Genomic DNA, 72,089 nt, shown 5'->3' with positions numbered 1-72,089 from the left:
AACATACTGAACTACGAATTAAATATTATTTTTCGCATGGATCCTGCGGAGGAATTCAATTTTAGGATTTTAATTTACGTTTTTCATTGCGTTTATGTGCTAAAAACCCTTCAATGGCATCAGAGCTACTTGCGAAAAGTTTTTAATTTGTTTATGTGTTTAACCGTTTTTGATATATGAGCATGTACGTGATTTGCCATGATTTGATGTTGATATAATATGCTTGTATATGTATGGTCTTGAATATATGATATTCATGTGAGTTGTATAATCATAAGATGATTATATAATATGTATATATACTGATATATACATGATTTATGTTTGTTCTAATTATGAGAATCGTATTAGATACGAATTCTGAATTGGTTGTTGCAGATTTGCTGAAATCTGGGTCTGGTGTCCGATTTACGCAAACGAATACCCTATTCGATAGGTAAACGAGCGTCTAAACAAAAAAGATAGCTAAAGCTATTATAGACTTGTCTGTAAGGCGTTTGACATCGTTTACTACCCGTAAACAGTGGTTCTTGTTTTTCTGATTTGATTCTGATTTTTATGATTTTTGTCATATTTCTTTTTATGATTAGATCATGGATAATATGAAATGTTAAGATCAGATTATGTGTTTTAATATACTTTTATGTGTTGTATGAGCATGGTGGATGGTTATGGCCTTTCGACCTTAGTGTAATGGTTTTGGTTTTGGTTTTAAATACGGCTTGCATGTCATCAATATTTATAATCATAAATATCGAATGTAACTCGAGTTATTCTTGTCAGTTCATTAGATTAGTTTTACTTTCAATCATGTAATGTAATTGAAGACTCAAGAAGGCTATCCAATGGAGGTGATTCAAAGAAGAGGACGAGGCATACAAGAAGTCTAAACAAAGAAGAAGACTTATGTAATAAGTAGTTGTATTTATTTCCATCACCACATTAGATTGACCTTGATCTTTATCATGAGCTTGATAAAGATCACATAGGATGGGGCCATAACCAAACACATTTACTTTATTGCACTTTACATATTGATGTATGAATGTATGTATAGAATATTTAATGATGCATGCTTTAATTAGATTAATCATGCATGAATGTATGTATTAGTTACGTCACCCATGCCATGCCTAAACAAGATAAAATCTGTAACGACTCAAGATTTTAAAATTTACAAACGATTATGAGATTCTCGTGTTTATGAAACACGGAATGAAATACGAATCTTCTTTATTTCCGACATGGGGCGATTTTGTCAACAACGGGTTCATAGAACTTGTAAGGCTGTGGGTTTTAAGCGAGACCGATGTGACTCCTCCACTACCTAGAAATCAAACCATTGACGAGTATTCATTTGAAGTATTTTATTCAAGGAAAAATTGGGAATCTCTTATGATGGGATCATGATCGTTAGAATACTAACAAAACCCTAATGTTTATATTAAGTTATTTAGATACCTTCCAATATGTCCAACGGGTTAACCCCTAAATCGATAAGGAGTGGGTTCGCCAGAGTGAAGTACTCCCATCCATCATGGGACGGCGTGTTGAAGTATATAATACTTTTTAGAACTTTGGGTTTTAACTTAACTAAGTTACCACAATAGGATTGTGAACTTAGAGGCATAGAGTTTGGTGAGATTTATTGGATAAATAAGAATAAATGTTGTTCCACTAAACTATCCAAGAGTTATATAGTTGATATAATTGAGTAATGTTGTCTACCTTAATGAATCATGTTTTAGGAGTAAAATCAAAGCTGAACTAAAACGTTGTGAAATTTTGGATCTTGGCTCAGTAGAAAGTATATAGAAGATACTCTTTCGGAATTAATAGTTAGGGCTATTAATTTTATAAAATAGTGGGAGATATATATTTTGAATATATATGAATAATCACTTGAACATAATTTAATAATCATCTGTAAACTAATTTATCATATGCATTTTAAACATTGTAAATATCAAATGGCAATCAATTCAAACAACTTCTCTGTGCGATCAGTCCTTGAGAAGGACAAGCTGACAGGAACAAACTTCCTTGACTGGCAGGGAAACTTGAGGATTGTCCTCAAACAAGAGCGCAAGCTCTATGTCATAAATATTCCTCGCCCTGTACCTCTCCCTGAAGGAGCATCCCGTGCTCAATATAATGTTTATCAGAAACATATCGATGATGACACGGATGTTCAATGTCTCATGTTAGCGACCATGAGTGTTGAACTTCAGAAACAACATGAGAATATGGATTCTTATGATATGAATGAGCACCTTAAACGTATGTTTGAAGGACAGGCTCGTAAGGAGAGGTTTGATACTTTCAAATCATTGCATGCATATAAGTAGGGAGAACTGATCTGGTTGGACCGTATATTCTAAGGATGATTGGGTATATTGAGTACCTTGCCAAGTTGTGTGCCCCGATTGCTGTGGAGCACCAGATTCACCTAATTTTGCAATCTTTAAACAACAACTATTCTCAATTTGTGATGAATTACAATATGAATGAGATAGATAAGAACCCCACCAAACTGTTGGGTATGTTGAAAACTGCTGAGACCAACGTTCAGAAGGCATCCCCTGCTCCCATGTTCATGGTAAATAAGGGGAAGGCCCAATGAAAGGGTAAATGGAAAGGCAAGAGGAAGATGGGATCTAAATCGAATGCCAATCTGAAACCTGATCCGACCAAGGCTTTGAAGCCTAAAGGTGGTGTTCCAAAGGTTGGTGATTGTCACTATTGCAAGAAACCAGGTCATTGGAAGAGGAACTGTCATGCTTATTTGGAGGATCTGAAGAAGAAGGCTGTTGTTGCTGCTTCTGATTCAGGTATTTATGTTATAGAAGTTAATTTGACTACTTCTACATCTTGGGTATTAGATACTGGATGTGTTTCTCACATTTATATAAATGTGCAGGAACTACAGGGAAGTAGGACATTGGCGAAGGGAGAAGTCGACCTACGAGTTGGCAATGGAGCAAAGGTTGCTGCTTTAGCTGTAGGGACTTATCGTTTATCGTTACCCACTGGGCTTGTTTTAGAACTAGATAACTTTTTTTACGTGTCTGCGATTTGCAGAAACATTATTTCGGTTTCTTTTTTCGACAAGAAAGGTTTTTCATTTTTTATTCAGAACAATAGTTGTTCCTTTTCATTCAATAATGTTACCTACGGGGTTGCACATTTGTTTAATGGTTTATATGTTCTTGATATAGATACTCCTGTCTATAACATTAATAATGATAATAAACGTATTAAGATGAAAGACTCAAATCAAATATACCTTTGACATTGTCGTTTAGGTCACATAAATGAGAAACGCATTTCCAAATTACATAAAGATGGTTATTTGGATAAGTTTGATTTTGAATCATACGAAGAATGCAAATCTTGTCTCATTGGCAAAATGGCTAAAGCTCCTTTTATCGGACAAGGTGAAAGGGCCGCCGAACGATTAGGACTTATACATAGTGATGTATGTGGTCCATTGCGTACGATGGCAATAGGTAGCTTTTACTACTTCATTAGTTTTACTGATGATTTCCGTAGATATGGATATGTGTATCTTTTGAAGAACAAATCTGATTGTTTTGAAAAGTTCAAAGCATACAAGGGTGAAGTGGAAAAGCAAACAGGGGAAAGTATAAAAGTTCTACTATCAGATCGTGGAGAAGAATACTTAAGCCTCGAATTTAAAGGTTTCTTGAAGGAATGTGGTATCGTATCACAACTTAATCCTCTTGGAACGCCTCAATGGAATGGATTTTCTAAGAGGAGAAATCATACCTTGTTGGACATGGTGCGATCGATGATGAGTCTAGCAGATCTTCCAATAATATTCTGTGGTTATGCTCTAGAAACGGCTGCATATACACTAAACCGAGTTCCAACTAAATCGGTTCAAAAGACTCCATATGAGATGTGGACTGAGAAACGTCACAGCATGTCTTTTATGAAAGTATAGGGATGCGAAGTGTTTATAAAATGCTTGGTGTCTGACAAGCTGGGACCAAAATCGGATAAATATTATTTTGTGGGATATCCTGAAGAAACTAAAGGGTATAGTTTCTATAATCCTACCGAGAACAAAGTGTTTGTTGCTAAAACCGTTGTATTTCTTGAAAGAGAGTTACTTTCAAAATAAATTAGTGGGAGGACTATAGATCTCGATGAAGATCGAGTTGTACAAAATAATATTGAACCAAAGTTGGAAAATGGGCAGGAAGTACATCAAGATGTTCCTGCTCCGGAAACACAGGTTGTTCGTAGATCTAGTAGGGCTCGTCATGAGCCAGAGAGATATTATGGATTTCTCTTAACTCAAGATAATGATGTAATGCTCATAGATAATGATGAGCCTCTTACCTACCAAGATGCTATGAACAGTCCAGACTCCGAGAGATGGCTAGAGGTCATGAAATCCGAAATGGAATCCATGTATTAAAATAAAGTATGGACATTAGTTGATCCACCTGAAGGACTTTCCTAAAATCTCTAAACCCTTGTGCAATCTTCTAGAAAAGATGTCCCGTTCAAGTTTGATGATGAATGCCTAGTTGCTTTTGAGATCTTAAAGAATAGTTTAATCACGGCACCAGTCATAACTGCACCTAATTGGGATGAACCTTTTGAAATGATGTGCGATGCAAGTGACTATGCACTTGAAGCAGTTCTTGGACAGAGAAAGAACAACATATTTCATGTGGTCTACTATTCTAGTAAGACCCCCAATGGTGCTCAACTGAACTATACTACTACTGAGAAAGAGCTATTGGCTATTGTCTATGGTTTTGAGAAGTTTCGATCTTATTTTCTTGGGACGAAGGTGATAGTTTGTTAGTGTTTGTGCACTAGAGACAACACAATTATGTTTATATTATGAAACATTTGGATTATTAGTTATAATTATATGGATTATTCTTTAGTAATTTATTATATCTTTATTTTCTGTGATAAGATGTTAGATTAATAAATGTCCTTGGAATATGATATGTAAATCTATATCTCTAAGTACGTGACTTAGAAATGAGATTATGAGAATAGTATTGATATTCCTAAAGATCCCTAGCCAAGTATTATTGTTAAGGGATGATAATAAATACATTGAGACTAGTGTGTTTGTTGGCTGATGATCATATCTCATTGATCATAGTTATGGTGATACTAAAGTCAAAACACAGGCACATGTATTAAATACATGGTGCTGGATTAACCCGTTGTGAGATACTACAAGTTTATTGTGTCATAAGTTAATCTTAGAGTGATAATGATGTACGGGTCCTTTGACCTGAAATCATTATATTTCTATACGAGAATTAATATACTTTGAAACTATAAAAAGTTATCCTTGACCGGATAATAATAAAAGTAGACATTGGGTATATTATGAATCGTATGAGAAATATGAATGATCTAGAGGGAATTTAGCCCTCCTTTATTAAAGGAGTGATATTATTGGCCTCTTGATTGAGTAAGACTATAAAATACATGGTCGTGCTCAAATACTGATTTGTTTAATAGTTTACTCATTGATCAAGGAAAGAAGGATTGAACGTTAACAGAGGATGACACAATGCATTCCTCGAGTTTGATCTATAATATAAGGCTAAAGGGATTATATTACATTGTACATTATTCACAAAAGGTTTAATTGATCACCGATTTAATTATTATTACTTGGGTAACAATGATGTATTACTAGATGCCGCTCATTGTTTATGATTTTAAATTAGATTTAAAATTGTTTCCAACGTAATAATAACCTAAAGGGTCGCACAAAGAATGATTGGAGGATTATTTAATTTAAATTCGGATTTAAATTAAATGTAAGTAATTCGAATTATTTGTTTTTAATTAAGTGTGACTTAATTAATTAAATAAATAGGAAATTCGAATTTAATATTAAATCTGAAATTAAGTTATTGGATGAGTAAGTGAGACTTAATAATACAATAATTAGAATTTCGAATTTAATAATAATAATAACTCTAAAATTCAGTTTAGGTTTGGAAGCCCATTAGCTCTTGCCTATATAATATCTTTATTCTAATAGAATAAGGGTTACACGTTTTATTTGATAAAACATAAACCCTAGCATCTTGAAGAGAGATAGAGAGAGCAAGAAGGAAGCCTCAAGAACGTGCTAGTACACACCCATCCTTTGGGCGATCATTCGTGTGGATACCTTCAAGGCGTAGATCGTTCCAGCGATGGGCTACGTGGTGATCATTCAAGACCTTCATCTTTCCATTAATGTAAAGCTTCTTAAGGTAAACATACTGAACTACGAATTAAATATTGTTTTTCGTATGGATCTTGCGGAGGGTTTCGATTTTTAAGATTTAAATTTATGTTTTCCATTGCGTTTGTGTGCTAATAACCCTTTCACAGTTTTCACTGATCACGCTACAATTCGCTATCTCATCTCGAAGAAGGACTCGAAACCTAGATTTATTCGATGGGTTCCTTTACTTCAGGAATTTGAGTTAGAGATCAAGGACAGGAAAGGTACTGAGAATTAAGTTGTTGATCATCTCTCTCGTTTGGAAGATCCAGGTGCAATTTAATAGGATAAGACATTGATAAATGAGTCTTTTCTCGATAAGCAGTTATTTGGTGTGCAAGAAGAAGAACCATGGTTTGCAGACATGTGAACTACCTTGTGAGTAATATTATGCCTCCAGACTTTCCTTCTACTCAAATGGAAGAAGTTTCTTCATGAGGTAAAGTGGTACATGTGGGATGAGCCATTTTTATATAGGCAAGGAGCTGACCAGATCATCAGGAGATGTATTCCGAACAGCGAAATAGAGGGTATCTTGCGAGACTGTCATTCGACTGTTTATGGAGGCCAATATGGTGGAGAGAAGACAGCAGCTCGTATCCTTCAAGCAGGATTCTTTTGGCCTACATTTTTTAAGGATGCACATCAGTTTGTTTTGAAGTATGATCGCTGCCAGCGTGTGGGTAATATGTCTAAGAGGGATGAGATGCCTCTTACTGTGCTTCTCGAGGTTGAAGTCTTCGATGTTTGAGGAATTGACTTCATGGGGCCATTTTTCTCATCTTGCAACAATCAGTATATCTTGTTGGCGGTTGATAATGTCTCGAAATGGGTTGAAGTCAAGGCTCTACCGACAAATGATGTGAAGGTAGTGCTTAATTTTCTTCATAAGAAGATATTCACAAGATTTGGGACTCCAAGAGTCATAATCAGTGACGAGGGATCGCATTTCTATAATCGTAAATTCACTATTATGATGCAGAGATATAATGTGAACTATCGCATTGCTATAGCCTACCATCCTCAGACTAATGGTCAAGCTGAGGTATCTAATAGAGAGATAAAGCGCATTCTAGAGAAAGTTGTGTGTCCATCGAGGAAGGATTGGTCTTTAAAGTTAGATGAAGGTGTTTGGGCATATCGAACAACATATGAAACTCTGCTAGGTATGTCACCATTTAAGTTGGTTTATGGTAAGGGGTGTCATTTTCCTGTGGAGCTCGAGCATAAAGCGTATTGGGTTTTGAAGAAGTTGAACCTTGATATGAATGCAGCGGGTAAGAAGAGGATGCTTCAATTGAATTAACTCGATGAGTTTCGGCTTCAAGCGTATGAGAACAATAAAATGTATAAGGAGAAAGTCAAGAGGTGGCACGATAGGGGTCTAGTGCTCAAATCATTTGTGCCAGGGCAACAAGTTCTTTTGTTCAACTCTCGTCTCCGTCTTTTTCCTGAAAAGTTGAAGTCGAGGTGGTCAGGGCCGTTTGTTATCAAAATTGAGTTTCCACATGGAGCTATAGAGATTTTTGAAAATGATCCAGGCCAAGCGTTCAAAGTGAATGGACAAAGGTTGAAGCATTACTCTGGTGATACGGCAAACCGTGAGGTGGTTAATGTTGTTCTATTGTCTACTTGATCTCGGGATTCTACGTCAAGCTAACGACGTAAAGCAAGCGCTTCTTGGGAGGCAACCCAAGTTTGTTGTACATTAGTAGATAGAGGAAGAAGAAAATAAGGAGAAAAACAAAAAAAAGAAAAAAATTCAGTTTCAAGTACTGAAGTACGGCGCGCCTGCGCTGAGAAGCGGGGCGGCCGCGCTGATTTTCCAGTGGTTGCGCGCGCCCGCGCTAGTATACGAGGCGGCCGTGCTGGTTTTCCAGTAACACGGCGCGCCCGCGCTGCTATGCGGGGCGGCCCCGCTGCATCCCTGTAGTAAAAAAAAAAAGAAACAGAAAATCGGGAATTTGAATACAAAATCAATTCCTACCCAAATTTCCCTCCTCCACTTCCCATAGTTTCTATTCCAAATTAATTCCATTACCCCCATTACTCCTATTAATCCCACTTCTTTTCCATAACTAATTCCTAATCTCGTATATACACACACACTTATACACAAACTTCTCCATCACTTCTCAAATTCTCAAACATAAACCTTTCTTATACATACATCTCTTATTCTCACTTATTCACTTCCAATGGCACCCAAAAGACAACGAACCCAAGTTAGCAACAGCACTACCGATTCTTCTATTATTGGTGGTGTGAGGCCTAGGTTTTCAACTCCGGAGGCTGAGGCGGAGTATACGAGGCTGCTTTCGAAGACCATAGCCAAGGAGCGAGGTTTTCTGCCATCAGGGAGGGATGGTAAGTTGTTGAAGATGATTGTGGAGATGGGTTGGATTGCTTTTTGTGAGGCACCAGCTGCGGTGCCTATGAGTGTGGTTCGCGAGTTTTACGCGAATGCAAGGGCGGATAAGAATGATTTTACTGTGGTGAGGGGGTTGACGGTGGATTACAGTGTTGAGGCCATTCGTCGGGTGATAAGTCAATCTGAGAGACAGTCGGAGCAGAAGGATTGGAATGCGAAGATCGGTGAGGATTTTAACTTGGATCTGATCGTTGCTACTTTGTGTGTGCCTGAGACTCATTGGAAGTTCAAGAAGGGCACGAATGAGTATGCTACTTTCCTGGCTTCGTACATGAACAGGTATGCCCGTGCATGGAACTCGTTTATTTGTGCTAACATTATGCCTTCATCACATGTGCATGATGTTACGGTGGACCGCTCAAAGCTGTTATGGGGTATTCTGCAGGGTGATTATGTGGACTTGGGGTCCATTATCTTTCAGGGGATTTTGAGGTTCTTGCGAGGGAGCACTACGGGAGCTATTCCCTATACATCCATTGTGATGAAGTTGTGTTTGGCAGTTGGAGTGAATTGGCCCGCATGAGCAGCTGCAGCTTCCTAGTGCCCCGATTGATAGTTCGACGGTGTTGAGTATGCAGGAGTGGTACCGTGGTAAGCCTGATCCGAAGAGGCTTGGTTATTCTTATGACCACTTGCCAGGTGGTCGTCCAGTTGATCAGTCATATGCTGGTGGTACGATTCAAGTGAGCAGAGCAGCATGGAGAGCTCATTTGGGTAAGGAGGCCGGTCCTTCACGGTCGCAGCAGCAGCAAAAGAAGAAAGCAAAGGACAGTGCTGGTTTGAGTTCAGCGCAATATATGCGCTTGATGAGGAGGATGGATGCGATGCATGACATCCATAGTCGGTTTGCACAGGACCTTACTCAGGCATTGGGGACTGCATTCAGAGCTACGGGAGTTGATATCCAGTGGCCACTATTCGGTGAGGACTCTGTGTACCCGCTTCCAGACACTCCTGACACACCACCCCATGAGGTTGATGACCCTGATTCTGAGTAGGTATGCCTGAGTCCTTACTATTACCTTCACTGAGGACAGTGAATATTTTAAGTTTAGGGGTGATAGTTAAGGAATATATGTTATGTGTGTCTCATATAGTTTGCATATTCATGATAGTTTAGTTTCATATAGTTGCATATTTGCCATGTAGTAGTTTTTTTTCATTTTGCATGATAGTATGTTGCATTAGTTGCATGTGCATTATATCATGATCCCTTAAGTTTGCTTTTCTAACTGATTTTTGATATCGATGCTATTATAGTGATGTCGTATAGAGTGATGTTAAGTCTTGTCGAGTTGATTTGCATGCTAGAAGCAATAAATTTCACTAAGTCTTATAGGTTGCTTGAGGGCTAGATCATGGCCATGGTTTGTATATTTATCAAGGTTTAATCACTTGTTTATATTTAGAATTTAGGATATTCTCTTAATGATAATATAACACGGATATTTAAAAATTGGAAAAAATTGGATTTCATTGCTAGTTGTTGTGGCTAGGTTTCAAACGGCTAGTAGCCGACTCATTTTATATGAGTAGTCTAGGGTTGAACGAGATTGAGCGAAACACACTCGTGTAGAAATTTGGAAAAAAAAAGAATAAAAAAGAAAAAAAATATGTTTATGCATAATTGATCACGAGTGGGCTCTTTAATACTCGAGTTATTTAAGTTCTTAGGGGACTTTGTGCCTAGTGACCTAAAGCTTTTATAGTTTGGGATCCACTAACCTAACGTTCGCTACATGTGTATTATTTTATAAGTCTTTTGTGGACCTCACTCATTGCACGGTCAAATAAGCATATTTGTGTTGTTTATGTGTTGTGAATAAAAGCATGAATCTATATCATAACTCCGATATAAGAATTGAAGTGTTGTAAGTCATTTTGAGTTTAGCTTTTATTCTATTTATAACCTAGTGATTGCCTTAATGAGTAGTGATTCATGATTATTGATCTAGTTACGATAGTATATCTGTAAGCATTTTGCACACACGCACATTTCTAGCTTGTGAGTTGATTTTTGAGATTTGATTGATCTTTATGCGAATAACTGCATATGTTGAGATATTGCTCATCGGTTGGTTTAGTTAATCTGAGGGGATTGTTGCATTCATGCATTTTTCTTGTTCTTTGAGTCTGTTTATGCTTGAGGACAAGCATCGGTTCAAGTTTGGGGTTGTGTTAAGTAGCATTTATATCCACTTACAATGCTCTATAAAGGCTTGAATTGGTGTTCTGTATTCGAGTTATTTGTGTATTTGATGTGTTTTTGTAGTGTTTTTGTATTTCAGGCATAGTTGAAAGAATGAGGAGATTTAGCATTGCTTTGGTGCTAAATTGGTGGTAGGAATGTGTCTAGGAAGTTTTCTCGTGGATCGCCATCTCAAACCAGCAAGAAAAACAAAAATCAGAACTTTTTCCAGAAGGTCAGCGCGCCCGCGTTGTGCTAGCGCGCGCCCGCATCGAGTGAACAGAATGTCAGCGCGCCCACGCTGGTGAAGCGCGCGCCCGCACCAGGCCGGGTTTCAAGAATCCTGTTTCTACTACAATTTTGATTTCTGGATTTCTATGCTGATCCGGGCTGCTATATAATGATAACTTAAGATTTTTTTTCATAACGAGACGTACCAGAGCTTAGGGAGAAGGCGTAAGAAGACTGTATAGCACAATTCAATGAAGGCGAAGATGATCTAGTTTATTCTTATGATTCTTTGTTTTAAGTTGTAATCTTGGATCCTAGTTTTCTTATTTGTTGAACCTATACTCTTGTTTAACATACTTGGTTTTATTGTTCGTATTTATAAAGACTTAGTTTATTGGTTTTATTAACACCTCCAAGGTCAAACAACGGAGCAGCGGTTCCGATAGGGCACGTCGATGAAGCGATGAGCCGATAACACAGTAGTTTCTTGCTTTAAACATGAGTGAACGGGCTTCGTTCTTTCCTTCGGGGAGTTTATTTTCGAGGATATATTCGAGGAATGATTTTCGCTAGTCGAGGCTATTCTGAATATGATTAATAGATAGTTTGTCGATGACGGGGGACGTTAGGATATCGACATATATTGGATCGAGATTAAAAGGTAGATTGGAGAATGCTAACTTGTCAAGGGAATCTTCCCACTCATTTTCCTCTCTATCAACATTCGAGAGCCTCCATGAAGGGAATTTTTTAAGTAGCTCTTGTGTCTATGCAAGGTATTGAGCCATTCTCTTATTATGTGCTTTAAACTGTCCGCTTATTTGTTTAGAAACCAGTTGAGAGTCTCTGAATATATCGATGATTTCGGCCTTGAGATCCGCTGCCAGCTTCAATCCTGCGATCAGTGCCTCATATTCGGCCACGTTGTTTGTGGCTGGGAATTCGAATTTGAGGGTTTGCTGGATTTTAAATCCTTCCAGGCTGATTAAGATTATTCCTGCTCCTCCTGAGCCGGCGGTCGAAGATCCGTCGACAAACAGTAGCCACGGACTTAACTGATCTTCGTCATATTTGTGCGCCTTGGCTTTGAATTGATATTCAGCAACAAAATCTGAGAGAACTTGAGCTTTGATCGCAGTTCAAGGTTTATATTCAATGTAAAATTGGCTCAGCTCGATGGTCCAAGCAGCAAGTCTGTCCGTCACGTCGGGTTTATGCAAGATTCTCTTAAGAGGTTGATTCGTGAGCACATGAATTTCCCTCTTTTGGAAGTAGTGTCGCAATTTTTGGCTGGAAACGACTAGAGCGTAGACTAGCTTCTCGACATGTGGATATCTTGTTTCTGCATCTTGTAGTGAGTGGCTAATGTAGTATACCAGGACTTCTTTTCCTTCGTCAAACCGAACTAAGACTGCTGCGACGGTTTCATCGGAAGCTGAGAGATACACACGCAAAGGCTCGCCTGGTACAGGCCGAGTGAGGATGGGTGGATTTATTAAGAATGTTATTAACTCAGAGAAATTTGGAAGCTTTCTTCATTGCTGAGAAAAATGGGATGCATCTTTTTGACGACTGGGGAATAAACCTTCGAAGTGCGGCGATGCATCCAGTCAATTTTTGCAAGTCCATAACGGACCTTGATTTCTTCATTTCCAAGATTGCTTTTGTTTGAGATGGATTTGCTTCAATATCCCTTTGGGTAACCAAAAATCCAAGGAATTTACCCGCGGTAAGACCGAATGAGCACTTGGCAGGGTTTAGCCGCATATTATTAATTCTCGCATTGTCGAATATTTCACGAAGGTCGGACACATGATAAGAGGAAACCTTCAATTTTGTAATCATGTCATCGATGTAGATTAGCATATTTCTCCCAATTTGTGAGGCGAATATCTTATCCATCATCTATTGAAATATGGACCCCGTATTGATTAAGCCGAAAGGCATTACTCGGAATCTGAAGACCCCTCTATGCGTGATGAATGCAGTTTGTTGCCAATCTTGGGAGTCCATCTTAATCTGATTGTACCCTGAAAAAGCATCCATAAAATACAGGAGTTCATTTCCCACTGTCGCATCAATAAGTTGGTCGATGTTCGGCAGAGGGTAAAAATCTTTGGGGCAAGCTCTATTCACATCCGAGTAATCGATGCACATCCTCCACTTCCCAATATTTTTCTTGACCAAGACCACATTCGAGATCCATGTAGGGAATTGTACCGGTTCGATGAAATCGGCTTCGAGTAATCTATCAATCTCTTGGTCGATGGCTGCTCTTTTCTCGGCAGAGAATGTTCGGTGTTTCTGTCTTACTGGCTTGATGCTTTTGCTAATGTATAGTGAGTGTCGAGCGACGACCTCCGGGATCCCAGGCATGTCTTTGGGGTCCCATGCAAAAATGTCGAAGAACTCTCGGGTGAGGTTCGTGATATCTTCCTTTAAAAGTTCAGGGAGATTTTTTGCCAATTCTTGTAGTTTTTTAGGGTTTCCTTCAAATACTTATATCTCTTCAGTTTCTCAATGGGAGAACAAGAGTTGCTTGTGGGTGTGTCGATTAACTCTTTGGGGTCGATGTCAAGCACTTGGTTGACTCCTAGTTCCTCATCTGCCTTTTTCCTTGGGGAAACTGTAGTTAAATAGCATTGTCTTGTCGTTCCTTGGTCTCTGATCATTTCTCCGACACCAAAGTCTTTGGGGAACTTCATTTTCAAGTGGGAGATGGAGGTTATAGCTCGTAGTGCGGTGATTGTAGTTCATCCCAATATAACGTTGAAACTAGAGGAGGCACTGATCACATGAAACTTGACCACCTTCCAAATTTGACACGGGGGAGAGCCAAAAAGTACCGGCATATCGATGGTTCCCACCACATGGATTTCATTCACAGTGAACCCATACAGTGGGGTTCGAGAGTTCTCCAGCCTTCGATCACCGATGTCCATTCGTGAGAAGGCATGGTGATAAAAGACATCGATGGAGCTTCCATTGTCAACCAACATTTTTTTAACTGTATTGTTTCCCACTCGTGTAGTAATGACAAGGGCGTCTTGATGACCTTTGATGATTCCGGGATGGTAATCATCATCAGAGAAGGATAGTACTGGAGAAGGATTCGCCCGAGGGTGTTTAACTGTCGAGGGATTGACATTAAAAACTTCTCGAACATAAGATTTGCGAGAGTTATGGGAAAATCCTCCGGCGGATACACCACCAAAAATGACGTCAATGACGCGATCTTCCTCATCCCGATGGTGTTGTCTAAGAATGTCATCTTGTTGCATATAGTGGACAAGTTGTCATCGGCGAATCTTGCTTTCGATGAGATTGCTGAGTTGGAAGCATTGTTCTGTTGTGTGGCCAGTGTCTTCGTGATAATCGCAATATCTCGAACTTGGAGGTCTGCCGGATTTCATGGGCCTCGGCGGGTGATAGTCTGGCTCTATTTTTAATATTACTAGAATCATCATTTTCTCGACATTGAGTTTAGTGAATTCCTTGTAGGGGCGGTTGTGAGGTTGCCAATCTCTTTCTCTTCGATCTCTCGGAGGGTAGTCAACTGCTCGGCTCTGGGGAGATCAACAACAATCTTGACGCCTCTCTCTCGCGGGTAGTCGCTGACTATAACTTCGGCGCCGCTCATATCTTGAAGAGCGTCGAGGTGACTGTATGCAGCTCACCGCCTCTTAAAGCATCATGCGATGTTTTATAATCTGAAATGTCGCTTGTAGAATTTTTGGCCTCTTCTCAAAAATCTCCTCGAGGAGTAGTCCATGTCGCGACTTGTCGATACCCGCTGTCAGGAAATTGACGGCCATTTGTTCTATATGGTCCGCGATTTCTGCTATTTCTTCTATGAACTGAGTTAAGAAACTTCAGATGCTCTCGTTTGATCATTGGTGCATCGTCATTAATAACGTTGTGACCTTTATTCCTTTATAATTGTCGGAGAAACGAGCCTGGAATTTGCTCTTTAATGTTGACCACTAGTCAATGGAATGTGGTGGCAGATTGCTATACCATCGAAGAGCCGTACCTTGGAGACATGTAGAGAAAAATTGGCATCGAGAAATTTCAGAGTGTCTGAAGAAAGCCATACAACCGTCAAGTATTGAGGAACGCTAGGGGGTCGGACGATCCGTCAAAGTGATCGAGTGCCGGTGTCTTCAGTGTCCCATCGATGCGGGCTTTCTCGAGGACAAGAGATAGGGGGCTTTCACTGACAGTTTCAAATCTCGACTGATTGCACATTATGTTACGCATTTGAGCTATCTCTTCTTGCATTTTGGAAAACTCCTCGTGGAAGATGGAATCTGTAGACTCTGTCCTTTGGGAGACGTCACCCGACGGTACCGTGCGCTGTCGGCATTCACGAGGTTGTGAATACGTTGACTCAGCAGAGGGCTCATATTCATATTCCGCATCGTCTTCATCATCATAGTACTGCTCACCCGAACCCTGAAGTGCCAACGTCGTTTGATGTAGCTCACGTCGGAGGCAGTGTATTTCACGCTTCCGTTCTAAATTAGCCTGCAATGAGGCTGTTAACCACAAGGTCGGAGGTTCGACCCCTCCTTCTAGCGCCAAATGATGAGCCTAGAATATATTATTTGATATTCAAGACTAATCTTTATGGAGATATTTTTTGTATTTTTTATCGAACCCCCTTAAATGAGGTTGTTGCATTATATTTATAGGGAGTCCCAAATGGGCCTTCTTGGGCTTTACATCAATGATTAACAACTATTATAACTAGGACTTCTTGGGCCGCCTCTCTTTGGTCTAAGGTCCAACACTACACATACTCTAAATGAAAACCAAACTCAAAGAAACATCAAGGGAGGAGTTGATAACGAGGGACTAATTATGTTAAATATGTGTATTATAATTACTAGCCTATAACCCGTGCGATGCACGGGCTAAATAATCGATTTACATGTTATTGAATACTTTTTAAAATAATTATTTTATTCTTAATTTTATTTTTTTTAAAGAAAGAGCTAGAAATAATTAATTTTTATTTTGTTAATTTGTAAATCCTTAAAGCATAAAATTAAGTATAAATAATTATGTTTTTTCTGTTATGGTCATTTGTTAACATACTTTTGTATTTTTTTTAATTAATTTTGAATATCACTTTAATGAGCTAAGTATAATTCTATAAAAATAATTAATATTCTAAACTGTTATGTAACTAGTTCACCTAAAATCTTAAGATGGTATATGAAGGCCCGAACATGATCTTATACTATTTAACACTCCTCCTCAATCATACTTAAGGTGGTATAGGAATACTCGAATATGATCTTATACTCTTTAACACTCCCCTCAATCGTACGATACGTTTCGGTACGATTGACAACAACAAATATAATCAATTACCAATAATAAATATTAAATTAAATAAATAAGATGGGAGGACTCGAACCCGAGTCCCTCCCTAAATCGAGCTCTAATACAATGTTAAGTAACCCGCTCATCTAAAACCTTCAGGTGGTAGAAGAAGGCCCAACCATATCTATATTCTAATACCATGTTGAGTCAACCGGATCTATATTCTAACACACTCCCTCATTCGAGAGCCCATTTTTGGGTCGAAGAATGGATAAAAGGAGCCAATCTTTAGGGCATTAATTTATCTTTCGTGCCACTAGAAATTGTGAGAAATATTGGGGGTGACAGGAATCGAACCTGAGTTCTCGTGCTACCTGAGTCTGATACCATGTTAAGTAACCAATCATCTAAAACTTTAAGACAGTACTAGAAGTCCCGAATATAATTTTATACTCTTTAACATAAACTACTCCTAAAGTTAACATATATATGTCAACATATGTTAATTAGTTAAATTTCTTTTTAATAAAATAATATGGATATTATACACGTATAAGAAAATCCTTTACTGTAAAATTTTGTTATATTAACCAAATCTAATTATTTAAAGTTAATTTGTTTTTAATTTAATGTTAGCTTGGATTAAAAACCATTTTGTTTTAACACAGATTAGTAGTATATCACTACTACAGATTTGAACTTGCATAGCATTTTTTTTATCTTGCATAGCACTTATAAGCACTATGTAAGCCAGGGCTATGCAAGTGAAACTACACTTACATAGCACTTCTAATAGCGTTGTTGAAGTTATGCACTTGCATAAAGTTTGTCAATGTGCTATTGAAGTAAGCGTTGCCCAAGTAAGTCCATACTTTTATAGCTCTTCAGGAAATGCTATGCAAGCAAAGACACAATACTTGCATAACACTTTCTCAAATGTTGTGGTAGTAATTCTTATTTTAAAAGCCCGGGTCCTGTAGTGTTTTGAAAAACGCTATCCAAGCTACCTTTTTAAAAAAAAAAATTTAATCCTGCATCTTTTTTTTGATAGAAATATATCTAATAAATTTATAAAAAGATAAAATCCAGAAAATGCTTCTAAACCATAAAAAAAAACTCGCAAATATTACTTCATATAAATCTCAACACCTCCTTGATCCATAAAAAGTTAACAAAATCTTCCGTGTTTAATACATGATATTCCTCGTAGATTCGTAAACAAAGCAAAAGAAAAGTAGGAGCAGAGAGACAGCGAAATGCAATAAAATGTACAAGGCTACTTCATAAGCAATTTGCCTTTAAGGTTGCGTTTGTATAGGTATCCTCGCCAATTCTTTTGAAAACGAACCATTTTGTTAAGTGGATAGGTCTTCAATCTAGGGGTGCAGGTAAACTGCACAATGAAAGCATAATATTTTTTTGTTACAATCACATTAAAAAATTTAAACATAATTTTGTAAAAGCAGTTTAAAAAAATCTCACTTATATTAGCATCAATTTTTGTTGCACCAACACATAATAAATCCTCGATGAAGGATCCAATAAAATATCCACAATAAATTCCATCGCTCAAACTTTGCTTGGGGCTCTGCATATATCGCATAAAAATAAGGGAAATGATAATTATAATAAAAAAATTATAAAGAAAGAATGCAGACATAAATAATCAATTAACAGACTAATACTGAATTTGTGACAATACTGATTTTCCTAAATTTATTGATGGAAAAAAAATAAAATCTCAAATTTCTATAAATAGAACCTATTAACTTACAGAATAATCTTACTTTCTCTTTTAGTTCCCTGGCTATGTTTTATACAATTCTATACTGCATGACTTACTACTCGACACTAATTACTAAATCTTAGCAAGGTTTTATCTAAGTTCATTGGTTAAGTAACATAACAGAGTAAGTCATGTACTCATACTGAACATACCTTTGGAAGATTACAACTTTGGCACAAATGCAATTGACACATAGATAGACAACATTTGAATTTAAAAGAATTGAGAAAGCTGATCACCTGCACTTTGGTCCACCTAAAACTGTTGTTATTTCTAGAGAACTAATAATGAGATTTACAGAAGGGGGGTTGAATGTAAATCTCAAAACTTTTTCAAGTTTTGAGCAGTTTATAAAGACTGTGTGTTCAAGATGAACAAGTGTGTGAATTGCTTTAAGCTGATACAGACAGATATATATTCAAACACAAATGTAAAGAACACAATAAACCTTTAAAAACTTTTCTGGTGGATTTGTTGTTCCACCAGAGATGGTATTTCAGAAATTCTGTGATCTAAGAATTTGATCACAGCTGCATCCTAGTACAAACTAGATAATTTTTCTCTCAAGATTTTTCTAAACAGCTCTGGAAAAATTCTTATCTAATTACTAGCTACTACTTGGTTTATATATTACCAAGTTTACAAGTGAAGACAAGGATATAATAAAATAATAAAGTAAGATCTCCACTTGTTTCTTCTCCAGTTCACTCCAGTACTTTGTTGACTTAATGTCTCTTTATACTAGAGTAGAACGGCTGCTTTTTTTGATGTTCCTAAAATTAGGCTGCCACATTTCAGTTATCTCTGTTCACCCACGTGCCTCTGTTTGTAGGTACAACTACCACTTATCAACGGTTAATCAACAGAACATCCGTTGAAGCTTTCATCCGTTGATGCACTCATCCGTTGAAGGATGTTATCCGTTGAAGCTTTAGAGACATCCGTTGAAGCTTAGCTTCTCATCCGTTGAAGGTCTTTAAGTCATCCGTTGATACCACTTCATTTATACAAAATTACAAGGCATGAAATATTTACAATTGGCCTTCCTATCTGCATATCTTCTAGTAGTCAACATGACTCATAGTTTCTCTCAACTTCTAAGAATTACATCTTAAATACAGTGACTGAAATATGCTACAACACTAGACTTATTTCTAAGTAAAGCTACACCATCAACGGATAGCCAAAGTGGTCTTATCCGTTGAGGCTACAGACACTTAATTTCTACTTAAATGTTTTGTTAAACATATCATCAAACTAATGCACATATATTCCTAACAATCTCCCCCTATTTATGTCTATAAGAATTGTAGGCATAAATTCAGGGTTAACTTGATGATAACAAAACACTTAACAGATATATGAATTGAAACTAAGTAGAAATTTGAAAATGCTGCAAAAATGTATGTACAAGGAGGAAATTGAAGATTTACAGTATTTCCAAGGATACTCCTTTAGCCTGAGCAAATCATCTTTTTCTTCTTTGTTCCCTGGTTTTCTTTCCTAGCCCTTTGTCATTTTCCTCAATTTGGAGTTGGAGTTGTCTGAAGAATTCAGCTTCATCTTCAACACTGATATCCAACTTAGATTGCATTTCCTTGAGAGTTTCATTGCTGGCAATCTTGAGTTGGTCTTCAAGTCTGAAAAATCTTCTGACTCCTTTATCATCTCTAAATTCCATCAACCAATGAGGTGATTTGTAAATTGTAATTCCCCTTTCTTGAATGAGTAAAGTCCTGGGTAAAGCATTGGGCTCCCTCCAAGTTTTCCTTATATTGGCAATCTTGTTGAGAATTTCAGTCTTGGCAGTTCTGGTAAAGCCAGAATCCTTTTGTATAGCTGAAAAGACTCTAATCAAGGTAGAGTAGCCTTCATTCAGAATCCTGTGGAGAGGCCATGTTCTTTCCCCAGCTCCTTTGTATCTAAACACTAATCTCTCTGGTAGCTGTCTATAAGCAGCTATTCCTCTTACATCCTCCAGCTCATCCAGATAGAGTTCAATGTCTGAAATTTCTTTTATGTCACAGATGTGAACATAATCATCTTTAGAAATGGATGGCTTAGGCTTAGGCTTTTGTTTTTGAGTGAATTTCTTAGAGGTTATGGGAGGTGTAGATTTGGGTTTTCTTTTCTGTTTCTTTGGTAGTGGAAGAGTGGTTAGAAAGGTAGGCAATTTGATGGTGTCCCAATCAATAGGTTCCTCTTTTGGAATGATTGGTTCACCATGGATGTTTATAGTGGGATTAGCAACAAGAGGTTCAGGTATGGAAGGTAGTGGTTTAGATATAGATTTGGTTACTTCAGTATTATCTTCACTCCTTCTATGTGCCTTGGCCTTTCTTCTGTTTCCCTTCTGCCATTCCTCTCTTTCTTCCATACTCTCACCAAATATACTCCCAAAAACCTCATCTAGGTTTGCAATCTTGTCTTCACCCCTGACTTCAATTCCTTTCTCTTCTTCAACTTGACTTGACTTTAGCTGTTGTTCAAGCTTTGCTTGTGCTCTTTTGTCAGCCTTTAGTTGCTTGACTTCTTCCTTCTTGGCTATTGAGAATTTGGGATGTCCTTGCATCACACATATGCTCTTTCCCTCTCTAGAGATAATAGCCCTATTTCTCCTTACAGCCTCATCCATGGTCTCTTTGAGATAAGCAATACTCCTACCTAAAAGCTTGTTCTCATCAGCTTTTGGAGGAGGAAAGTCCACTTCTTTTAAAGGATTCTTTGTAGAGTCCTTATTGGATCTTTTATTGGGCTTGAGAATTATAGCTTATAGTTCTTTGGAAGAAGCTTCTCCATCCTTATGTCTCCCTACTGGCTTGAGCTCCATGTTGATTGGTTCAATCTTTGTGCTATATTTCACAGATGTTGATTTATCTTGTGTAGAGCCAAACAACAGTTGCAACCTTTCATCAATTCTCCTCCTTTGCTCTTTCACTTGAATTTCAGCTGCTGCTAGCTGAATCAAATCAATTCCATCAGGCTTTCCTTTGATTTGAATGATTGGAGAAGTAGTGATGGCAGGAACTAGCACTTTAGATATTTTGATTTTTGTAGATGGCTCTCCTTCCCCTTCCCTTTTACTCTCCCCCTTTTTGTTATCATCAAGGAGAGGGGTCAAGCCTTGTGCTTTTTCCAGCTGCATTAGGAGACTGGTTTGAGATTGTTGGTTGTGAAGAATGGTGGCCACAGAATCTTCAATAACTTGAACTCTGTCTTCCAACTTGGCCAGCCTTTTCTCAGTAACTGATTCCTTTTTCAATCTCAAAACCAAGTCCTGCAATGTACCATAGGGCATGACTGAATCCAATTTTTCAGAACTGTAGGATTTCAAGTCAGCAATATCCTTCCTGAGATCATCCATACTCAGATTCTGCTTTACTTGCTGCAACTTCATGAGATGCAGTGAGTCCAGGTGAGCTTGAAGGATAGCCTTGATACTTGCATGTGAAGTGTTCTGAATGGCCTGTTGAATAGTGTTGATTTGTTTGACTAAGGAGACATTGAATTCCCCTGATCTATACTCCTTTGTCAAAGCCCATTCAGGTAGATTTGGAATTGAACTAGGGCCTTCATCTCCCCCTAAGTTCATGCTTCCATCAAAAGAAACAGAGTCATCATCATCAGAATTTACTCCAAATTCCTCAGATGGCTCACCAGCTGTAGAAGGCATCTTGGTAATAGCAACTTTATCCCTTTGAAGAGATTCTGTTGTGTGTACTAGATGTAGTGTCTTTTCTGCCTCCTCATTGCCCTGAGCAGCCAACATTTGATAGGCTGACACAGGATGAGTAAAAGTGTCAGCATCCAAGGAAATGTTATCAATTACATCTTAGTAATGTTGCTGAAATTGTCTTTCCTTTTCAGCATCAACCACAATCATTGACTCACTAGCAATGGCTGGTTCCACCCTTATATCTACTGTACCTGCCTTTCTCTCTTTTTCTCTATTTTCTTGCATCAGGGGCTCCCCCTGGCTCACACAACTCACTCCCTCACCTTCACCTACTAAGGTGGTACTCCTCTCACTTACTTTTGCCATGCTGGAAGAAATAGCATGCATTTTTGAGCTCTCAATCTCTCCTTTTGCCTGGGAGCAACCCAGCCTCTCACTCAAATTTTCACTCCCTTCCCTCAATCCTAAGAGTGATTGCACAATATTCATGTCTTCTACACTTGGAATTGATTCAGTTATGTGTGGAGAGATTATCAACGGATGTGGAATATCCGTTGAAGGTGAAACTGATGTTATCAACGGATAACTGCTGTTAAGCTTATCCGTTGAAGAGCAACCACTTGTCAACGGATGAGTGATATCCGTTGAAGAAGGAAAAGAAGTTGAAATTGAAAGTGATATAACTGTTGAATCTGTGTAGATTGATTTGAGATGTGGTGACACAGATCCTTCAATTATATCTGAAAGAATTTGCGGGTGATCCAACAAATCATCTAAGAGATGATGATCACCTGTATTTGAGTGGGGCTCCTCCCTGAGTTGTAAAGAGGGAGAATCAGGAATTGATGGGAATAACATATCCACATCCAGAGATGGTGATGAAGTGTTTGGTGATTGATGTGTGATTATTGTGAGAGAATGGGGCTGTGACTCCACATTTATTGGAGCCACATCAAACTGAGTTTGAGAAGGCATAGATACAGATGGATGTATCTGTGCAGTGTGTGCACCCTGTGTAGAAGATTGGGTTCTAGCCTTCTTTCTTCTAATAAAAGCTTTTGTTGGTGAGTGTTTGGCTTCAGTGTCCCTCCCTCATTTGTTCTGTGTTCCTGGTTGGGAACTATTTTCAATAGTAACATCCTTTTGGGAGGATGCAACTAGGGATGTGCTAGATACCTTTTCAACCACCACAGCTTTTTGAGAAACTGTGGCTTGGCTAGCTTGGGAAGCACTTAACTCTCCTTCCTTATCCTGGGGGTTTCTTTGATGTTCACCCCTCCCCTCACTACTCACACCCTGTTCACTCCCCTCAGGGTTAATGGTTGGTGTTACAACTGTTGTCTTTTGAGAAACAACAGAGGTGGTTTTCTTTGTCTTTGATTTTGAAAGTTTAGTTTTGGTGACCTTGGTAGAAATCTGTTGGGGCATTGTCACAGATTTCATGGCCACACTAGAAGATAAAGAAATAGAGGGGTTGGAAGAAGTAGGAGTTGTAGAAGCAATTACCTCACCTACCTGAGGTGCATTCATGATTGGTAAATATACCAATGGCACACTGCTGTTGAGATCCATTCTCAATAAATCTGCAAGAACTCTTTTCTCTTGTGCCCAGCACTTGAGTTTATTATTCTCATTGATTATGACCAAACCTTCAGCAACATGGTTAGCCAATAACATAAAGAACCTAGCATAATAGATGTTATTAGGTCTATTAGCTTTGTTACCTAATCTAGTACCCAATTCTAGCATCACATAGTTGCTAAGGTTAAAATACCTATCAGAAACAAGCATATAGAGCATATTAACAAGAGATGAAGTTATGGCATCAAAATTACTAATTTTCCCAGAGAAAACCTTTATAAAGGCATCCCCAAGAAAACTCCATTCTTTCCTAAGGCCTTTTCTTCTAATACTCCCTAAACTAGCAGAGTTAAGAGAATAACCTATGGAATCTAACATGCTGGATACATCATTATCAGTGTGTGGTGTCATGGCATTGTTCTCAGGTAATTTAAAACATGCTTGTAAATCATCACAGTTAATACAGTGATTTTTACCTTTGAGAGTGAAGGAGATAGTCATATCTATGGAGTTGAACTCAGCAGTTGTCCAAATCTCCTCAACTACTTCACAGTAAATCGTTGGGGCTTCCAGCATTGCATAGCTAAGTTTACAGTTTTTGATGAAGTCCATCATTTTGTGATAGTCTGAATGGGCTTCATTCTTTTCTACCAAAGCTATGAAATTGTTCTTCTCATAGATGAACCCAGATTGAGACATAATTTTCACGACTGGTGCCATTGTTGTGAGTAGAAATTGCAGAGAATAACTTGAAGGTTTTGCAGAGAGAAAATGGTAAATGCTTGAAATTTTAAGAAAGCGTAAAGTAAAAATGAAAAATCAGAAGGGCTTATATGCTTTCAAAAAAAAATTAGTAAAAGATTAATCAATAAGTATATGTTAGTGAATTTCAGCCGTTTAAGAATAAACTGTAAGTATTCTAACAACTACCTTTAAAACCAATACATACAGATGTATGTATGAGTATCAACGGTTAAGAAAATAGAATCAACGGCTGTGAAACACCTGAATCGACTGATGTGACATTTCAACGGATAAGGCAAATTGTCATCCGTTGAAAGGTACTTCAGTTTTATCCGTTGACGGATAAAAATTCCAGAAATGTATTTGTCTTTCAACGGATAATGAATATCCGTTGATAGAGCAATTTTGACTTTCAACGGATAGGAAACATCCGTTGATGGTATAAACTTTGTTAAAAGTCAAATTTGTTCTAGCAACTAATATATTTCAGGCTTCAATTCAAATTGCAATAAGGACATGAATTTTAAGAGTAATTAAGCATACCTAGCTCACTTACTAATCTTGTGAATGTTGATTCATCAAGTGGCTTGGTAAATATGTCTGCAATTTGTTGTTCACTTGGAACAAAATGTAGTTCCACTGTACCATTCATGACATGCTCCCTAATGAAGTGGTACTTGATATCAATGTGCTTGGTTCTTGAGTGCTGTACAGGATTCTTTGTTATGGCTATGGCACTTGTGTTGTCACAAAAGATAGGAATTCTATCAACATGAAGTCCATAGTCAAGGAGTTGATTTCTCATCCATAACACTTGAGAGCAGCAACTTCCAGCAGCAATGTATTCAGCCTCAGCTGTAGAAGTAGAGACTGAATTTTGCTTTTTGCTAAACCATGATACAAGCTTGTTTCCCAGGAATTGGCAGGAGCCTGTTGTACTTTTCCTGTCTATTTTGCAACCTGCATAGTCTGCATCTGAATAACCAATTAGATCAAAGCCAGATTCTCTAGGATACCAAATACCTAAATTTGGTGTACCCTTGAGATATCTGAAAATCCTTTTGATAGCTATTAAGTGAGACTCCCTAGGATCAGCTTGAAATCTAGCACACAGACATGTAGCAAACATTATATCTGGTCTGCTAGCAGTTAAATATAAAAGTGAACCAACCATGCCTCTATAACTTGTAATGTCCACAGACCTTTCAGTCTTATTTAATTCAAGTTTGGTGGCAGTGGCCATGGGAGTTTTTGCAGATGAACATTCCATTAAGTCAAACTTCTTTAAAAGATCATGAATATATTTAGTTTGACTAATGAAAATTCCATTACTAACTTGTTTAATTTGTAAACCAAGAAAATAGGTTAGTTCTCCCATAAGGCTCATTTCATAATTACTTTGCATTAGCTTAGCAAACTTTTTACAAAGTTTATCATCTTTAGAACCAAATATTATGTCGTCTACATAAATTTGAACAAGTATACTAGAGCCATTAACATTCCTAAAGAAGAGAGTTTTATCAACAGTACCTCTAGTGAAGTGATTCTCCAAAAGAAATTTTGATAAGGTTTCATACCAGGCTCTAGGTGCTTGCTTCAGTCCATAGAGTGCTTTCAACAGATAATATACATAGTCTGGAAAATTTGGATCTTCAAATCCTGGAGGTTGACTTACATAGACTTCTTCCTCTAATTTCCCATTTAGAAATGCACTCTTGACATCCATTTGATAGACTTTGAAATTGGCATGAGCTGCATAGGCTAGAAAAATTCTGATGGCTTCAAGTCTTGCAACAGGAGCATATGTCTCATCAAAATCTATTCCCTCTTGCTGAGAATAGCCTTTAGCAACCAATCTGGCTTTATTCCTTATGATAATGCCATTTTTATCCATCTTGTTTCTGAATACCCATTTTGTGTCAATAGGACTCTTGTTCTTTGGTTTGGGTACCAGCTTCCAAACTTGGTTTCTCTCAAATTGGTTTAGCTCTTCCTGCATAGCTAATATCCAATCTGGATCCAATAAGGCTTCTTCCACTTTCTTAGGTTCCTCCTGAGATAGAAAACTACTATACAGACATTCATCTTGAGTAGCTCTTCTTGTTTGCACTTTAGATGATGCATCACCAATGATCAGTTCAAAGGGATGATTCTTGGTCCATTTCCTTTGAAGTGGAAGATGTGCTCTAGATGAGGTGGCCTCAGTATTGTCATGATGTGAGACAAAGTATTGACTAGTTGAAACTCCCCCTGAGTTGTTGGTCCTTTGCAGGGAACTTGGAGTTCTATCAACTGATGATGTAAATCGATTATCCGTTGATAAACTATGATCAACGGATGCTTCATTTAGTACTTCAACGGATGATACACCATGTCTTTCAACGGATACTGCATTGCCTCTATCAACAGATGCAGAATTCTGACTTTCAACGGATGCAGTATTTTGTGCATTATCCAAGGGCGTGTTTTGAATCCCTTTTGAAGTGTTATCTCCATCAGTCTCCTCTTTACTATCATCACAATATATCTCAATGTTGTCAAATTTGAGTCTCTCATATTGTCCCTCATCTGTTAGTCCATCAATCTTTTTATCATCAAACACAACATGCACAGATTCCATAACAATGTTGGTTCTTAGATTGTAGACCCTATAAGATTTTCCAGCTGAATAACCAACAAATATCCCTTCATCAGCCTTTGCATCAAACTTCCCTTTATGGTCAGATTGATTCCTTAGTATAAAGCATTTACATCCAAAGACATGAAGAAAGTTTAGAGTTGGTTTTCTTCTCTTGAACAACTGATAAGGAGTCATGCCTTTAGCTTGATTGATCAAAGAGATATTTTGAGTGAAACAGGCACAATTAACAGCTTCAGCCCAGAAATATGTTGGTAACTTTGATTCTTCAAGCATTGTTCTGGCAGCCTCAATTAAAGATCTGTTCTTTCTTTCAACTACCCCATTTTGCTGAGGTGTTCTTGGAGCTGAGAACTCATGCATGATTCCATTTTCTTCACAGAACAGCCTCATTAATAAATTCTTGAACTCAGTTCCATTGTCACTCCTGATATTCCTAACCTTCAGGTCAGGATGATTATTGACTTGCCTGATGTGATTGATAATGATTTCACTTGCTTCATTCTTTGATCCAAGAAAATAGACCCATGAAAACTTTGAGAAATCATCTACAATCACTAAGCAATATCTTTTTCTTGCAATTGACAATACATTGACTGGTCCAAACAAATCCATATGTAGCAGCTGTAATGGTTCATCAATTGTTGTTTCAAGCTTCTTTTTGAATGATGCTTTCCTTTGTTTGCCTTTCTGACAAGCATCACACAAACCATCCCTTGAGAATTCAACAAGAGGAATTCCTCTTACTAGGTCCTTTTTGACTAGATCATTCATTGTCTTGAAATTCAAATGGGATAGCTTCTTGTGCCATAGCCAACTCTCAACTGAACTTGCTTTGCTGAAGAGACAAGTAATAGATTCTGCATTTGCAGAGTTGAAGTCAGCTAAGTACACATTTCCTTTTCTAACTCCAGTTAGAACCACTTTGTTGTCTTTCTTACTAGTGACAACACAGGCTTCAGAATTGAAGGAAACTGTATTCCCTTTATCACATAGTTGACTGATGCTCAGTAAGTTATGTTTGAGACCATCAACTAATGCAACTTCATCAATGATGACATTCCTTGTTGAAATCAAGCCATATCCCATAGTAAACCCTTTGCTGTCATCTCCAAAGGTTATGCTAGGGTCAGCTCTTTCCTTAAACTCTGTGAGCAGGGAGAAATCTCCTGTCATGTGTCTTGAACAGCCACTGTCCAAGTACCATAGATTTCTTCTATTTCCCTGCACACCATAAAATCAATCAATTTGATTTTGGTACCCAAGTTTCCTTGGGTCCATTCTTGTTAGCCTTTCTCCTAGACTTCATTCCTCCTGCATCTCTAGACTTAGGTAACTTTGAGTCAACCTTGGTCTTAGATGTAGTTGGTTGAGGTGTAGGGTTAGTCACAGAATCATTTAGCACATTTGGAATATGATAAGGCATGGATTGTGCATACATGTTATTCCACATAGGCATATTGTATGGCATTTGAGGCATATTAAATGCAGCAAGATAAGGATTGTTAAAATATGGCATGTTTGCAAAATGTTCATAAGGATTCTGTTGAGACATAGTAGGCATAGCATGTAGAGATGATGCAGACATGTTAGGCATGGAAGAGGGTACAGTTATGGGGGTTTTCTTAATAGATTTGCAATTAGCAGATAGATGATTAACACTACTACAATGCACACAGCTTTTTCTAGGAGCATACCTATCAGGTGTGTAATTGTTATGTTTGTTAACACCTACCTTCCCATTTCTGTTAGATTTTCTTTTAGTTTCCTTTTTATCCTCAACCATCTTGAGCCTATTATTTAACTGTTCTAAGGTCATGTGCCCTATATTCACCTTACTGACATCTTTGGATGTGCTTGCTTCTTCTTTAACAAAGTTCTTGGAAGTTGAACCAAACTTTTTGTTGAGTTTCTTTAGATTTTCACTAATAGAAACATCTGCCTGTTTTAATTGAGGAACCTTCAACGGATGCTCATTTTCTTCCTTCAATGGATAACCTTCATCATCCGTTGATTCCACATCCGTTGACAGCCCATCAATTAATTCCAGTTTCTTTTTGTTTTTATCCCAGGCAGTTTCACAGAATGATTCAATTCCTTGGACCTTGGAAATTTGAGCACTAACATCCCTAGATGTTTTCCAGGCTTTAATCACCTCTTGCTCTCTCTTTAATTGATTAGAAAGTATTTCTACTTTCTTAATAGATTCAGCTAGTTCATTCTCAACAGATATACAATGCAGCTTGGTTCTCTCTAGGTCAATCAACTTATCTTCTAACATAGCATTTCTATTACTTAAAAACAGATTGTTCTCTTTAATCCTACTATTTTCTTTAGCAAGAGATTTAAGAGACACATGTAAATGATACAATTCAGTAGACATGTCATTAAAAGCATCATTGCACTCTTCTTTAGTAAGTTGTGTTACATCAGTAGTGATTACCTGAGTTGTTACCTGATTGCTTGATGAACTAACTTCATTTTCCTCAGAATCAGCCATTAGAGCTAAGTTGACATACTCCACATCTTCATTCTCTTCCTCTCCATCAGCTGCCCAATCTTTTTCTTGAGTAATGAAAGCCCTTTCCTTTTGCTTGAGCAGATCAAAATATTTCTTCTTGTAATCTACTTGGTCAAATTTCTTCTTTTCAGAGGTTGGCTTTCTGCACTCACTTGCAAAGTGTCCACTTATACCACAATTGAAACACTTGAACTTTGATTTGTCCACCATGTTCTTATGAGGTTTAGTGGCTCTAGTGTTTTTCTTAAACTTCATCTTTGCAAATCTCCTGGACAGAAATGCAAGATGCTCATCAACACTATCAGAGTCATCTTGACTGGAGTTGTCTTCATTCTCAGCAACTTGCTCTTTTCCTTTGCTTGATTCCTGATATCTTGTACCATCTTTGGAGTTTGATGTAGATCTCACAGTTTCTTGTCTGCATTCCCTCTCATTTTCAGCTACCAATGCAACTGAACTTCCTTTCTTTCTCCCCTTCTCCAATACCTCATCCTGTTCCAACTCTAGTTCATAAGTCTTCAAGATTCCATATAATCTTTCAAGAGTGAAGTCCTTATAATCCTGAGAGTTTCTTAAGGAGACAGTCATGGGTTTCCATTCCTTTGGCAAGGATCTTAAGAATTTAAGATTTGAATCCTTCACCTGGTACACTCTACCATACAGCTTCAATCCATTCAACAGCTTTTGGAATCTGTTAAATGTGTCATTTAAAGATTCATTTTCTTCAAAATGAAAATACTCATACTGTTGAATGAGAAGCTGCATCTTGTTCTCTTTTACTTGTTCTGTACCTTCACACAGCAGCTGAACTGTGTCCCAAACCTCTTTGGCAGTTGAGCAATTTATCACATTATCAAACATATCCTTGTCAAGACCATTAAACAAAATGTTCATAGCCTTCTTATCCTTGTGGACTTCTTCTGTGTCTTCCATTGTCCATTCTGCTCTAGGTTTTGGAATGGATTGACCAACAGCAATTATGGCCGTAGCAACTGTGGCTACTTTGTGGGGAATGTGAGGACCATTCTCAATACAGTTTACATAACCTTCATCTTGGGAGAGTAGATGAAGGTGCATTTTCACCTTCCAGTGGTGATAACTGTCTCTGTCAAGAACTGGGATTTTTACTCCAATATCCTTCTTACTCATCTTTGTTAGATTCCAAGATCTTTAAACTCTTTGTTTATCAAGAGCCTGCTCTGATACCAATTGTTATTTCTAGAGAACTAACAATGAGATTTACAGAAGGGGGGTTGAATGTAAATCTCAAAACTTTTTCAAGTTTTGAGCAGTTTATAAAGACTGTGTGTTCAAGATGAACAAGTGTGTGAATTGCTTTAAGCTGATACAGACAGATATATATTCAAACACAAATGTAAAGAACACAATAAACCTTTAAAAACTTTTCTGGTGGATTTGTTGTTCCACCAGAGATGGTATTTCAGAAATTCTGTGATCTAAGAATTTGATCACAGCTGCATCCTAGTACAAACTAGATAATTTTTCTCTCAAGATTTTTCTAAACAGCTCTGGAAAAATTCTTATCTAATTACTAGCTACTACTTGGTTTATATATTACCAAGTTTACAAGTGAAGACAAGGATATAATAAAATAATAAAGTAAGATCTCCACTTGTTTCTTCTCCAGTTCACTCCAGTACTTTGTTGACTTAATGTCTCTTTATACTAGAGTAGAACGGCTGCTTTTTTTGATGTTCCTGAAATTAGGCTGCCACATTTCAGTTATCTCTGTTCACCCACGTGCCTCTATTTGTAGGTACAACTACCACTTATCAACGGTTAATCAACAGAACATCCGTTGAAGCTTTCATCCGTTGATGCACTCATCCGTTGAAGGATGTTATCCGTTGAAGCTTTAGAGACATCCGTTGAAGCTTAGCTTCTCATCCGTTGAAGGTCTTTAAGTCATCCGTTGATACCACTTCATTTATACAAAATTACAAGGCATGAAATATTTACAATTGGCCTTCCTATCTGCATATCTTCTAGTAGTCAACATGACTCATAGTTTCTCTCAACTTCTAAGAATTACATCTTAAATACAGAGACTGAAATATGCTACAACACTAGACTTATTTCTAAGTAAAGCTACACCATCAACGGATAGCCAAAGTGGTCTTATCCGTTGAGGCTACAGACACTTAATTTCTACTTAAGTGTTTTGTTAAACATATCATCAAACTAATGCACATATATTCCTAACAACTGTTAAACATCGTCGCACTGTATTTCTTCCCAGAGAGATCGAAACATACTCATTGCCCTATAAACAAAACATATTTCACATTAAAGTAATACAACACTGGTCCACCTGCATTTAGGCTTTTTAAAAGTAAAGTGTAGATTTCAAATAATTATTAACGTCTCGACCAGAGCTTTCATATTCTTGAAATTTATGAGATTAGTCACCGGTGCTGGATCCATAAAATAAATACTCTATGTTTCTGTATTAATGGCGACCAAGATCCAATGTTTTATATATGTATTATTGTAGTTAGAAGCAATTAAATAAAAAATAAATAATATTATATGTATATATAACAAATGTAACTTACGAAATATTATAAGGCACAAAAAGTAGGTGGTCTTTGTCAATATGTTGCAGCAAACACGTAGCCAAAGATGAATTAGAGTTATCTACCAAGTGAGACACAATATGAGGCGATACAAAAGAGAACTTGGCTGCCATGTCGGGATTTTTTGAGAGAAAGACCTCACACAAGTACCTTCAAGTAAGGAAAAACATAATTAGAACTTGGTTGTCAAGACATGAAATTTGTTGACATACTATTACCTGATATAAAAGGCCAGGCTCGAGGCGCTTAACCACTGAGCATCCAAAACCTCCAAAATATTCTCCTTATTTATATGTTCAATCCACGGATCTGCATTCTAGTAAGGTCCCATATAAACTTGTACATCAGTAACACGATTGAACATGATAGCAAGACGGACAAACTCCAAAACTCCATCATGACCAACATCATGTATGAGAGAGGATAACCAAGTTGTCTCGAAGATATATAACCAATCGACTCGCTTGTTTTCTCCTTATTTTTAACTACATGCTTCTTATTTTCTTTATCCTCAAGTTTCTTTTGTCCCATAGGATGTTTAGCTTTTTCATTGTTCACGGTTCTTGGAGTTGGCAAAGAAATAGGAAAGAAAATAATAATCATGTTAGATATATTTGATAATGTCATGGCTAATATGTTTTATGTTTAGATTTCAGATCTTATTTGAACAGAACAAATCAGTACTTAACTGATCAGTACTTATACTGGACGTCAGAACTTAAGGGATATCAGTACTTATGTTATCAGGAGATAAGCATCAGGAGATAGATATCAGAACTTAAGTGCTGAAGGACGATCAGATAAGGACAGTAGCTGATTAAAGTTAAGAAGATCAAGATAAACATAAGAAGAGATATGCATGAAGAAGGAATTCCGTGAAGAATGGAATACTTGGAATAGAAGATATCTGATTGATATATTTTAGGAAGCAGAATTATATTCCATATCAATTAGCGATTATCTTGTAACTGTGTAGTATATAAACACAGACATAGGGTTTACACTATAAGTGTTATCATTATCGAGAATATTATTTACTGTAACCCTAGCAGCTCTCGTGATATTTTGTTCATCACTGAGAGATAACAGTTCCAGATTGTAACAGAGTTTATTGTTTCAATAAAGTTTGTTTTCTGTTACATAAGTTCTTGAAGTTTGATTTGATTGTAATAAACACTGTATTCACCCCCTCTACAGTGAAAGTGTGACCTAACAAGTGGTATCAGAGCCTTCTGTTAACACACATACAGTTAAAGATCCAAACACAATCATGTCTGACACAGAAACTCCAACTAAGCCTACCAAAACTGAGGAATCATCAAAGACATCAACTCAGAGTCGATATGAGACTATCAGAGTTCCCATATTGAGACCATCTGAATATCCCATATGGAAGGTAAGGATGACCATGTTTCTGGAAGCAACAGATCCAGAATACCTTGATAGAATCAAGGAAGGGCCTCACAAACCTACCAAGCTCGCTGTTGTAGTTGCAGGTGAAGCAGCAAAGACCGTACCAAAGGAAAAGAGTGATTACACTGCTGAAGATATAGCATCTATTGCTAAGGATGCCAAGGTACGACACTTATTGCATAGTGCCATTGATAATGTAATGTCAAACAGGGTAATCAACTGCAAGACTGCTAAGGAGATATGGGATGCACTGGAGACAAGGTGTCAAGGAACTGAAACAGTTAAGAAGAACAGGAAGACAATACTCACTCAAGAGTATGAACACTTTGACTCTAGGACTAATGAGTCATTGACTGATGTATATGATAGATTTGTCAAACTCTTGAATGACTTGTCATTAGTAAATAAGGAGTATGATCTTGAAGATACAAACCTTAAATTCCTGTTAGCTCTTCCTGAATGTTGGAATTTGAAGGCAACAACAATAAGAGACAACTACAATCTTGATGAAACAACTCTTGATGAAATCTATGGAATGCTCAAGACTCATGAACTTGAGATGGAACAAAGAAGCAAGAGGAAAGGAGGAAAGTCAAGAACAGTTGCTCTCAAGGCTGAAGAGGAATCCCCCAAACCACCTTCCTCAAAGAAAGACAAGGGTAAAGCTCTTATCATAAAGTCTGATACTGAGTCATCAAGTTCTGAGAGTGATGATGACTCAGATTCTGAAAGCTTGCCTGAAACTGATGCTGATGAGGAGATGATGAAGCTGTGTGCTCTTATGGTGAAAGGAATCACAAAGATTGCATACAGGAAGTTCAGGAAGGGAAAGAAGTTTTCCAGAAAAGGCATAAGTTCTGATAAGAAGAATTTCAGAAGATCTGAAGGAAGAGGAGGAAAGTTTGACAGAGGAGATTACGCTAATGTTAAATGTTATAATTGTGGTGAGAAAGGCCACATATCTCCTGATTGCAAGAAGACCAAGAGTGACAAAGGCAAAGCTCTTGTCACAAAGCAGAAAAGCTGGACAGACACCTCAGACTCTGAAAGTGAGGAGAACTATGCATTGATGGCAAATGCTGATAAATCAAGTTCTGAGAGCAGTTCTGAAGCTGCTGAAACAAAGGTACCTCAGACTACTTATGCTTTTCATACTGATGATATTAATGAGTTGAGAAGATATCTTAAAACCATGTTTGTTAATTATAGAGATCAAACTTTAACATGTGAAAGATTAACTTCTGAAAATCTTGCTTTTAGGAAAAGAAATGATTTCTTAGAAAAAGAGTTAGTCATGTTCCATCAAACTCAGCAGGATAGAGATGATGCTTTTTATGTTAGGGATGAAGTGCTAAAAATGAATGAATCTCTAAAAACTGAGTTGGAAAAGGAGAGAGAGATTATCAGAACTTGGACTAACTCTGGCAAAACAACTCAAAATTTGCTAAGCAGTGGAAACTGGAAAGAGGGCTTAGGTTATGGAGAAAATAAAAATGAAAAAGGAACTGTAGAAATTAAGCCTGTTGATAAGCAAAAGCTGAAGTTAAAACCTGTTAAGTTTGTAACTGAAAAATCTGAAAATGAGAAATCAGAAGTTAAAAAGGAATTAGCTTCTGACAAACTAAAACAAGAAAAGACAGCTGAAGTTAACATATGCTTAATGACAAAGAAGCAGCTTAAGCATAAGCTGAAAGATGTTAAGAATGCAAACAAGGTAAAATCACCTAGGAAAAACAGGAATGGAAAGGAAGGTGTGAATAAAAGCAATAACTATAAATCTGTTCCTGATGCTCCTAGGAAAGCGTGTCATAACTGTGGAAGTTCTAACCATCTGGCTTCTTTTTGCAGGAAGAATAAGAATATTAACTCCTTATCTACAAAATCAGGAGTTAAGAGTCAGTCTGTTAGATACAAACCACAAGATCCTTGTTTTCATTGTGGTAGTTTATGGCATTCCATTTATACTTGTAAGGAATATCATAGTTTGTACTATGATTATTATCAAATAAAACCTTCTTTAAAGAAAGTTTCTGTTGTTCCTTCTAGTGTAAGTTCTGATTCAAAGTCTGGTAGTATAAGTTCTGATAAGAAAACTGTTAACATAAAATCTGATGCTAAATCCGCTGCAAATGTTAACAAACCTAAAAAGGCCAAAGGATCCAAGCAAGTCTGGGTCCTTAAAACTAATAATTAGTGGTCTTTTTGATTGCAGGGCAACAGGAAAAATATTTTAGTTCTGGACAGTGGATGTTCAGGACATATGACTGGAAATAAGGCCCTGCTATCAGACTTTGTGGAGAAAGCTGACCCAAGTGTTTCTTATGGAGATGGCAACATTGGAAAAACTTTGGGATATGGCAATATCAATCTTGGGAATGTCATCATTAAAGATGTAGCTCTGGTCTCAGGACTTAAACACAACTTACTGAGTATAAGTCAAATATGTGACAGAGGTTATCATGTTGATTTCTTTGCAGAACATTGTGAAATAGTTAGTAAATCTAAAGAAAAAATTGTTCTGAAGGGATTCAGGCGTGGTAACATTTATGAAGCTAAGCTTTCAACAAGTTCTGATGGTTCTGCAATCTATTTAGTAAGTAGAGCCTCAACTGAAGAAAGCTGGAATTGGCACAAGAAACTCTCTCATTTAAACTTCAACAAGATAAATGAACTGATCAAGAAAGATCTTGTGAGAGGACTGCCAAAATCAGTGTTTGTTCCTGATGGTCTTTGTGACTCATGTCAGAAGGCTAAACAAAGAAAATCTTCGTTCAAGAGCAAGACTGAATCATCAATTCTTGAGCCTTATTATCTGCTTCATGTTGATCTATTTGGTCCAGTGAATGTCATGTCTATTGCAAAGAAGAAATATGCGTTGGTCATAGTAGATGAGTTCACCAGATACACATGGGTGTATTTCTTGCACACAAAAAGTGAAACTGCATCTATCCTGATTGATCATGTCAAACATCTGGATAAATTGATCAAAGATTCTGTGAAAATTTTGAGGAGTGATAATGGCACTGAATTCAAGAATCTGATAATGGAAGAGTTCTGCAAAAATCATGGAATAAAGCAGGAATTTTCTGCTCCTGGAACTCCACAGCAAAATAGAGTTGTTGAAAGGAAGAATAGAACTCTCATTGAAGCTGCACGAACAATGCTTGAAGAAGCAAAGCTTCCAACCTATTTCTGGGCTGAAGCTGTGCAGACTGCTTGTTTTACTCAAAATGCAACACTCATTAACAAGCATGGAAAAACACCATATGAGATGGTGAAGAACAAGAAGCCAAATCTCAAATACTTTCATGTATTTGGATGTAAGTGTTTTGTTCTCAAGACTCATCCTGAACAGCTATCCAAGTTTGATCTAAAAGCTGATGAGGGAATCTTTGTTGGATATCCACTTTCTACAAAAGCCTTCAGAGTCTATAATTTGAGAACAAAAGTGGTCATGGAATCTATCAATGTCTCTTTTGATGACAAGAAGATCACTGGACTTGAAGATTGCATTGATCATGATCAGCTGAGATTTGAAAATGAAGATTCATATTCTGATACCTCAAGTCCTGACAGTCTAAGTCCTGATACTGTAAATTCTGATGGATTAAACTCTGATGTTATTGAAACTTTGGTGACTACGTCAAAGGAAGATGCACCAATGCAGGGGGAGCATACTCAAGATATTATCACATCTCAAGAAGCATCAGAACATACATCAGGCTCTTCAAATTCTGATTCGTCAAGTTCTGATAAGCCAAGTACTGACAGTACTGAAAATCTAAATGCTGAAGGATCCAACTCAGAGAGCATAGTTTCAGGGGGAGCATCAGAAAATGAAACCGAAGACAGCATGAATCATGGGGGAGCATCCAGTTCTAGAGAAAATCTTCCATCTGCAAGGAAGTGGACAAAATCACATACACCTGATTTGATAATTGGAAATCCTGAGGCAGGTGTCAGAACTAGAACAGGTACTTCGAATGAATGTCTTTAAAATTCTTTTCTCTCTCAGTCTGAGCCAAAGAAAGTGGAAGAAGCTCTTCAAGATGCTGATTGGGTGCAAGCAATGCAGGAAGAGTTGAATGAATTTGAAAGAAACAAAGTCTGGACCTTAGTGCCAAGACCTAAGAATAGATCGGTTGTTGGTACAAAGTGGGTATTCAGAAACAAAACTGACAGTGATGGCATAATTGTAAGGAACAAGGCAAGGCTGGTTGCAAAAGGATATTCTCAACAGGAGGGAATTGACTATGATGATACATTTGCGCCAGTTGCTAGGTTAGAAGCCATAAGGATATTCATGGCTTATGCTGCTCACAAAAAGTTTACTGTCTTTCAAATGGATGTGAAAAGTGCTTTTCTCAATGGAGAATTGGAAGAGGAAGTATATGTTGAACAACCTCCAGGCTTTGTAGATTCCAAACATCCAGATTATGTCTACAGGCTTGATAAAGCACTTTATGGACTTAAGCAAGCTCCTAGAGCATGGTATGAGACTTTAGCTCAGTTTCTTCTGGAAAGTGGATTCAACAGAGGAACTATTGACAAAACACTGTTCTATCTCAACCATGGCAAGGATTTACTTTTGATCCAGATTTATGTTGATGATATTATTTTTGGGTCTCCAAATGACAAACTTTGCAAAAAGTTTGCCAAACTAATGCAGTCAAGATATCAGATGAGTATGATGGGAGAACTTAGTTATTTTCTGGGCCTTCAAGTCAAGCAGAGTGAAGAAGGAACTTTTATTTGTCAATCTAAGTACACCAGAAACTTGCTGAAGAAATTTGGAATGCAAGACTGTTCAAGTGCATCCACTCCCATGGCCACTGCAACAAAACTGGATAAGGATACTGGTAATTCAGTAGATATTACTGATTACAGAGGTATGATTGGCTCACTTCTCTATCTAACTGCTAGTAGACCAGATATCATGTTTGCTACCTGTCTTTGTGCAAGATTTCAAGCAGATCCAAGAGAACCTCACTTAACAGCTGTAAAAAGAATCTTTAAGTATCTTAAAGGAATAGCTGATCTAGGATTATGGTATCCTAGAGAATCAGATTTTAAATTAATAGGTTACTCAGATGCAGATTTTGCAGGTTGCAAAATTGACAGGAAAAGCACAAGTGGTAGCTGCCAATTTCTTGGAGGCAGGTTGGTTTCTTGGTATAGCAAGAAACAAAAGTCAATTTCCACATCAACTGCAGAAGCAGAGTATATTGCTGCAGGAAGCTGCTGTGCACAGATTCTTTGGATGAAGAATCAGTTACTGGATTATGGGTTAACATATTTCAAAATCCCTATATACTGTGATAATCAAAGTGTTATTGCTATGACAGGTAATCCAGTTCAACACTCTATGACAAAGCACATCAGCATCAGGTACCATTTCATCAGGGAACATGTGGATGAAGGTACAGTGGAATTGCATTTTGTTCCCACAGATCAACAAGTAGCAGATATCTTCACAAAACCACTGTGTGAAGCTACCTTTACAAAATTGGTAAATGAACTTGGAATGATTTCAGGTTCTTTCTCTAAATCTGCTTAAACTTGTTCTATGTTATCAGACTTTATGATCAGTATTTACAGAATTAATCGCTTTGTATATTCTGTGCATTAATTGATAAATGTTTTTAAGTACTGACTGTTGTCTGATACATATCTCTTAACTCTCATAAGTGATATATCTGTTTAAGTAATCATTCTATCCTATGAGGATAATTGTGCTAGATACTGACCTACTAGTCTTCAATAAACAAATGATCCCATGAAAGAAGTAATTATTTCTGTGGAAATCTTATGACACAAGCAAATTCTGATACTTGAGCTTAGTTTAGTTTACTTTATTCATCTTACTACTAAGTCCCAAATTAGAATAATGCTACTCATCTGTTTAAGTTCTGATTCTAGTAAAACTGCTGAATGTACTAAGTGCTGATAAACCTCACTTATCAAAAGAAGAAGAACAAGAATCAAAGAATAATATCAGGTACTCCTTTGAGATCTAGAGTAAAAATGTGAATGGGACGACCCAAGTGCATAGCTGGTATTAAGTAAATATGCATTAGAAAAGCAAAATATTTTTTCTTGGTGACTGTTCACACTCTATGATTACTGGAGAAATACTCTGATAATAGCATAAATTCTGATAAGCAGTCGTGACTCACTTACACTGAGAAGCCACTGTAAAAGAGAATTTCAAAGATGCATAAAAAAAAAATTGAGGTGGACTCATGCATGAACTCATTTATCATTAGGTTTCAGGATAATGACAGCTCTTTAGCAAAATTTTAATTATGACTTATTTCTAAGATGTACTGAAGTAGATCAGACTTTACTTTTTATTAGTTATTTAGCTTAATGCACACACACATCACTCCATATGAATGATGAAATTTCTGTGGTGGTCTATGTTATTTTAGATAAACAGTCATTGTGTCATTTTTGCACAAATTCTGAGGACACATTCTAGTTATATGGTCTGATGATTAAGTCCTGAAGACTATACCTCAGAACTTGTATGAAAACTTACTAAGATAGATATTCCTTGTTCGAGTTAAGACATTATGTTCTGATGACTGTTAAGTTCTGGTATAGGTCTAAGTTCTGATTTCTCAGTCTAATCCTTTACTTGGCTTATCTTTGAATGAAATTTAATAACAGTCTCAGTTTGTACTCGCATATGTTGAAGTGGAAGATTAATAGTCACTATGATTAGGATTAATGGTTTTGTACTTGAACAGTCCACTGTTTCTTGTGTCTTGTGCGGTCTAGACCATGATTCCTCTTTCCAATGACTGTTATTCTTTTTCAAAGTCTAGGGAGACGAGGTAGAATTAATTCTACCTGTCAGCATTAAATATCTTTGCGTCTCTTGGCATTCTCTTGCCTATATACACAGCCACTTCACATTAGTCTTCTCATCACACTTGTATCACAAATTCAGTCTTGTTTTTCATTTACTATCACAAATGGCTGAATTTGGCTGGTTCTACAATTACGGTGATGAGACTGTGCATGTCTTTTTGAATGGAATTCCAACTCCCTACCCTATCACCAACATCCCTCACAATCTCTGGATTCAATTTCCAGAGGTTATCAAACGTGATCTGGTGGCCATTCGAAGAGACCTTTACCTTCGTCGTATCCGTCAGCAAGAGCGAATCATACGACTCGCCATCTTGTTCGTCGAAGATAGGAAGAGGAAGATGACTTAATCTCGTCTTCTTCCTGTTCTTCTTCATCCTCAGCGTTGTCAGGCTTCTTAGCTAGGATTAAACTGTTGACGTTAGGATTAGAAGCTTAGGGAAAATCTTGTATTGATGTAATTTCTATTTCATATATGTATTGATTTGATATATTAATGAAAACTGTTTTACTTCAAGATTTTGTCTCTGAGTTATTTTATCTTGTGTTGTTAAATCCTGCTTGATATTCTGATGACCATTTAAATTTTGTCTTTATTTAAGTTCTGATTCTTTGTCAGCACTTATTCATCGAAATTATCTCGGTCATTTTTAACATGATTCATTTTCAGAATATTAATGTTGCAGTGAAAAATAATTCAATCAGTGCTAACGGTTTAAATTTTGAATTAAAACTGTGTCTCTTGATAAATGAAATGGTTTTTCCTTGAAACAAGGCAACTGGGTAAGTAATCATTCCTGTTTTCTCGAGCCCAGTAACTATCCGTTATTACTGCATGTCTGACAGGTGTTCAACGGTAACATTTTTTTCAGAGTATAAGAACAACAGAGAGAAGATTTCTTTAATCTTTTATTTTCTTTATACTTTATCTCTCTTCTTACTTTTACTCTCTTTCTCATTCTTTCTCACGTTGGTTTTTCATACAGACATTATCTCAAACACCTAACAGGCATACTTGAATTTCAATATTTTTTCACATGGCACCAAAGGATTTAATCATTGATGGAGCAAAGTTTGTTCCAAACAACTATGCTGCAATTCTTGATCATGCTGAAGCTCCATCTGAATTGCATTTTGTGCAAGATCTTCTTGCACATAGTGAGGTTGGGTACGCCTTAACTCAGCCTGAATTATTTTCAAGTCAACAAGTTCTGCGGTTCTGGAGGACTGGAGTTTTTGATGATGGTGGTAAACGAGGAACTCCCAGTATTATCTTCCAAGTGGGTGATTCATCCTATGTAGTCACTCCTGGTACAGTACGAAGAGCATTACATCTTCCAGAAGATTGTACCTTCTCTATACCAGAGGAATCAGAACTTCGGGGGTTAATGACTGATTTGGGATATGAAAAGAGTCTGACGAAACTTGGACAGTTGAAACGGGCTAATATCAGAAGAGAATGGAGTTTCTTCTTCGATTGCATCACCAAGGCTTTTGGCAACAAGTGTTCAAATTTTGATGCCATCCCAATTCTGAGTCAGCACATCGGGTATGCTATTATCCATCAAACTCATTTTGATTTTGCAACTGGAATAATTGGTTTTATTGGGGATAGGATGACAGAGGATCGAGATGTTGTTTATTTTGCTAGATTCTGTCAACTTATTTATACGTATTGTACTGCTGAACCCCAGTTAGTCAGCACTCAAACCCCACCTTTTAAGGTTGCAAAAAGGTACTTTAACGACCTGATAAATGCTGACACAAAGAAATCAATGGTGAGACAATTACAGATTCCTCAGTCTGTGAAACAGATTCTAGTAAATGCTGATCCTGCTACTTACAAATCTGTTTACTCAAATGTTCAACCAACTCACCATAAACAAAATCCATCAACCTCAGTCCCTACCTCTCATTCTACTCAACCTACCCTCAGAACTTATCTCAAATCCTATCTCTCCACTTCACAGACTGCTCAACCTTCTTCTTCAGCACCTACTGTGAAGCCTACATCCTCTAAGCCAAAGAGAACAAAGACTGTTCCTCAAACACCTCAAAAGAGGAGAAGCATTACTTTGAGAGATGAATCAGATTCTGAGGATCAGATTCCCTCTTCAGAACCTGTGGTAAATGAAGCTGAGAAGGCAACTTCTCAGAAGGATTCTGCAATTGGGGGTTCTAGGCTTCTCAAGAGGCTTAGACGTATGACGGTTCCTGAAACTCCCAAGGAATCCAAATCAACAAGGAAGTACAAGAAACAGAGGGCACAAAGGCCAGTTTCAGATGATAAGGAGGAAGCAGCTAAGGAAGGGGATCAGGAATCTCTGATCTCACAAGACAAGGAATTTGCTCGAGTCACTTCTTCTCCATCAACTCCATCTCAGGAACCTGTATCTGACAAGGCTAATTCACCTTCTATGTCTCTTGTTGATCCAGGCACAAGTGCTGAAATTGATATTCAGAACCTGGTTGTGCCTGAAATACTTTTCTTAGAAGCTCCAACATCAAATAATCCTTCCACAACACCTGCTACTGATGCTGTTCAAACTCCTGAGTTATCACTAACACCTTCTCTGCATCAAGATGCTGATGATCAGATTTTAGGTGAACATCAGGATATGGCTGTTGATCAGAACTTAGTATCAGATCAGCAATTAGAGGATGTTGAAGCCTCCATTGCTACTCACACAGTTGTCTTATCAGAAGATACTGATTCTCTAAGTTCTGATGCTGCAAATGTTGGAGATACTGGTGAGGCTGCTACAACTGTAGATGCTGATGAAGCAGGTCCTTCAGGACATACTCCTCCACTGACTCTTCCTAAGTCTGAACTGGTAAAGGAGTTTGTTATCAGGGATGCACCAGTACCTTGGAGTGAAACTCCTGCAGGTCAGGAGTGGACTAAGGAATGGAACTCAGTTTCATGTGTTCCAAATGCTTTACATCTTGCTGAGCACTTGACTAAAGTTGATGAAATGTTACATTCTGATGATTTTAAAACCCAGCTTAGAGTCACTGCATTGAGTACTAAACATCTACAAGGTCTTCATTCCAACACTCATGCAGAGCTACACAAGATTCAGGAGAACTTTATCAAACAGGAACAAGTTTGGAAAATTGATAAGAAAAAGTTCTTCCAACCTACCATTGACAGGGTTGCTTATATTGAGAAAACTCAAGAGAAGCAACAAGCTCAGATTGATCAAATTCTGACAAATCAAGCTTCTCAGCAATCGCAACTTACTGAAATCCAGACCTCAGTGGAACTACTTATCTCTCTTTTATTACCTGCTGATGCCAAAAAGGGGGAGAAGGTAATTAAGTCCAAATGCAAAACCAACAAGTCACTGCAAGGAAAGGATGATGGAAAAGATGACCAAGGAAACTCTGGAATGGGTAGTGGTCATAGTCAAGGTAGAAGGTTTACATCAAGACAAGCTAGTCACAGAACAAGTTCTGATACTGGGAAAAGAATAAGTTATGCTGCTGGTAAAAGGATAAGTTCTGATGAACTTCTAGATCTTGATGAGGAAATGTCAAGACAGTTATTTCTTCAAGAAAATCCAGGGATGGACTTGGAAAGTTTAAAGGAAGAAGAAGCCAGACTTAAATCAGAGAAAGTCACATCTAACTCTGAAGCTTCTGGTAAAAAGTTACTTCCAAAACCTAAAGGCATTGTGATCAAAGAAAGGATACATACTGAAGAAACTTTGGCTAGATCAAAACTACAGATAGATCCAAGATCCAAGGGTAAAGAAAAGGTTGGTGAACCTATTAAGCCTTATGTACCTCCTGAGGAAGAAGAAATTACTGATGGAAAAGATGATCTTGCTCTGACTTCAAGAAAAGTTCTTAAAACAACCTCTGACATGGCTCAAGTTATTCAGAGTCAAGAAATTGTAAGTTCTGATATTCAGAAGAAGCAAGTAACCTCTGACAGTGCTCAAGTTAACTTGATATCAGAAAATAAATCTAAAACACTCCTACCAGGATTCACTAAAGCAAAACAGACTCAATCTTTGAAGACTACTCCAAGTGGTTTTGAAGCAAGAGTAGTTACTGGAAAGGAAGCTAGAGATAAAACTGGATTGGGAAGTGCTGATGAAAAAAGAGTACACAACACTACCGATGATCCAACTTCCTTGAGTGAACCAGGTATTGGAGCAACTCCTGAAAGATTGAATCAATTGGAATCTGTACAAATGGTTTACCATACCTACTTGAAGGAACACATCTTGTTGTATTTCATGACAGATGGTAGGGTTTATCATATAAGACAAAATGCCATTCCATTGAAGTATTTTGAAGAATTGGAGCATGTATTATTCTTACTTCAAGTGGATGACAGATTGACAGGGACTGCTGCAAATTATTTGAAAGAACAGATTCAGAGACAGAAAAGACTTTATTCTGTTAAGTCTGACAGCATATATGTTCCAAAGTACAGAAATCACAATGGTGATATTGTTGATATGAAGCCTAATACTGCACAGATCAGAACATATCTTGGTATTAAGGGGCTTGAATTCAATCTAGAGTCTAACAAAGCTTATGTTATAAGACTAGATCGGGAGTTGAGAAAAGCAAAGATTAATGATCTCAGAGCTGCAATATTTCAAACTGGTGAAGATACTGCAGAGCTTAAAGATGTCAAACAGAGAATGATTGATGAACTCAGATATGCTGAGAAATGTTTGTTGAAGAATTATCTCAGAACAACTTCTGACATCAGAGAGATCAGAAAATGATGAAGCCAAGTCAAAGATCTACAACTACTTAAATTCTGATGTGTATATAGACCAAAGTTGTTAACAGAAGTTGAATTGGTAAAAGCTTTATGGACTGTAAGTTGTAGTTATCTTGTCTATTTCTCATGCATTTGTACTTAATGTTTTTGACATCATCAAATATCTGTTAAACTTGTATATTTTGCTAATTTACAAGTTGGGGGAGATTGTTAGATATATTTGATAATGTCATGGCTAATATGTTTTATGTTTAGATTTCAGATCTTATTTGAACAGAACAAATCAGTACTTAACTGATCAGTACTTATACTGGACGTCAGAACTTAAGGGATATCAGTACTTATGTTATCAGGAGATAAGCATCAGGAGATAGATATCAGAACTTAAGTGCTGAAGGACGATCAGATAAGGACAGTAGCTGATTAAAGTTAAGAAGATCAAGATAAACATAAGAAGAGATATGCATGAAGAAGGAATTCCGTGAAGAATGGAATACTTGGAATAGAAGATATCTGATTGATATATTTTAGAAAGCAGAATTATATTCCATATCAATTAGCGATTATCTTGTAACTGTGTAGTATATAAACACAGACATAGGGTTTACACTATAAGTGTTATCATTATCGAGAATATTATTTACTGTAACCCTAGCAGCTCTCGTGATATTTTGTTCATCACTGAGAGATAACAGTTCCAGATTGTAACAGAGTTTATTGTTTCAATAAAGTTTGTTTTCTGTTACATAAGTTCTTGAAGTTTGATTTGATTGTAATAAACACTATATTCACCCCCTCTACAGTGAAAGTGTGACCTAACAAATCATACCAGGAATTAATAACTAATGTGGATGCCAAACATATAAAACACATGACATTAAATGAATTTAGATAATTTATTTAACCTCAAGTTTCACGAAAACCAGTTTGCGTGGCCATGCAAGAAAATATCCTGGCGCTTCCCCGACAAGGTTGGCGTCATCACAAGGTCTAGGCAGCTAAGTATTGCACTCAGACTTTTCTGCCACCTCGAACTGAATCCTGACATATCCTTCTTCAAGTGGAATACCGTGAAGGATTCTATCATTGAGGTCATTGTGCAAAATTCCTCTCCCTACATATTTACGACCAGGATCCACATACAAATAGCAAACAGTTTTCCCCTATATTTTTAAATATTGTGAATGACAATATTTAGTTAATAAAATAGTATTTTTTTATATAATAATAATCTCATGTTACCATTTTCCCTATATAGCAAGACATGACAAGATAACTCAAATCATATATGAATATAAGTCCTAAAGATAAAATAAATGAATACCTGTAGAAGGTCTTCACTTAAAAGAATATCATCGTCGTCATATTGACCAGAATCTATATTATCCAATTCAAAATTATCCATTTGGATGGAACCTCCGGATTGTGCCATCGAATTACAGCCCTTCTTTTTCAGCTCATTAACTTCATTAATCAAGTAAGAAACATCATTTTTCAATTTTGATAGCTCTCTTTCAGTTGATGCTATTTTTAGTGATGTCTTAGTTACACCCCAGCCTAAAGCTCTCACCCGTCCGGCATATTCCAATGATATTGCACGAGCAAGCAAGTCATCGGTCTGGATATTAGTAAGCTCGTGTTCTGGAAAATTCTCTGATATGGCGACCTAATTAAAAAAGAAACAATTTCAAACACTATTTTAAAGTATATTGCAAGTTATCGATGAATTAGTAAAGTGGAAATTTAACAATTACCGCATCCTGAAGTACTTGCAATGTAGCAAGATCACGGACTTGGCCATCTGCATCACGCCTGGCATACTCCCAGGCATCTAGTCGAGTCACAACAGAATTCTTTACACCAGAATTAATTTTACTCTTCATCTGCAAATAAAAAAGATCTCAGAAGTTAGATGATTCAACAGACTTTCGTAAATACAGTCATGAACTAAATTTTCTTTAAAAAACAGTTTAAATAATATAGTTATGCTCAATGTGATATGTAATTCTAGTTCATCCCAAACTCATTTGTGTTCTTAATTTTTCCAGCAAGTGTATCTGTAGTTGCCATCATCCGCTTATAGACCATCATTTTCTGAAATGCAGTTTGCTTAAGAAAGTAAAATAATCAAGTAAAATTAATAAAGGTAAGAAGCAAAGAGAAAGAAAGAAAAAAATTGGAAGGAATGATTGAATTTTTTTTATTTTTGACACTCTTAGTCTGTCATCTTTAGTGAGAGAATTTTTGGACAAAAAAGGGGAGGTTAAAGTTTGCAGAAGTACTCTGCCGAACATAATATACTCTGCCCTCAAGTAGTGGATATAACAACTTTTTAACAGGGTACTTAAAACTTCAAATTTACTCTCTTTAAATACAATTACAACAAAACTTCTTCAATTATCAATACACAGGATAATATACCAAAATTAGTAGCTAGTAATATTAAAGTACTCACAGAGAAGTTCTGGTGCCTTTATACACCAAAATTAAATAATTACCCGGTCTCATATACACTAATTACTAAAAAATGAACTCATGTGTGACACTATATCAACTTTTTATGACATGTATGTGCTCAAACTACATTATCTAAAAACTTACTAAAATAATTAGAAAATAAAATTGCTTCATGAATTATTGAACTTACAATTTCTCTCTAATGCGCGCGTAGCCAACACACGCCTTCTTATATCGCGCCTCCATTCCTTTTGCTTTGTCTTTATTTTTTTCACTTATTTCCTACACGTAAACTGGTTAGTAAAATGCAATATGAATTGAAGTACTAGTTTTTAAAATTAACTATCTACTAAAAATTGGACTTTGGAGAAAAAGTGTACCATGAATTCTTCTTTACTTGAGTTCTCCACAAACTCTTTCCAGTGAGGCGCGACGCTAGATAAGTTTACATACAAAGAGGGTGGAACTACAGAGTATTTACCATTTCTATCTTTAGCAAGACTTCTTAATCTAGTTCGAAACTGTCGATGAAGTTCACCAGCACGACGAATTATTTTTCCCTTGTGTTCATCTTCAACCCCTTGGAATGTTTCCTATACAATTGTTTTACAAAATTAAATTATCAGTATTATTAGCACCAAAAAGGTCAGTTATACTACTAATGAGACAACAATATACCTTAATTTCATCCCACAAAGTTTGTTTCACATTCTGCCATTCCTTTTTGCGCCAATCATCACATACGATTGGGATATTCCTTCTTGCATAAGCGCCAATAAAATGTGCTAAGGTCATTGACTCTTTGTCTATCGGTTGTCCTATCTCATTCCAATTTACCTAAAACATGTTAAGTTAAACAAGTATAAGAAATTGCCACTGATCTATATATTATTAATCATTATTATTCATTTTTAATTACCTTCTGCATTATGCCTTTAGTCCTAGCTTTCTTGACCTTTAGCATATTGACTATACCTCTCCTTGTACGTGTCTTTTCACTGATTGTTGGGTCCTTGCTGCCATCCGTGCCACTTATACCACGGGATTCAGAAGTCATATTCCTAAACAAAAAACACCACAAAGTTCAGTACCAAATCCTGAACAAGAAGCACAATATCATTTAATACAAGATCAAAAAAAATTATTAACAAAAACAAATAATATGGCTACTACAAAAAATTTAATAATCTTTTAATAAATAAAAAAAGTAATGAACATGGCAAATAAGATACATTAATTGAGGCAAAATTTAATGGGCAGCAGACGATATGTTTAAGCTTGGCAAGGTCTGAAACAAATTTGTAGGAATATAATGCACGATATGATAGATAAAACAAAGAATACATATATTTCTTAGATTTATTTTTCCTTTTGCATTTTTTGTTAGGCTTTTTTCTTTCGTGCCCATGCACATTAATAAATTTCGGATTCACGTATTCACCCTCATCATGATCATTTCTTGAGTAAAAGCATTCATAATCATCATCTTCATCCATGTTCATCGAAAAATTAACTCCATCAAACGGATCATCTATATTATCAATTTCTTCGTCTACACCATCCCTGACTTGATAAGTGTTATTCAACTTGTTTGACAAGACAACAATGGACCACTTTTTATTAACTGGATCAGTAACATAAAACATTTGATGAGCCTGTGTTGTCATTATGCAAGAATCATCTTTGTACCCAATCTTGGCAAGATCAACTCGTATGAATCCTGACTCTTCAACATGCACACCACCGACATTGTTAACCCAATCACAATCAAACACCGGCACCCTAAATCCAACATAATCAAGCTCCCAAATATTTGCAATTCTTCCAAAATACGTTGTATCAGCCAAAACTGGATCTTTGTTAGTACTTGATGATTGGTGTAGTGCAGTCGTAGTAATTGCAATGCATTGTACTCGCTGCATCATGTTCTCTCGTGTAAAAAGTGTATCCATTTATAAGATAACATTTGTAAGAATACACAAATGAATCTGGACCTCTTGACAACCATTTAACTCTATCTGACATTGATTCATTATTTTGAATTAACTCATGTGTGACATAATTCTTGAACTAGTCAATAAATGTACGATTATGCTCCAATTCTATCCAGTTAGCACCTCTTCCTGGATGTTCTGCAATGATAGTTTGCTTATGCAAATCTACAAAAGGAACAACATCAACGGTATTATGTAGAACACAAAGATGCACCTTATACCATTGTGCACGATTGATCTCAACTTGTTGACCTCCTGTTACACCTTCACCATCAGTCCTACCACTGTGACGATCACTTGGAAGACCAATTACATCCACGTTTGGGATAAATTCTGACCAAAACGCTATTGCTTCTTCTATTAAATAGCGCTATGCGATGCAACCCTCTGGTCGAGATCTATTCTTCACATATTCTTTCAAAATTTTCAAATATCGTTCGACTGGGTACATCCATCTCATACGAGCAGGACCACACATCCTAGTCTCATAAATCAGATGCACGGTCAGATGAATCATAATGTCAAAGAATGACGTTGGAAAATACATCTCAACCTCACAAAGTGTCTCAATGATTTGTCGTTGTAGGTACAACAACCTTCTTGGATCAATAACTTTGCTACTTATTGATTTGAAAAACCAACACAACTTTGTAATTGTTATTCGTACCTTTTCAGGAAAGATAGAGCGTATAGCTATTGGGAGCAAATTCTCCACGATGACATGACAATCATGTGATTTCAAACCCTTTAACTTCATATCACTCATGGAAACCAGATTTTTGATGTTGGATGAGTATCCTTCTGGCACTGTAACAGAATGAAGTGTTTGTAATAATACTCTCTTCTCATCTTTAGATAGAGTATGGGAAGCAGGAGGTAAATAAGGTTTTTTACCTGGTTTCTCTACGGGGCCTAATTCGTTTCTTGTTCCCATCTCCATCATATCCATCCTTGCATTGAGACCATCTTTAGTTTTACCCGGCACGCCAAGTAAGGTACCAATAAGGCTGTCAAAAACATTTTTCTGCACATGCATGAGATCGATAAAATGTCTCACATAGAGGTCCTTCTAGTAACTCAGTTCAAAGAAGATTGAACACTTTTTCCAACCCCTAGTAGGAACATCCTTTGTAAATGCCTTACCAAACTGTATGTTCAGATTTTCAATCTTTTTAAAAATGTCATCACCTGATAGTAGAGGAGGAGCATGTCGTTCTTCAACTTCCTCGTTAAATGCCAAAGGCATATTTCTGTAGCGGTGGTTTGGTGCCAACCATCGCCTATGGCCCATATAAACACACTTCTTACAATGTTTCAATCTAATATGATCAGTCTCCTTACCACATAAAGGACATGCATAATAGCCTTTCACACTCTATCCAAAAAGATTACTATAAGCTGGAAAATCACTTATTATTCCGAATAACATAGCCTTTAAAATAAAAGAATCCTTTCTATAGCCATCATATACTTCAATTCCCTCTTCCCACAGTAGCTTCAAATCCTCAATTAGAGGTGCCAGGTATACGTCAATGTCATTACCCTGTTGTATGGGACCAGATATCAAAATAGACATCATCATATATTTTCGCTTCATACAAAGCCACGGTGCCAAGTTTTAGATCATCAAAACCACAGGCCATGTACTATGAGAACTGCTTTGAAGACGGTGAGGGTTTATTCCATCTGTTAAAAGTGCTAAGTGAAGATTCCGTGGTTCCTTCCCGAAATCTTTATGTGTATCATCAAATATCTTCCACTGAGGTGAATCTGCAGGATGTCTCAACATCCCGTCATTAATTCTTCCATCATGATGCCATGTCAACTTTTTAGAATCTTCCGCACTAGCATAGAGTCGCCTAAGTCTGGGTAATAATAGAAAGTACTACATGACCTTGGCCGGAGAATTACCATTTTTGTAGCATTTTAATGAGTATTTGGGACATTCATCCAACTCTGCATACTCCTTTCGATATAGAATACAATCATTGGGGAACACATGAATCCTGTCATGTACTAATCCAATGGATTTGAGCATTTGTTTAGCCTCGTACGTTCTACGAGGGAGGACATTACCATCTGGCAAAAGTTCACTAACAGCTGTGAGCATCTCTGTGAAGAATACATCGGAAACTTGATGTCCAACTTTTAAGTTATACAGAGTCAACACAGCCGATAATTTGGAAAACTTGGTACACCCGGGCCACAATGATAGAGCAGCATCATCTTTTAACTTCTAATGCATATCAGGATGATCACGTAACTCTTTATTGAACATAGTAGGGATATCATTTTTATCACCGGAAGTGCTACCCTCGGCGCCTCCAAAAATATTAGTATCCATTATATCTTCAAATTGATAGTGTGAATTTATATTAGTTGAGCTACGTTCTCCTTTTTTTTCACCATGGTATGTCCAACATGTATAAGTTTTATCAATTTCATCACACAGTAAATGTTCCTTCAATATGTCGATACCTTCAACTGTTATAACATTCAAACAATTGCGACACGGGCACAAGATGAATCTACTATCTTTTGCATTTTTAGCTGCATATTCACAAAAATCTATCACACCCTTCTTATACTGTGCTGACATCCTGTCTGCCCTTACCCAATTACGATCCATAAAAATGTGACCTGGGGTGCAAGAAATTATTCTTTCTAAGTTGTAATCATATAAATTGGAGGTCAAATGCCATACTTTTAGATATAAAATCACTTCTATAAACGGGTGGGATGCATTTAATGAAAATATATATCTTTCTAAGTTAAAATTATATTTAAACATCTCTCAATTATTAATTTTGATAAACATTCACGATCTTATTTATAATTTTCAAATTATATTCTTATATTTTAAAATTACAGTTTTTAAATATTTAATTATTAGTTAATAAATTTTAATTATTATAATTGTTTAGAGATCAATTAATAAATTTTAGTGAATACTGCAAATTGAACGACTTGCTCAAGAAAACCAATACATACATACAATTATTTGTAATGTTTTTAAATACACAAACTTGGATTAATATTTATAAATTTTAATTACATTGTTTCAGCAGAATATTAGAGGTCCAAAAAGTATATATTTGTTTTAGGATGAAAACTAGAAAAGAAGCACAGTATATATTTGTTTTAGGATGAAAACTAGAAAAGAAGCACGCATAGGCAGATCCTAAGAAACACAAATAGTAATTGCTATACATGAGTAGTTCTTCAAGTAAATTTCATATCATCTATTCATTAATTTTTTTGCATACACACAAATAGTTTTAGCATCATTAACCATTATTTTACTTATACCCCATAACACAGAATTATAATAGAAATTAGTGACAAAAGTACCTAATTTGTATTCGGAGAACCCAAGAAGCAGTATAAGTTTGAAACCCATAAAGTAGATGATTGAATCACGGAGACCCAGCAGTACCTAAGAGAGACCCGACCGTTCCTTGATTCAGAGGAAGTAAAGACCCGAGATTCCACGGAGCAAACTTGTTACCCACTTGATGAATCTCACTGAGAAGAAGCTAAACCCAACGGAGTACCCAGTTTATATCGATTACCCAGTTTGTCGGAGGGGATTGGAAGGGGTGTTTACTAATTTGGGGGGAAACTGAAAAATAAACTAAACTATTCTATAATGGGCCGGGTCACAAACTGTATGTATTAAAAGTAAATAAATAAAAAAACGTAAATTACTTAAAAAACATTAACTAACATAATGTTTACTAAATAGCTATATAAACATATCCCTAGATAGTGTTTATTCAATAAAACGCTATATAACTACTTTCTTTATTATTTTTTTATTTTTTAAAATTTTTCCTATATAACTTACATAACATTTTTATTTAAAAACGCTATGCAAGTATATACTTCCATAGCACATGCCAAAAACGTTATCTAAGGAGGTGTATCGTAAACTCAATTTTGTAGTAGTGTATATTACTTTGATTTTCTTGATGTCATTATATCGATCAATAAATCCCTAATAACTGAAATATTAATAAACGAGCTTGAGTTCGGCTATTTTTAAATGAATTTTAGCCGTTCTTAATTTAAATGAGTTTAAAATTTTGATCGAACTCAACTCGTTTAATAAATATGTCTAGTCGAATTTACTCGCGAGCTAAACGAGTCCGGTTAAAAACGAGTAGAGTGAAGTTTGCTTACTAGCTCAAAAAATTTAAAAATTAAATTCTAATGAAATTAAATCAAAGTATTTTTTAAAATAATTTATATGTAAATTTCAAACGAGTTCAAGAAGCTTGAGTTTAAATCGAGTTTTTGATTTCGTGCTGCTTTAATGGTGTTGGGTACATATTCGGATCGGCTCATATACAAGCTCAAGCCCAACAAGTTCAGTTACTCTGTGTATGTTTGTAAGTCAAAAAATTAAAATATGTATTTTTTAATATATAAATATTTTTTTATACATATTTCTCGAATTTTAAATATACTTTTAAAAAATACAATATTCTAAATTATATTTTGTATAAAATCTATTGTGTATTACATGCAAATAGAATTCTTAACCACGAAAGCAGAATTTATAATTATGTCTGCTAAGTCAAAACCTGTAATTCAAATTGTGTTAGGTTACATACCATTAAAATAAAAAGTAATTATAATATTTTGTTCAAATTATTCCGGAAGAGTAGTGAAAATAGGGGGGAAACAAAGAGACTAAAAGGTAGCCTGGGGGGTAATTGTGCAGATAAGAAAGCTGGGTTAATTTGACAAAAAGGACATAAAAAAATCCCTATCAAAATCAAGTCTTTGTTTCCCATGCGCATGTCCAATTGTTGTTTTTGGCAATCGTTAGCTTTCAACTTTGTCTGCTATAAGTAATGGCATAACACATGCAACCACCGGTCAATCAGTATGCTTGTAACATATTTATCATACATCCACAAAACAAACATCAAGGACCTCATTTATTGCTGTTTAGCTTCACAATAATGAGCATCCATAAAAGAGCACTCTCGACTGTTAAAAGAGAGTGTTCTGGTCGCTGTGTATATATGGCTATATGCTATTAGCCCTCCAAATAATCATGGAGTGTGTATCATTATATGTATTTTACATCATTTTCTTTTTTATAATAAATTTTTAAACTTTCATGCCATAACCTACTTACTCAAAATTAATAAAAAATTTCTACTCTAGATTTTACGTTTATTATCTTTTTTATTTCCTCTATAACAAATTTAATGGAAGAGACTTCTGATTTGGTTGATGCACTCGTATGTCTTTCCTTTTCATTCTAAAGTGACCTGAATATCAATTTATAACTGGAATGTTCCAAAATAATTGAAGAAAAATCTAATAATAAAAAAGTTTTCTTATAAAAAAAGATCAATTTAAGAAATATTTACAGCCGACAGGGGGACTCAGTGGACCACAACAAATTTGTAAATACATAACAAGTGCGGTGAAACTAAAAGAAAAAGAAAGCACAGTAAAGGCATTTGGCATTACGTTAATTTGATTATCATGGTATGTCGGAGAATCTTTGCAAGCAACAAAAAACAAAGACCCCGTATTATCTGTCACATTGTATCCATTTTTTGTGCATCATTCACAAGTGGGGTGGATGGACTTTCCTTTTTCTTTATTTCCTTTCAATTGCTTTATTATTTTCCCTCTATTTCTATTAATCATCTTATTTTATTTTATATTTATTTAATCACTATTTTATAAAGAGATCAATTAAACAATTCGGTGTTATTATCAATGCTGTATTTACTTCATTTAAAGTTCTTGTTCAAATTCCTGTCAAAAAAAAAACAAATTTTTGTTCAAATTATTAGTTTACTGTGAATTATTCAAAAACCACAGTATATATCAAATTGGTTATTAGTACTGTTAAATTTTTTGATTTAGCACAATTAACTTATATAAATTTTTTACATCTCTTAAACTTTTTACATAAAAAACAGCGACATAATTTTTTTTTTACATACATACTTGTACAATGAAATAAAAAGAAAATCCAATTACAAGGTCATTTAAAGTAAAAATTGAGTAATCAGTCTGCTCAGCCTTCTCGTCCCCGTTTATTATCCAAAATCATGCAAAATATGGGAAGAGATTTGTTTTTTTTGGATAAATATCAAATCGGTCACTTATATCATTTTAATAGTTATTTATAACATATATCATTTCAGTTTTTAAGGTCATAATAAATATCAAATATATATCTCTAAATATATGTTCGAGAATAAAATTTTATAAATTTTTCTTAAATGCGATTACAATCAAATGAAAGTTTGCAAATTCTAGTATTTTAGATTATATATATATATATATATATATATTTAATTTTTATTTATTTAAAATTTAAAATTATTTTTAATTTAATTAAAAATAATTAGTAAACAATTTTCTTAAACTTTAGTTATATCCTCTAAAATACAACTATTCATTTACTTGTGGTAGCATTGAAAAAAATTCTCAAGAGCTTAACAAAAAATTTTTACTTGCCAAGCATATATTTAGAGCTAAACAAAAGATAAATTTTACTTGCCAAGCATAATGATATCTTTTCGATATTTTTTACTTTATCAGTCTTATTTATTATTATACACTTTCATTTTTTGATGTCCCTCTCAATTTTATAAGTTCAAAAAAAAGAAAAGTTTATAATATACAAACCAACTACATCTAATACTTTTTCCCTTATATTCACTATATATTAAAAACTAGTTCACTAATAATAAATAAATATAATAAATGTGTATTTTAGTTGAACATGTTTACTCAACATATTTTTTTATTTAATTCTCCCCATAAGGTCAATATCCCTGATCCGATAGTTTACGGTATAGATAGATATATAGTGAACAACAACATTTTAGAAAAGATATTAATAGATATCGGTAGTTGTCCGGTCGTACCCAAACAATAATATTCCAAAGGGAAATGCACCCAAAATCAAATATTTCGAACCGGCTTCCGTGGAAATTCAGACTTTCTTTTTGATGTTGCGGTCACATAAAAACATAAACTTTGAGGCTCAATAGCTAAATACACGGCAATTGAATCATAAGTCGAGATCATAAAGAACATATTGCGAGTAGGAAGTGGAAATAATACATTGGATTCAGAAGCATCAAACCTCTCTTGTTCGGAAGAATCACCGCTATATCATTATTCACAAATTTAATATCATAAAATTATATAATTTATTATTTAATATTCAATGTAATATTAATCCATTTGATAATATAAAAATTTGAAAAAAATACAAAATTAAATTGAAACAATATGAGGTGTTACCTTACCGCCTTTGTCTTCTCATTTAAATAAGTATAATATAATGATTTTAAAAAAATATTGATAAATTATATTCATATATACTTATTTTTGTAATATTTTATAAGTTAAACATTAAAAAAAATTAAAAAATATAATATAATAAGTTGATTTTATGACAAAGAAATGAAATGATATTAAAAAAAATTAGGATAATATCAACATGATAATTTTATTTAAAAATAAATTAGAATTTTTAGGAAAATATTATTATGGTAAATTGATTTCAAAAATTTTAACGAAAGATGTTGGAGAAACTTTAGGAGAATATTGCGGATGATGATAAATTTATAGATGTTTATCTTTGTAAATTGTAATATTTCATGTGCTAAAAATTAAAAGAGTTGTAGAAACTTACGAGAATATTATGAATGATGATATATTCATAGATACTTGTCTAAAAAGGAAATGCAGGAGAAAATCTCCGTTGATTTAAAAAGAAAGGAGAAGTTAGGAGAATATTAATTTGGTAATTTTCAAATATCTTAATTGAAGATGTTTGAGAAATTTTTGGAGAATATAAAGAATGATGATAAATTTATAGATACTTATGTTTGTAAGTTGTAATATTTCATACGATAAAAATTAAAAAAGTTGTAGAAACTTAGGAGAATATTATGAATGATGATAAATTTGTAGATTCTTGTCTTTGTAAATGGTAATAATTCGTAGGCTAAAAAATAGAAGAATTTTTTTAAGAAAATATAATGTAGTAAATTGATTTTAGGAGAAATATGATAAATGGTATTAAAATGATATTTAGGAGAATATCAATATGGTTAGTTAATTTAAAAAGGAAATAGAAGTTTAACGAGAATATTCTGATGGTAAGCTGATTTTAAAAAAATTAATGTAAGATGTCGTAAAAAATTCAGAAGAATATAACGAATGATGATAATATATTTAGGCGAATATAAGGTAATTGTAGTTTTTGATATTGATTAACTCAAAAAATTGAGAAAATTAGAAAAATAGAATGGGATAATTTGAGAGGCGCCAACTAAACGCCCCCGTCTTCTCCTTTATATAAGTATATTGATGATTGACGGTCCCACCACTTTACCCACTTTTCATATTTTTGCTCATTAAATTATTATTTTTTTAATCTCCGCACCGAACCCCCTATGTAGATAATTCAATGGGACGGAAGGAGTATGATTTTTGTGATTCAAATAAACCCTGTCGAAATCGATAGTCAAAATGATATATGATCTCCACTTGGATGACCAATTTAATATTTAACATTTTTTCTTTCCATACTTCTCTCTGTTTTTTTACTAAAAATGTAAACATACACTATAGAAATATTGCAATAGACACATCATCTAAAAATTAATATCTAAAATAATTTGGACCGATATCTTCGCGCGTGATATTAAATGTCATGATCCTCTAAAGTCGGTTTTTAGCCGATGTATATTGCATTTCTAAACATCGTTTTACTGAATATTTCTGATGTTTTGTCAACTGATTTGAAGTAAAATTGCATTATTTCTAGTTAAATATTGATATATTATGCGGTCAAGATCCAGTAAAAACAATAACGTATAAGCTATAAAGAGCTATATTGTAAGGCATAATGTAACATAATATGTAATAAAGATAATATAACTCAACATACAAAAAAGCACATATAAATTGTTAGGCCTTAAATCAACTATAGAGGGGGGTGAATACAATTATATCAATCAATTCAAAATAAAGTACTCAACAGATAAGAACAGTTTTTATATTAATGAATAAAAATTGATTATAATACTCTCTCAAAGGATGAACAGATATCCTTGAGAGCTGCTAGGTTATGTGTATGATAGAACAATTCACGACAATTAAAGTGTTAACCTAATTTGTGCTTATATATTACATAGTTATACAATCAATTAGTTAATATGATGTACATGAATAAGAAATCCTAATACATATCCAACTATTGATTGCTATAATAAGTAAAGTACTACACCGACATATCTCTGCAAATCAAAATCTTCTAGATAAGATCAGTTACTTTCTAAAAATCAGTCTTGACAGATGCTGATATTAAACTATGATCTACCAAATACTGATGGATTGATAAACTCTGATATCTTCCGGTCAGCAAACTCTGATGGCAAACTCTGATATTTCTACATACCGATATCGTTAATTATATCTAACAATCTCCCCCAACTAGTGCATTAAGTAAATTATGTACAAGTTCTAAATTGATGATGTCAAAACTATCTAAATGCATAAATATTAATAAATGTATAATTTTACAATCAGTGTATCAGACTTTATATTCAATCTTGAACTTTGGCAAATCCAGTAGCATCATCAAAGAATTTTCTGAGTAAATTTTCTCCAAGCACATTCAAATACATCTCCATCCTCTGTTTGATATCCTTCAATTCTTCAGTAGATTCATCATTTTGATAAATAGCTACTCTAAGGTCATGAATGTTGGATCTGCCATGTGGTAAATCATCTAGCTCCAGAAATCCAACTTTCTTACCATTTGAATTAAAAGTAAGGACTCTTATTCTAATAGAAGTAGTTACCATAGCTCCTCATGTAGGTATATCAACAATGTGACCATTTTCATTAATGTACTTTGGAATGTACTTGGATTTGATAAACATTCCTTTCTACTTTCTGGATACCAAGTCCTTCAGATAAGCAGACTACCTAGCAGTTGTAGAGTTGATTACTTTCAGCAAAGTTATGACATTCCAACTTCTGCCATGGCTTGTCTCTTATCTGTTCTTGTGAGATCTTCAACCTTTTTTCTGACTCAAGAAAATAAAAAAAATATTTTCTTTTGGATTATTTGTGTCAAACAAGTAAAGCACTATTTGAACTGATATGATCTTCTGTAAATCTTAAATCTTCACATTTTCACCAATTCCTGTCAAATTCCCTGGCTCTCTTAGAATCAAAGCATTTTCTGTATAATTATCAGTATTTGGAAGATCCATGCCACCTCTTCTACCAACCATTCTAGATTTTAAATTATCACTGTAGATCTTGTTAATGATTTCATAAGAATATCTTTTTGGTGTTGGTGTCTTGCTGCCCCATAGTAGCTTTTTCTTTTCTTCAAAAGTAAGATCTGTCTAATCAGCTTTTGAGCTATCTGTGTCGAAATTTGAGTCTTCTTCAGAAATGGTGTGATCAGCTTTTATATCTTGAGCAGTTATGTCATCAACATGAGTAGTATTAGAGGTTTTGACTGGTTGATATTCAGTTTGTTTAACTTCAGCAATGTCAGGGGTTAATTTTACACTTTTATTAGCTTTTACTGGAACATTTGCAACATGAGCTTTGTCAAGGGTTGAGACTTCAAAATCAAAGTTTGAGTTTTCCATTGTAAGCTTTGAAGATTCACCAACTTTCTATTTCCCCTTATACCTCCTGTCATTATTTAGATTAGCTTGGGACCTTAAAACAGGTTTTTCAGCATATGCAGTTTGACCGACTTCTTTTATCATAATTCCTCGTCTTGATCTTTCTCTCACTGGAACATCATCATACGTTGAAACAACATTAGTGTTTGTAGTATCAGCTTTTAACAATTTGAAATTTTCTTCTAACTGTCTGATTTGTTCAATATCAATATCTGGACACTCTTTCTCAAACACATTTCTAGCTACTTCAACATCAAATGCTAGAAGTTTTGGATCTTTGTAGTGAAGAGTAGTCTTCTTACCTTTATATTTCAGTATTTGTAGAAACTAACTTGCCTTAGTACAAGCTTCTAACTCCAGACTAGCATGGTCTTCATCAACATTTGTGACTGTCAGAGTTTGCTTTAAGTAGTTGTAGTAACAATTGAAGTCAGTTCCTTTGTGAGCACAATTCTTGAGACTTGTTGTTTTCCACTTCTTCTTCCATCTCCTCTACCTCCACCTCCTCTGGATTGGCTAGTGGTCTTAGAGTCACCACTACATCCAATTAGATATCCACCAGTACTTCTATGTGATTTTCCTCCTTTATTCCCTTCATAAGGAACATCATCTATATCATCAACTTTTGATTGTTTAACCTACTTGCATTTAGATTTTGAGTTAATCTCCCCTTTTTTGGCATCATCGCCAAGGAAGAGAGAGACTATTAGCTCTAAAGACTCCTGAACCTCATCCAGTTGACCAGACATTTTGGCTTGAGTAGCCTCCAATCTTGACTGATTGGCTTCCAGTTTGTCCTGTCTGGCCAATAGAAGCTTTAGTTGCTTTTGAATATCAAGATCTGACTTGAATTTGACCTTATGGAATGAATCCTTGAGTGCATCCATTTGAGAGTTAGATTTATTCTGAGTAGACTGAATGGATTTAACCATTAAAGCTGAAGCCTTGATATGAGTGAGCACATCAAGATTTTTAATCTGTCTCTCAGCTGTATCCAAGTGTTGAGAAGCATGATAAACAATGATTGGATAGTTTTGATCCTTTCATTTTGATATCCATTCCTCATCCAAGTATTGCTTTGTATTTTCTCTATCTAACTCAGCCAACCTCGGTTTCTTTTCTCTATCAGAAGTGCCTCTAGGAAAAAGGATTTCATCTAGATCTTCATCAGGATCTAGGGCCATATATATCTTTGAAACATCAGTATCATCCCCATCATTAGACTCATCATTTCCAGAATGTACAGAGATGTCATCATCACCAACTGGATCCTTTAACTTTTGAGCTACTTCATCTTCAGCATCAGAGTTTAATATCGTATCAGGAATTGGAGCAGTATGTGAACCAACTGATTCAGAAATTTCTATATCATCAGCATTGTTAGGACGAAAACACGCGCTAAAATTACACGGAAGTATACACGTTCGCAAGTAATTTATTATTCTTTCTAGTTTGTTCCCACAGAGACTTGTTTAGGTTAACTTCAATGTAATGCACTTATGCAACGATGATATGGTTATTATTCAATGCTAAGATGATAACAAGTTGAGATGGTTTGTAACTACGATATTAGTTAACATGCAAATAACTAAGAGAATTGAGGTTGAATTACTTATATGAGACAAACATGGGATTCTAACTTCATTAAATACTTCATTCAGAGTCATTGTTCTTAACCTTAGCATGCAATGGTGATGACAACTAATCTGATAACACGAAACTAGTTAACGCTAACTTTCATTGTTAGAATATCCTACTACCAGACATCCATAAAAGATATAGAAGCTGAATAGACACCAATTATGTTGAGACCCTATATGTCTATAGAATTTGACAACATAAAGTTTTAATGAACAAGTTATCTATCGCGATAACATAGGGCAAGTAAGATGGTTAAAATTACCTATGAATCATGCATAACAATACATGAACCTATGCTAGCATGGCAAGTTCTAAACCTCTATATTCACTTTCGCTTCAATAGAGATTAACACGCTATCTTATAAGTTCACGACGCTCATAAGATGAATAAGCACAACCAATACTAGGATATCATATAATCACCACACACTAAGATATCGAAACAAATTAACTATTGAAATCCATAAGTAAATCCGTTAGAACCCCACGATAATAATTAGTTCATAACCGAACTCATCATCATTGTGGGTTCCGATGAAAGTATGGTATAATAAACTAGGTCTTTATAAAACTGAATAATAAACAAGAGTACGATCACAGGAGTAATAGGTTCAACAAATAATAAAACTAGCATCCAAGATTACAACTTAAACAAAGAAGCACAAGAATAAACTAGATCCTCCTCGCCTTCGTTGAATTGTGTTATACGGTCTTCTTATATTTTCTCCTTGCTCCTTGTTGTGTCTCACCTCTGTATCACGTCCTTTAAAACATTTTATTTAGGCCTTATATAGCCAGTAGAATCATCCTGGGCCTCCAACAGTCAAAATCATACAAGAATCAAGATTACACGAAATCGACCTAGCGCGGCAGCGCGCTATCCCAGCGCGAGCGCGCTATACTTCTGACAATCCGGTGCGGCCACGCGATAACACAGCGCGGGCGCGCTAAACTACTGCAAAAACTTCTGTCTTCTGTTTTATTTGCTAGTTTTTTTATGGCGATCAACGAACAACCATCCGAGGCACCTTCCTAACACCCATTTAGCACCAAAACAATGTTAAATCTCATCCTTCCTTCATCTATGTCCTGAAATGCAAAATACTACAAAAATGAATCAAAAATACAAACAACTCGAGTATAAGATAATCACAAGATGCATTCTTGTGAAGCATTCTAAGTGGATGTAAATGCCACTTAACACACCCCCGAACTTGAACCGATGCTTGCCGTCAAGCATAAACAGACTCAAAGAACGAAAAATAAAAATGCATGAATGCAACTACAGGAATGCAACGATCCCCTCAGAATAACTAAACCAATCAATAAGCAACATCTCAACGAATGCAATTATTCGCACAAAGATTAATCAAATCCCACAATTCAACTCACAAGCCAGAAACGTGCGTGTGTGCAATTGCTTAACAGATATACTATCGCAACTAGATCAATAACCATGAATCACTACTCATCAAGATAATCACAAGATTATAAATAGAATATACGTTAAACTCAAAATGACTGACAACATTTCAAATTAATATCGGAGTTATACAAGGATTCATGCCTTTATTTATAACACATAAACAAACACAAATATGCTTATTTGATTGTGCAATGAGTGAGGTCCACAAAAGACTTATGCAATAATACCCATGTAGCGAGCGTTAGCTTAGTGGATCCCAGACTATAAAAGCCTTAGGTCACTAGGCACAAAGTCCCCTAAGAACTTAATAACTCGAGTATTAAAGAGCCCACTCGTGATCAATTATAAATAACACATATTTTTTCTCTTTTTTCTATTCTTTTTCTTCTTTTTTTTCAACAATTTCAGAACGAGTGTGTTTCGCTCCATCTCGCTAAACCCTAGACTACTCATATAAAATGAGCCGGCTACTAGCCAATTGACAGCTAGCCAAAACAACTAGCAATGAAATCTAATATTTTTCTCCAATTTAAAAAATCCATGTTATTTTACCATTTAGAGAATATTATACGTTCTAGACATAAACAAGCGATTAAACCTCAACAAACAACAAGACATAATCATGATCTAGCACTCAAGCAACCTATAAGACTTAGTGAAAAATTTCTTATTTCTAGCATGCAAATTAACTCGTTAAGACTTAACATTCCTCTATACGACATCACTACACTCGCATCACTATCACAAATCAATTGGAAAAGCAAACTTAAGGGATCATGATATACTGCACATGCAACTATATGCAACATACTAACATGTTAAAATAAAAAACTACTACATGACAAATATACAACTATATAAACTAAACTATCATGAATATGCAACTAAATGGACACACACACAAACATATTCCTTAACTACCACCCCCAAACTTAAAATTTTCACTGTCCTCGGTGAAGGTAATAGTAAGGAATCAAGGCATACCTACACGGAATAAGGATGGTCATCACCCTCTGTGGGTGGAATGTCAGCAGGCGGGTACACAACATCCTCACCAAAAACTGGCCACTGGATGTCAACTCCTGTGGCTCTGAAAGCTGTTCTCAATGCCTGGGTAAGGTCCTGTGCAAACCTACTATGGATGTCATGCATCGCATCCATCCGCCTCATCAAGCGCCTATACTGTGTTGACCCAAACCAGCACTATCATCTGCTTCCTGTTGCTGCTGCTGCGAAGAACTAGGCTCACCCCTCCGGTGTCTCCATGCTGCTCTACTAGCCTGAGATGAACCACCAACATATGTCTGATCGGCTGGGTAGCCACCCGACAAGTGATCATAAGTGTAGCCAATCCCCTTCTCATCAGCTTTCCCACTGTACCACTCTTGCATCACTGTTATCGTCGAACTATCAATAGGGGCACTAGGCAACCGAAGCTGCTCGTGTGCGGGCCAATGAACTACAACCGCCACATACAGCTTCGTCATAATCGACGTATAGGGAAGAGCCCCCATAGTGCTCCCACGCAGAAACCTCAGAATACCCTGATAAATAATGGAGCCAAGATCCACATAATCGCCCTGCAATATTCCCCACAACAACTTGGCACGATCCACAGAATACCCCGTAGTGCACATGTGAAGAAGGCATGATGTTCGCACATATAAAAGAGTTCCATGCACGAGCAAACCTGTTCATGCAAGAGGCAGGGAAAGTGGCATAGTCATTCGAGCCCCTCTTGAACTTCCAATGAGTCTCGGGGACACAAAATGTAGCAACAATAATGTCCAAGTCAAAATCATCCCCAATCTTCGTCACCCAATCCTCCTAGCCCGGCTGTCTTGCAGGCTGATTAATCACCCAACGAATAGCCTCCACAGTATAGTCCACAGTCAAACCACGAACCACCGAGTACCCATTCTTACCCGCCTTCGCGTTCGCATAGAACTCGCGAACAACACTCATGGGCACAACAGAGGGTGCCTCACAAAAGGATACCTACCCATCTCTAGAATCATCTCCAAAAGTTTACCATCCCTCCCCGATGGTAAAAAACCCCTCTCCTTCGCGATGGGCTTTGATAGCAGCCTCGTATACTCCGTTCCAGCCTCCGGAGTAGCAAACCTAGGCCTCACAGCGCCAATACTTGAAGAATCAGTGGTGTTGCTGCTAACTTGAGTCCTTTGTCTCTTTGGTGCCATTGGATTTGAATAAGTGAAAGAGAAGACATGTGTATAAAGATTTAGGGGTTGAGAATAGGAGAAGTGATGGGTAAAGATGTATGTAAGTATATGTATATATAGGAAGGGATTAGGGTTATAGGTAATGGGTATAGTATTATAGAATTAGTGGAGGAGTGGGAATAAAATTCGGGCTTAAAAAGAATTACAATAGCCCTGAAATTCCTTTTTTTCTCTGTTGTTTTCTTTTTTTTTCTTCGAGTCAGTGCAGCCGCCCCGCCTGGTAGCGCGGGCGCGCCGTGTCTCTGGAAAAGCAGCACGGCCGCCCTGCTTTCCAGCGCAGGCGCGCGCAGCCTCTGTTGTTTCAGCGCGGCCACCCCGCATCTAAGCGCGGGCACGCCGTGCTACTATAGTTGACACTGATTTTTTCTATTTTTCTAATTATTTTTTTTGAGTTTTTTTCTTGTTTTCTTCTTCCTTCTATCTATTAATGTACAACAAGCTTGGGTTGCCTCCCAAAAAGCGCTTCTTTTATGTCACTAGCTCGACGTAGAATCCAGAGATCAAGTGGATAATAAAACGGCACTAACCACCTCGCGGTTTGTCGTTTCTCTATAGTAATGCTTCAAATGTTGACCATTCACCTTGAATCCTTGGCCTGGATCATTCTCAAAAATCTCCACCGCTCCATGTGGAAACACAGTTTTGACAACAAACGACCCTGACCATCTCGACTTTAATTTTTCAGGAAAAAGATGGAGACGAGAGTTGAACAAAAGAACTTGTTGTCCCAGCACAAATGATTTGAGCACTAAACCCCTATCGTGCCACCTCTTGACTTTCTCCTTATACATTTTGTTGTTCTCATACGCTTGAAGTCGAAACTCGTCGAGTTTATTCCATTGAAACATCTTCTTCTTTCCAGCTGCATCCATATCAAGGTTCAATTTCTTCAAAGCCCAATACGTTTTGTGCTCTAGCTCCACAGGCAAATGACATCTTTTACCATAAACCAATTGAAACGGCGACATGCCTAGTGGAGTCTTGTATGCTGTTTGATACGCCCAAACAGCTTCATCCATCTTCAAAGACCAATCCTTCCTCGATGGACACACAACTTTCTATAAAATATGCTTGATCTCTCTGTTAGATACCTCAACTTGACCATTAGTCTGAGGATGGTAGGTTGTAGCAATGCGATGATTCACATTATATCTTTGCAACATAGCAATAAACTTGCAATTGTAGAAATGCGATCCCTCGTCACAGATTATGACTCTTGGAGTCCCAAATCTTGTGAATATCTGCTTGTGAAGAAAATTTAGCACTACCTTCACATCATTTGTCGGCAAAGTCTTGACTTCCACCCATTTTGAGACATAATCCACCGCCAAGAAGGTATATTGATTATCGCAAGATGAGACAAATGGCCCCATGAAGTCAATCCCCCAAATATCGAAGACCTCAACCTCGAGTAGCACATTAAGAGGAATCTCATCCCTCTTGGACATATTACCGACACGTTGGCAGCGATCACACTTCAAAACGAACCAATGTGCATCCTTAAACAATGTAGGCCATAAGAATCCTGCTTGAAGGATACAAGCTGTTGTCTTTTCTCCACCATAGTGGCCTCCATAAATAGTAGAATGACAACCTCGCAAGATACCCTTCGTTTCGCTGTACGGAATACATCTCCTGATGATTTGGTCAGCTCCTTGCCAAAATAAAAATGACTCATCCCACATGTACCATTTCACCTCATGAAGAAACTTCTTCCTTTTAGCAGAAGACAATTCTGGAGGCATAATGTTGCTCACAAGGTAGTTCACAATGTCTGCGAACCACGGTTCCTCTTCTTGCACATCAAATAATTGCTCATCTGGAAAAGACTCATTTATCAATGTCTTATCCTGTGAAGTTGCACTTGGATCTTCTAAATGAGAGAGATGATCAGCGACTTGATTCTCAGTACCTTTTCTATCCTTGATCTCCAACTCAAACTCCTGAAGTAAAAGAACCCATTGAATCAGTCTAGGCTTCAAGTCCTTTTTTGAGACGAGATAGCGAATCATAGCGTGATCAGTGAACACTGTCACCTTCGTCCCAAGAAAATAAGAACGAAACTTCTCAAAACCATAGACAATAGCCAATAGCTCCTTCTCAGTAGTAGTGTAGTTTAGTTGAGCACCATTGAGGGTCTTACTAGCATAGTAGACCACATGAAATATATTGTTCTTTCTTTGCCCAAGAACTGCTCTAACTGCATAGTCACTAGCATCGCACATTATTTCAAAAGGCTCATCCCAATCGGGTGCAGTTATGACAGGCGCTGTGATCAAACTCTTCTTTAAGCTCTCAAAAGCGGCTAAGCACTCGTCATCAAACTTGAAAGGGACAACTTTTTCTAGAAGATTGTGATAAGTGGCATTTTATACCACTTAGAACGTCTTAAAATGGGTTAAATTGGTGTCTTGAAATCAAGTATTTTGTGTATTTGATGCGTTTTTCTAGTGTTTATGCATTTCAGGGTATTAGTTGCATTTCGGAGGAGGAATCATCAAGAATAAGCCTTGGCATGTGTTCACCATTGAGAGAGGAAAAGAACGGGCAGATTACGGCGAAGAAACGGAGCAAACCTGGAATTTTTCTAGTAGGGTCCTGCGCGCCCGCGCAGCAATGCTGAGCGGCCGCGCAGCAGCCTTGCGCGCCCGCGCAGAAATGCTGAGCGGCCGCGCAGGGTCGGGGAAAAAGCTGAATTATTTTAGACTTCTACTTCTGTTTGGCTTCCAACTTCTATGTAATCTGAGTTTTATGGGACTATTATATAAGTAGATTTGAGACGTTTTCATAGAGAATATGAAGGAGATTATGTTTTAGATTGTGTTTGGTGCAAGAAGCGAAGGAGATAAGGAAGAAGACCGATTTAGCACACTACAGCGAAGAGGAAGCATATTTTCTTGTGATTCTTGTTTCGTTGTAACGTTGGATGCTAGTTTTCTTGCTTTGACTTATTTACTCTTGTGACGTACTCTGTTTTAATATAATTAGTTTAGTTATTATTTTCTTGTGTTGTTTATCATGATTTCTTATGAACCCATGATGGCGATAAGATCTATTATGGGCTAATCGTGATCATGGGGTTGCAACGAATTTATTATGGAATTCTTTAGTTAATTGTTTAATACTTTAGTGTGTGATGATTGCATGATATCTAGTATTGGTTGTGCGTATTCGTCTTATGTGCGTCGCGAACATATAAGATAGGGTGTTAATCTCTTGTGAAGCGACGGTGGATCTTGAGATTTAGAACTTGCCATGCTAGCATAGGTTCATGTACGTTGTGCATGATTAGTGGGTAATTCTAACAGTTTTATTTGCCCTATGTAATCAAAAGGAATAACTTGTGCTTAAATCGTTGTGTTGTCAATTTCTGTAGATATATAGGAACTCAACATAATTGATGACTATTCAACTTCTATCTTAATTGTGGATGCTTGGTAGAATGGTATTAGTACAATGAAAGTTGGCTTTTATCAGTTTTGTGTTATTCGATTAATGTCATCACTGTCACATGCTAAAGGTAATAACAATGGCTATAGAAGGAAGTAATAATGAAGTTGTGATCTCATGAGTGTTTTATTATTGATAAATTGAAGTGTTAGTTAAGTGGTTAATTAAGTAGTTAATTATAGTTAATATTTAATCAACAATTTTAAGTGTTATTATCTTAACATTGAGAAGTAATCATACATTCGTGAGTGAGTTTAATTAGACAATAACTTAGTCTGAGTCTCTGAGGGAACGAACTAGAAAGTATTCTATATTACTTGCGAATGCGTATACTTGCGTGAATATTAGTGCATGTTTTCGCCCTAATAGTGGTAAGTATTCCCGCCTGTCACGCGGGTGACCCGGGTTCGTTCCCCGACAGCGGCGCCAAAAACTTGTTAGGGCGAAAACATGCACTAATATTCACGCAAGTATACGCGTTCGCAAGTAATATAGAATACTTTCTAGTTCGTTCCCTCAGAGACTCAGACTAAGTTATTGTCTAATTAAACTCACTCACCAATGTATGATTACTTCTCAATGTTAAGATAATAACACTTAAAATTGTTGATTAAATATTAACTATAATTAACTACTTAATTAACCACTTAACTAACACTTCAATTTATCAATAATAAAACACTCATGAGATCACAACTTCATTATTACTTCCTTCTATAGCCATTGTTATTACCTTTAGTATGTGACAGTGATGACATTAATCGAATAACACGAAACTGATAAAAGCCAACTTTCATTGTACTAATACCATTCTACCAAGCATCCACAATTAAGATAGAAGTTGAATAGTCATCAATTATGTTGAGTTCCTATATGTCTACAAAAATTGACAACACAACGATTTAAGCACAAGTTATTCCTTTTGATTACATAGGGCAAATAAAACTGTTAGAATTACCCACTAATCATGCACAACGTACATGAACCTATGCTAGCATGGCAAGTTCTAAATCTCAAGATCCACCATCGCTTCACAAGAGATTAACACCCTATCTTATATGTTCGCGACGCACATAAGACGAATACGCACAACCAATACTAGATATCATGCAATCATCACACACTAAAGTATTAAACAATTAACTAAAGAATTCCATAATAAATTCGTTGCAACCCCATGATCACGATTAGCCCATAATAGATCTTATCGCCATCATGGGTTCATAAGAAAACATGATAAACAACACAAGAAAATAATAACTAAACTAATTATATTAAAACAGAGTACGTCACAAGAGTAAATAAGTCAAAGCAAGAAAACTAGAATCCAACGTTACAACAAAACAAGAATCACAAGAATAAATGCTTCCTCTTCGCTGTAGTGTGCTAAATCGGTCTTCTTCCTTATCTCCTTCGCTTCTTGCGCAAAACATAATCTAAAACATAATCTCCTTCATTTTTTTTTGAAATAAACGTACTTGCATTCAATTAAACTTTCTCAGAATCAACATTACATAGAATAAAACCCGGAGCAGTTATCAACCACTCATGGTAGCCTGACATAGAATACGTAGCTGTTGCTAACAGATGTGCTACTGTATTCGCAGACCTATGACAGAACACAACTAACACTTCATGAAAGTGTTTTAGATTATCCCTACAAGCCTCCATAATCGTATCAAAATAAGATTGTCCTCCTTCCGCATGAATTGCATCCACCACCCCTTTAGCGTCACACTCAAAGATACACTTATTATTCCTCCAATCTTTCGTCCAAGACAGTGCTTCCCGGAGTCCTATAGCTTCGACTTCCCTGGGCTGCAATCTACCTTGAATCTCCTTACTATAAGCTCGAATAAAGCGCCCATGATCATCCCTAATGACACAGCCCACTCCCATCTGACCAGTTCGCACATTACACGCGGCATCAGTATTAATTTTAACCCACCCCTCAGGTGGCTTACTCCACCTATTACAGCTCCCCTGCTTCTGTCTTGTACTGTTAACAAGCTCATCCCTAGCTCGATTCCATTCTGCCAGCATACTACACGATCTAGAATGAACACCAAAACTTGAAGTGTTGATACGATTCCAGACCCAATTATTTCTTCGATGCCACAAATTCCAGCACACCAGACCAACCATACCATTCTGCTCCTTATTTCCAATTTGAAACACTCGTTTTAACATATTAAACACACTATCACTTAGTCCTACTTGAACCACATCTGCCAACCCAACCCTTGCCCACACCTCCTTTGCAAAACAACAATCAAACAAGACATGCAAGTCATTCTCCACACTTCTCTGACACCAAGAACAATTCGGGTTTATATCTACACATTTTTTCCTCAACGCATCAGCAGTAGGTAACACCTGACGACAAATACGCCAAAGAAAATTAACCACCTTACCTGGTAGATCAAGGCCCCATAATTTCTTCCAAAAAACTTTATCTGGACACTCCGTCTCTCCTCGTATCCGCCTATAACAACTCTTTACCGTAAAAGTACCCTTCTCATCAAACAACCAGAACCATGAATCCTCTTTCTCACTTACTGGAATTGGAATCTGCTTAATCAACTCACAATCTCTATTATTGCAAATATCCTGTAAAACTTCTAAATCCCATTCCTTCCGATTTTCAGTCATCAAACCTTCAACTCTGGCTTCTTTTAATTCCTCAGGCATTTCAGTCGTTAGGTACCCATTCTCAGAGCACGGTAACCAGGGCACCTGCCAAATTCTCGTACTCTTTCCATCCCCAATCCGTTTTCGACAACCTTGACGCACCACATCTTGTGCTTCCATTAGACTCCTCCAAACATAACTAGGGTTAGACCCCATCTTCGCATCCAAGAAATTTGACTTTGGAAAATAGCGAGCACGCATAAGACTCGTCACTAAAGGATTTGTCTCATTCACAATACGCCATGCCTGTTTTGCCAGCATTGCAATATTAAACTCCCTCAATCTTTTAAACCCCAACCCACCAGCCTCTTTCACTACGCACAGCCTCTCCCAGGACAACCATTTAATTCCTTTTCCCACCTCACCCTTCCCCCACCAGAAAGTGTTCATTCTCTTCTCAATCTTATCACAAACCTCCAACGGAATTAAAAG

At 36.4% G+C, this 72,089-nt stretch overlaps 2 protein-coding genes and 1 long non-coding RNA gene across 10 annotated transcripts; all 3 read right to left on the bottom strand.

Moving 5' to 3' along the window:
- Nucleotides 1-17,581: 17,581 nt before the first annotated feature.
- On the bottom strand, nucleotides 17,582-18,519 carry LOC141707825 (uncharacterized). Its single transcript, XR_012569169.1, has 3 exons — nucleotides 18,493-18,519; nucleotides 17,950-18,055; nucleotides 17,582-17,860 (listed from the first exon to the last, which is right to left on the bottom strand). It is a non-coding gene; the product is annotated as an uncharacterized LOC141707825 (long non-coding RNA).
- A 13,119-nt stretch (nucleotides 18,520-31,638) lies between these two features.
- Nucleotides 31,639-53,131, bottom strand: LOC141707824 (uncharacterized). 8 transcript variants are annotated; one of them, XM_074511202.1, is made up of 12 exons: nucleotides 52,849-53,131; nucleotides 48,423-48,564; nucleotides 48,182-48,340; nucleotides 47,884-48,096; nucleotides 47,694-47,785; nucleotides 46,801-46,929; nucleotides 46,617-46,712; nucleotides 46,371-46,510; nucleotides 45,952-46,209; nucleotides 32,229-32,572; nucleotides 31,990-32,160; nucleotides 31,639-31,697 (listed from the first exon to the last, which is right to left on the bottom strand). In XM_074511202.1, exons 2-6 carry the CDS (start codon nucleotides 48,558-48,560, stop codon nucleotides 46,926-46,928), a joined length of 606 nt encoding a protein of 201 aa, XP_074367303.1. In that variant the 5' UTR covers nucleotides 48,561-48,564; nucleotides 52,849-53,131; the 3' UTR covers nucleotides 31,639-31,697; nucleotides 31,990-32,160; nucleotides 32,229-32,572; nucleotides 45,952-46,209; nucleotides 46,371-46,510; nucleotides 46,617-46,712; nucleotides 46,801-46,925. The 8 variants fall into 8 exon arrangements, with proteins under 8 accessions (XP_074367303.1, XP_074367301.1, XP_074367302.1 ...); XM_074511200.1 differs by having other exon boundaries at nucleotides 46,371-46,712; XM_074511201.1 differs by having other exon boundaries at nucleotides 45,952-46,160; nucleotides 46,371-46,712.
- On the bottom strand, nucleotides 49,574-52,096 carry LOC141692994 (uncharacterized). Its single transcript, XM_074497976.1, has 7 exons — nucleotides 51,757-52,096; nucleotides 51,409-51,609; nucleotides 51,131-51,267; nucleotides 50,969-51,040; nucleotides 50,636-50,872; nucleotides 49,960-50,521; nucleotides 49,574-49,830 (listed from the first exon to the last, which is right to left on the bottom strand). The coding sequence occupies exons 1-7, from the start codon at nucleotides 52,094-52,096 to the stop codon at nucleotides 49,574-49,576; spliced, it is 1,806 nt and encodes a 601-aa protein (XP_074354077.1).
- Nucleotides 53,132-72,089: the final 18,958 nt, after the last annotated feature.

Source organism: Apium graveolens, chromosome 2 (assembly GCF_009905375.1).
Source record: "Apium graveolens cultivar Ventura chromosome 2, ASM990537v1, whole genome shotgun sequence".
In the NCBI taxonomy this organism is placed as follows: domain Eukaryota; kingdom Viridiplantae; phylum Streptophyta; class Magnoliopsida; order Apiales; family Apiaceae; genus Apium; species Apium graveolens.
The sequence above is the reverse complement of the archived record's forward strand: the minus strand, read 5'-3'. Positions and strand labels throughout refer to the sequence as shown.

Excerpts from the sequence above, each read along its gene's own strand:
- LOC141707824 (XM_074511199.1), bottom strand. The coding sequence starts at position 48,560 with ATGACTTCTGAATCCCGTGGTATAAGTGGCACGGATGGCAGCAAGGAC. Across the intron at positions 48,097-48,181 it reads CTTTGTGGGATGAAATTAAG|GAAACATTCCAAGGGGTTGA; the intron begins GTATATTGTTGT and ends ACAATTGTATAG. Across the intron at positions 47,786-47,883 it reads CAAGTAAAGAAGAATTCATG|GAAATAAGTGAAAAAAATAA; the intron begins GTACACTTTTTC and ends GTTTACGTGTAG.
- LOC141692994 (XM_074497976.1), bottom strand. The coding sequence starts at position 52,096 with ATGTCAGCACAGTATAAGAAGGGTGTGATAGATTTTTGTGAATATGCA. Across the intron at positions 51,268-51,408 it reads ATTAAAATGCTACAAAAATG|ATTCACCTCAGTGGAAGATA; the intron begins GTAATTCTCCGG and ends GACATCCTGCAG. Across the intron at positions 50,522-50,635 it reads TGAACATACAGTTTGGTAAG|AAAAATGTTTTTGACAGCCT; the intron begins GCATTTACAAAG and ends ATGCATGTGCAG.